This window comes from Carcharhinus amblyrhynchos, chromosome 10 (assembly GCF_965287045.1).
Source record: "Carcharhinus amblyrhynchos chromosome 10, sCarAmb.v2.hapA, whole genome shotgun sequence".
Lineage (NCBI taxonomy): Eukaryota > Metazoa > Chordata > Chondrichthyes > Carcharhiniformes > Carcharhinidae > Carcharhinus > Carcharhinus amblyrhynchos.
The window spans coordinates 26,749,550-26,821,638 of record NC_137333.1 but is presented as its reverse complement, the minus strand read 5'-3'; the positions used below and the strand labels follow the sequence as shown (position 1 = coordinate 26,821,638).

The 72,089-nt window shown below is 45.0% G+C and overlaps 1 protein-coding gene across 1 annotated transcript; it reads left to right on the top strand.

The window, feature by feature from the left end:
- Positions 1-21,653: 21,653 nt before the first annotated feature.
- On the top strand, positions 21,654-64,070 carry dct (dopachrome tautomerase). Its single transcript, XM_080197859.1, has 8 exons — positions 21,654-22,022; positions 29,637-29,936; positions 36,549-36,649; positions 37,969-38,135; positions 40,594-40,773; positions 57,707-57,845; positions 61,199-61,400; positions 63,249-64,070. The coding sequence occupies exons 1-8, from the start codon at positions 21,740-21,742 to the stop codon at positions 63,419-63,421; spliced, it is 1,545 nt and encodes a 514-aa protein (XP_080053985.1). The 5' UTR covers positions 21,654-21,739; the 3' UTR covers positions 63,422-64,070.
- The last annotated feature ends 8,019 nt before the right edge of the window (positions 64,071-72,089 follow it).

The following is a 72,089-nucleotide window of genomic DNA, read 5'->3' as shown; positions in this document are numbered from 1 at the left end:
GGCATTGCAGGTGGAAAAGGTAGTCAAGAATGCATATGGCATTGAGCTTAAACATTGAGTTTAAAAATTAGCAAGAAATGTTGCAGCTTTATGGTTAGACCGCATTTGGAATATAGTGTTCAATTCTGGTCGCCACATTACTTTGTGGAGACTTTGGAAATGGTATAGAAAAGATTTACCAGGATGTTGTTTGGTATGAAGGGCAATAGCTATGAGGAGAGGTTGGAGAAACTTGGTTTGTTCTCACTGAAATGACAGAGTTTGAGGGGCGACTTGATAATGAGACAAGATACTACAAGATAATGAGGGGCATGGACAGGGTGGATAGTCAGAAGTTTTTTCCCAGCATGGAAGAGTCAATTATTAGGGGATATAGGTTTAAGGTGTGGGGGGCAAGGTTTAGAGAAGATGTACGAGGCAAGTTTTTTTCACAGAGAGTGGTGGATGCCTGAAACTCGCTGCCACAGGAGGTAGTGGAAGCAGATACGATAGTGACTTTTAAGGGGCATCTTGAAAAATACATGAATAGGATGGGAATAGAAGGATATGGTCCAGGAAGGAGAGGGGATTTTAGCTCAGTCGGGCAGCATGGTCAGTGCAGTTGGAGGACCAAAAGGCCTGTTCCTGTGCTTTAATTTTATTTCTTCTTTGTTCTATTGACAGATATAAGCATACGATGAAGAGAAAAAGGGTGGCTTATGGCAGACTGGGAGACTCAAAACAGCAGAGGCCTGAAGGAAGTCTAAAATATCCAAGAAGGCAGTTAAAAAGTAAATTAGGAAAGTAAAAGGGGGACATGAAAAAATACTGGGAGGAAGAAGAAAGGAAAATTGTAAGTTGTTTTACAAGTACATTAAGGGTGAAAGAATAACTAGGGAAAGAGTAAGGCCCATTTTGGACCTCAGTGGTTACTTGTTTGTGGAGTTGGAGGATATAGGTAGGGTTCCAAATGAATACTTTGTGTCAGTGTTCATGAGTGAGGGAGACGATGCAGGTATAGAAATCAGGAGAAGAACTGATACAATTAAAGAAATTAACACAGACAGAGAGGAGTTCTGAGTGGGCTGGCAGGCTTAAAAGGAGATAAGTGTTCAAGATGAAATGTTTCCCAGGCAGAGATTCATCAAGAATGGACTGCGTGGTGACACAGTGCTTAGCACTGCTGTCTCACAATTCCAGAGACCCAGGTTCAATTGACTGTATGGAGTTTGCACATTCTCCCCGTGGCTTCCTTTGGTGCTCTGGTTTCCTCCCACATTCCAAAGATTTACAGGTTAGGTGGATTGGCTAAGATAATTGTCGGTCCACCTTGTTGTCAAACGAGGGGCGTGCACACGGTGAGTCGTGCGTGGGCTACTCTTGGAGGTTCCAGGAGTGGCCTAGTACTTTGTGTCGTTGTGTGTGCTTAATCCTGGACCAGCAGATGGGCACGGCAACAGCTCAGTGACTATCACTGCTAGCTGTGCAGATGCATGGATATGGGCCAGTGTCTGTGGGAGTTTGCACATTCTCCCTGTGGGTTTCCTCCGGGTGCTCCGGTTTCCTCCCACACCCCAAAGATGTGCTCTTAGGCTGATTGGTGTAACAAATTGACACTATTCTCCCCTGAATCTGGCTACATTAGGGGTTCCACTCACATACACACAGGGCAGGGTAGGTGTAGGAAGATGCGGCGGCGCAGGCTCGTTGGGCCGAAGGGCCTGTTCCCTGTGCTGGGTTGTTCTTAATTGTCCCTTAGTATCCCACGATGTGTAGGCTTGATGGATTAGCCATTCCAAGGATAAGGTGGAGGAAAGGGTTTGAGTAAGATAGTGTGTCAGAGAGTCGGTGCAGACCCGGTGAGTCAAATGGAGGGATTAGTGGGATAAATATGTGGGGTTACTGGGTTAGTGCAGATTTAATAGGCTGAATCTGCGGTGTAGGGATTCTTTGATCTAAGACTCATTAGATGCATGATAGTGTGCAGATCATTTCTGCACACTATCTTAGCACTGCTCATGCTTGGTGGGCAGTGCCAAGATGCCTCTAAACATGAACTCTTTGGCCCTTGATCATTGCCGGGAGCCCAGGCTGACATGGCCAGGGTACCCTTGCGTAGTGGGCACCCCCCTACTGCCCAATCCCTGGGGGGCCCCGATTGCCCCCCCGCACTCTAGCAGGGTCAGGCTGCTAGTTGAAATAAAATATTATTTAAATGCTAACCCTGTCTCCCAGCTGATTTCTGGCACCATGCAAATATTGCCAGAAATTCAGGCCTTGGGGATGCAAGCGTGGCGCGAAAGCTCACAGAAACTCTGCGAATCAGCTGACCTGTGATTCTCCTGGCCCTCTGTGCTAAAAAATTAGTGCAACACCTTTAGTTGTCTCACCCAAATCATTAATATATAATGTGAATAGTTGGGGTCCTTAAATTAATCCTTGCCGTACTCACGAGTCAATCAGAAAGACCATTAATGCCAATGCTTTGCTTCCGATCTGCTAACTAGCTTTCTATCTATCTCAAGACATTAGCCACAGTCCCAAGCACTTTAACTTTACATTGTAATCTGCTATGTAATTCTCTATGTAAGACCTTGTTGAATGCCTTCTGAAAGTCTAAATAAACCACATCTTCCAGCTCTACCTGGTCAACTCTATTAGTCACATCCTCAAAGAATTTGTCAAGCACGATTTCTCCTTTGTAATTAATGCTGACTTTATCTGATTATACCATTGCTTTCCAAGCACTGTGCTATGAAATCCTCGATAATGAATTCCAGCAATTTTCCCTACTGCTGATGTTAGGCTCATTGGTCTATGGTTCCCTGTTTTCTCTGTGTTTCTCTTTTGAATAATGGGCTCACATTAGCTGCCCCCCAGTCTGTAGGAACTGACTCAGAATCCAGAGAATTTTGGAAAATGACCATTGGAACTACTATTTCTAGGGCAATTGCCTTAAGTACACTAGGATGAAGATTTATTCAGTCCGCATAATTATTCCACTATTCAGTACATGCTCGAGTGCAACAACTGATCCCCTTCTTAATTCCTTTTGTCTATATTTTCCACTCACCAGGCCTTAGGGTGTAAACTTGCCTACCTCCCAATCTGTCAGGGACCTTTCCCCCCCACCCCAGTCTCAGGGTGATGGGGAGGGGAAGGGGGGGATGGGGCAGGGAATAAGGGGCAATTGGTGATGGGGAGTAAGAGGGTGTATGGGAGAGGCATAATGGGGATGAGGTAGGGTAATATGGGAGGGTGGGACAGAGGAGAGAGAGCAGAGGGAGAGGGAGTGATGGGAAGAGAGGAGAGAACAGAGATAGAGAGGGACTGAGATAGAGAGTGCGTTGAGGGAGGGAGGAAGGAAGAGAATCTCTGCAATCTGGGTATTTGCAATTTTTCCCTGAATATTTAAATGCCATTTAATCTCTGACCAAGCTTTTAGTCATTTGATTTAATACTGCCTTATGATGGCTCATCCTACTTGAAAAGTTGTATGTTTGAAAGGTTGAGGAATGGTGGGGGTTAGTGTTTGGAGGGAGGCTGTGTGGAAGAAAATTGTTCGGCGGGGGCTGTGTGGGAGCAAATTGCTCAAAAATGGAAGGTTGATGAAAATATACTACTGCAATTCAGGAGGATGGGCATGACAGATGGAGGGGGTGAGTGGGTGTGGGCAGAGGGCAGGATTGTAAGAACATAAGAACGTAAGAACATAAGAAATAGGAGCAGGAGTAGGCCATCTAGCCCTTCGAGCCTGCCCCGCCATTCAATAAGATCATGGCTGATCTGAAGTGGATCAGTTCCACTTTCCCGCTCTCTCCCCATAACCCTTAATTCCCTTGCCTATCAGAAACCTATCTACCCGTGACTTAAATATATTTAGCGAGGTAGCCTCCACCACTTCAACGGGCAGAGAATTCCAGAGATTCACCACCCTTTGAGTGAAGAAGTTCCTCCTCAACTCTGATCTAAACTGCCTCCCCCCCACTTATCTTGAGGCTGTGTCCTCTAGTCCTGCTATCCTTTCTAAGCGGGAAGAATCTCTATACCTCTACCCTCTCCATCTCCTTCATTATCTTATACGTCTCTATAAGATCAGTGCTGGAACCTCAGATGTTTTCAATCTATATTAGAGACAGCTGATGATGTATTTAAGTTTGCTCATGATACAAAACTAGGTGGAAAGGTTTGCATGTGTGGAGGCTACAGAGAGGCTGAAAGACTAACAGGCAGGGTAAGTGAATGGGTAACAAATTGGTAGATGGAATGTAATATGAGAAGTTATTCACTTTGTAGGAATAAAAAAGCAGAATATTTTTGAAATGGTGAAACTTGTAAATATTGATATTCAGAGAGACTTAATGTGTGCATACAAGGCATTCAGAGAGACAACAAGCAATTAAGAAAAGCAAACCACATGTTAACCTCTATTGCAAGCGGATTGAAGTATAAGAATAAAGAAGTCTTGCTACAGTTTTAATTAAGTTCAGCCTCTTTATATCCCAAATGAGGGTTCTATTATTGTTAATTTCTAAGAATAATTTGATTTCTAAGAAAGTGAGGAAAGGACCTTGCTTCTGAGTCTCAAGATAGTCAAATTTCAATAGTCATTTGGCTGTGTTTCAAGATTATTACGCAGTTTCTGAGCTTTGAAATAAAAATCAGTTGATTGTGTTAAAGGGGTTTTATCTTATTCAGAACTCCACGTGGCAGCCTTCCTGACAGCTTGCAAAAACAAACTCTGCGACTTTGGATGCGTATCTCTTAGATCAGCTGGAAGGAGAAGCAAGTCCCTTCATGAAGAGGCTGAAGTTCATGTGTTGTGAACACTTAAAAAAATAAACCCATAGAATCACAGCATCAAAAAATTGTTACAGTGTAGAAGGAGGTCATTTGGCCCATCATGTCCGTGTCAGTAATTCACTAACTGCCATTCTCCTGTCTTTTGCCCATAATGCTGCACACTCCTTCTTTTCAGACAACAGTCTAAATCTCCCTATGAATGCTTGGGTTGAACCCTGAAGGGTGGAGATTCAATTAACCCTGTGGGATGGTGGGTGGATTAACACTGAGGGTTGGAAACTGGATTGAACCCTGGGAGATAGAGACTGCATTAACACTGAAGGGTGGAGACTGGCTTAACCCTGAGGGATGTTATTTTAAGGGGTGTCTTGACAAACACATGAATAGGAAGGGAATACAGGGATTTAGTCCCTGGAAGGATGTGGGGTTTTAGCTCAGTCAGGCAGCATGGTGGGTGTAGGTTTGGAAGGCTGAAGGGCCTGTTCTTGAGCTGCAATTTTCTTTGTTCTTTGAGTGGAGACTGGGTTAACCCTGAGGGGTGGAGACTGGATTAACCCCGAGGGGTGGAGATTGGATTAACCCTGAGGGGTGGAGACTGGATTAACACTGAGGGGTGGAGACTGGATTAACCCTGAGGGGTGGAGACTGGATTAACACTGAGGGGTGGAGACTGGATTAACCCTGAGGGGTGGAGACTGGATTAACCCCGAGGGGTGGAGACTGGATTAACCCTGAGGGGTGGAGACTGGATTAACCCCGAGGGGTGGAGACTGGATTAACCCCGAGGGGTGGAGACTGGATTAACCCCGAGGGGTGGAGACTGGATTAACCCCGAGGGGTGGAGACTGGATTAACCCTGAGGGGTGGAGACTGGATTAACCCTGAGGGGTGGAGATTGGATTAACCCTGAGGGGTGGAGACTGGATTAACACTGAGGGGTGGAGACTGGATTAACCCTGAGGGGTGGAGACTGGATTAACACTGAGGGGTGGAGACTGGATTAACACTGAGGGGTGGAGACTGGATTAACCCCGAGGGGTGGAGACTGGATTAACACTGAGGGGTGGAGACTGGATTAACACTGAGGGGTGGAGACTGGATTAACCCTGAGGGGTGGAGACTGGATTAACCCTGAGGGGTGGAGACTGGGTTAACCCTGAGGGGTGGAGATTGGATTAACCCTGAGGGGTGGAGACTGGATTAACCCCGAGGGGTTGGGACTGGATTAACCCCGAGGGGTGGAGACTGGATTAACTCTGAGGGGTGGAGACTGGATTAACCCTGAGGGGTGGAGACTGGATTAACCCTGAGGGGTGGAGACTGGATTAACCCCGAGGGGTGGAGACTGGATTAACCCTGAGGGGTGGAGACTGGATTAACCCCGAGGGGTGGAGACTGGATTAACCCTGAGGGGTGGAGACTGGATTAACCCCGAGGGGTGGAGACTGGATTAACCCCGAGGGGTGGAGACTAGATTAACCCTGAGGGGTTGGGACTGGATTAACCCCGAGGGGTGGAGACTGGATTAAATCTGAGGGGTGGAGACTTGATTAACCCCGAGGGGTGGAGACTGGATTAACTCTGAGGGGTGGAGACTGGATTAACTCTGAGGGGTGGAGACTGGATTAACCCTGAGGGGTGGAGACTGGATTAACTCTGAGGGGTGGAGACTGGATTAACTCTGAGGGGTGGAGATTGGATTAACCCTGAGGGGTGGAGACTGGATTAACCCTGAGGGGTTGGGACTGGATTAACACTGAGGGGTGGAGACTGGATTAACCCTGAGGGGTGGAGACTGGATTAACCCTGAGGGGTGGAGACTGGATTAACACTGAGGGGTGGAGACTGGATTAACCCTGAGGGGTGGAGACTGGATTAACCCTGAGGGGTGGAGACTGGGTTAACCCTGAGGGGTGGAGATTGGATTAACCCTGAGGGGTGGAGACTGGATTAACCCTGAGGGGTGGAGACTGGATTAACACTGAGGGGTGGAGACTGGATTAACCCTGAGGGGTGGAGACTGGATTAACCCTGAGGGGTGGAGACTGGATTAACCCTGAGGGGTGGAGACTGGATTAACCCTGAGGGGTGGAGACTGGATTAACACTGAGGGGTGGAGACTGGATTAACCCCGAGGGGTAGAGACTGGATTAACCCTGAGGGGTGGAGACTGGATTAACCCTGAGGGGTGGAGACTGGATTAACCCCGAGGGGTGGAGACTGGATTAACACTGAGGGGTGGAGACTGGATTAACACTGAGGGGTGGAGACTGGATTAACACTGAGGGGTGGAGACTGGATTAACCCCGAGGGGTGGAGACTGGATTAACCCTGAGGGGTGGTGACTGGATTAACCCTGAGGGGTGGAGATTGGATTAACCCTGAGGGGTGGAGACTGGATTAACCCTGAGGGGTGGAGACTGGATTAACCCTGAGGGGTGGAGACTGGATTAACCCTGAGGGGTAGAGACTGGATTAACCCTGAGGGGTAGAGACTGGATTAACCCTGAGGGGTGGAGACTGGATTAACCCTGAGGGGTGGAGACTGGATTAACCCTGAGGGGTGGAGACTGGATTAACCCTCAGGGGTGGAGACTGGATTAACCCTGAGGGGTGGAGACTGGATTAACACTGAGGGGTGGAGACTGGATTAACACTGAGGGGTGGAGACTGGATTAACCCCGAGGGGTGGAGACTGGATTAACCCTGAGGGGTGGAGACTGGATTAACACTGAGGGGTGGAGACTGGATTAACCCTGAGGGGTGGAGATTGGATTAACCCTGAGGGGTGGAGATTGGATTAACCCTGAGGGGTGGAGACTGGATTAACACTGAGGGGTGGAGACTGGATTAACCCTGAGGGGTGGAGACTGGGTTAACACTGAGGGGTGGAGACTGGATTAACCCTGAGGGGTGGAGACTGGATTAACCCCGAGGGGTGGAGACTGGATTAACCCCGAGGGGTGGAGATTGGATTAACCCTGAGGGGTGGAGACTGGATTAACTCTGAGGGGTGGAGATTGGATTAACCCTGAGGGGTGGAGACTGGATTAACCCCGAGGGGTGGAGATTGGATTAACCCCGAGGGGTGGAGACTGGATTAACCCCGAGGGGTTGGGACTGGATTAACCCCGAGGGGTGGAGACTGGATTAACTCTGAGGGGTGGAGACTGGATTAACCCTGAGGGGTTGGGACTGGATTAACCCTGAGGGGTGGAGACTGGATTAACCCTGAGGGGTGGAGACTGGATTAACCCTGAGGGGCGGAGACTGGATTAACTCTGAGGGGTGGAGACTGGATTAACCCTGAGGGGTGGAGACTGGATTAACTCTGAGGGGTGGAGGTTGGATTAACCCTGAGGGGTGGAGAACGGATTAACCCTGAGGGGTGGAGACTGGATTAACCCTGAGGGGTGGAGACTGGATTAACTCTGAGGGGTGGAGACTGGCTTAAAATGAAGGCAGCGATACTGAATTAACAGTGAGTGGAAGATATTATATTAACGCTTAAGGGGAAGAAACTGGATTGACACTGAGGTGATGATATTGGATTAACACTGAGGGGAGATTCTGGATTAACGCTGAGGCATGGAGATTGGATTAAAGACGAGGGAAGGATGCTAGATTAGCATGGGGGGAATAGTTGATTAATTCTGGAGACTAGAATAACTATGAGGGGTAGAGATCTGATGAACACTGAGGAATACTGTATTAGTGCTGAGGGGTGTCATCTGGAATAATGCTGAGGGGTGTAGTCTGGATTAATACTGAAAGTTACTGTCTGGATTAATAAGGCATGGGTGCACATGACAAGAAGATCTCAGCTTCTGTTTTCAGTCCGTGCTTCGCTAACCTGATTTCAGACTGGCAAACAGTTTAGTGTTACCATCTCCGTACCTAGGTTGGCAATAGAAAAATTGGACTTTAACCTGGTAATGTGAGACTTCTTACCGTGCTTACCCCAGTCCAATGCCAGCATCTCCACAAAATATGAAAACTGACCAGAACTTGACTATTTGGTAGCATTTGGGGACATTAACTGGCAGCCTTGTGCTTGACTGAAATGCCTGCTGTGATCAATCCACTTCATTATTACACTCGTTAAGGCACTGAGATGAATAAGGCCCCTGGCAAATGTATCAAGAGCTGCTGATGCCTATTAAACTATCTCAGCAAGGATGAAGGGGAGAACAGGGAAGAAATTGGAGAGTAATGATTATTTGTGTAAAAGCCTTTAGAAGTGGGAGACAAGGTTTTATTGCAAAGTTTCACATTCTTTAGGCAAACTGTGTCTCAGGACATAACTATTTTAACGAAAAGTAGCTCGTGGCTAATCTACTGCCCTAACAAAATTAGATTCTTAAAGCTTTTCTCTTTTTCAAAAGTTAGCATTAAATTCAAAGATATTTTGAAGAAACGTTACTACATAGTTGTTAGTTCCTCTCTGATTAGCTCTTGCTGTGCATGGACATCTTTTCTTTCATAATCATGTTTCATTATCAAAAAATGCCCAGAATTCATGCTTGCAGATCTAATGAAAGTTACATCAGACACGATGCTAAAATTAGAATTCCTTTTGGGTGGGGATTTCCCATGGCAGTGCACAATTCAGATGAATAAACAAAGTTCATGAGCGAGCACCAAATGCAGGAGCAACACCTAAAGTTTTATCTTCGCTTTTCCTCTTCCTGGCTGTATTTGTGTTGGCTTTAAGGTGTGACTTCTACTAACCTCTCTAACACAAGCATAATCTCAACACATAAGCCGGAATTCTCCGACCTCACCTGCAGCTGGGATTCTCTGGTCCCGCTGCAGTGAACAGAGATTTGGCTCAGCTTTAAATTCGCCATTCTCGCCTGAGAATTCTGGCCATAGTCTTGGATTGGAGGTTCTGGCAAGATTGTCACCATGTGGGAAGCTGTTACTGGTAGTTCAAAAAATGTTACTAATACTGCTGCAGAAAGTGCCAGATTTATATGATTGAATGGCTCACTTATTAGTGAATTGCAAACCTCCTTGTGTATATTTCATTGCTGCTGAGGTCCCTCTAGATCTTCATCCTGTTGCGCCTGTTACAATCTCCCTCCACATCTTCATCTTTAGGCATTGCACTCCTGGATGTCCTCATTATTTAAAGCTTCTGTTTGCAGCAGCTGGTTGTGCAGAGAACAACACATCATGATCAAAGATGGACTCTTTCTGAGGCAAATTAAAGGACCCCGCCATATCGATCATAAGAACATAAGAAATAGGAGCAGGAGTAGGCCATCTAGCCCCTCTAGCCTGCCCTGCCATACAATAAGATCATGGCTGATCTGATAGTGTTTTAGTACCACTTATTCGCCTGCTTCCCATACCCCTTAATTCCCTTATTGATCAGAAATCTATCTACTTGTTACTTAAACATATTTAACAAAGTAGCCTCCACTGCTTCAATGGACAGAGAATTCCAGAGATTCACTAGCCTCTGAGAGAAGAAGTTCCTTCTCAACTCTGTTCTAAACTGACTCCCCCTTAGTCTGAGGCTGTGTCCTCTAGTCCTTGTTTCCTTTCTAAGTGGAAAGAATCTCTCTGCCTTTACCCTGTCTAGCCTCTTCATTATCTTATATCTCTCTATAAGATCAGCCTTCTAAACTCCAATGAGTACAGGCCCAATCTATTCAATCTCTCCTCATAAGTTAACCTCCTCATCTCTGGTATCAACCTGGTGAACCTTCTCTGTACTCTCTCCATGGCCAATATATCCTTTCACAAATAAGGGGACCAAAATTGCACATAATACTCTAGTTGTGGCCTTACCAGTACCTTGTACAATTGCAGCAAGACCTCCCTGCTTTTATACTCCATCCCCCTCACGATAAAGGCCAACATCCCATTTGCCTTCTTGATCACCTGCTGCACCTGCAAACTGAGTTTTTGCGATTCATGCACAAGGCCCCCAGGTCCCTCTGCACAGTAGCATGTTGTAATTTTTCACCATTTAAATAATAGTCCATTTTACTATTATTCCTTCCAAAGTGGATAACCTCACACTTGCCAACGTTATACTCCATTTGCCAGATCCTCACCCACTCACTCAGCCTATCCAAATCTCTCTGTAGACTTTCCGTGTCCTCCACGCAATTCGCTTTCCCACTCATCTTTGTGTCATCAGAAAACTTTATTATCCTATACCCAGTCCCCTCCTCCAGATCATCTATGTATATGGTAAACAGCTGAGGCCCCAGCACCGATCCCTGCAGCACACCACTAGTCACCAACTGCCAACCAGAAAAGCACCCATTTGTTCCAACTCTCTGCTTCCTGTTAGATAACCAATCCTCAATCCACGCTAACACTTCACCCCCAACTCCGTGTACCTTAATCTTCTGCAGCAACCTTTTGTGAGGCACCTTATTGAACGCCTTCTGGAAATCTAAAAACACCACATCCACCAGTTCCCCTCTGTCAACCACATTCGTTACATCTTCATAAAAATCCAGTAATTTTGTCAAACACGACTTTCCCTTCATGAATCCACAGGGCCTCTGCTTGATCGAACCATTCTTTTCCAGGTGTCCTGCTATTTCTTCTTTAATGATGGATTCCCGCATTTTCCCAACTATGGACGTTAAGCTAACCGGCCTGTAGCTTTTTGTCTACTTCCTTTTTTAAACAGTGGCGTCACATTAGCCGTTTTCCAATCAGCTGGCTCTTCCCCAGAGTCCAGCAAATTTTGATAAATTACTACTAACGCATCTGCTATTACTTCTGCCATTTCTTTCAGGACCCTGGGATGCATTCCATCCGGGCCCAGGGACTTGTCTACCTTTAATCCCATTAGCCTACCAAGCACTACCTGTTTAGTAATAGTAATCGTTCTAAGGAGCTCACCCCCTACAGTCCCACGACTGTCAATTTTCGGTAAGCTATTTGTGTTCTCTACGTGAAGACGGACACAAAAAACTTGTTTAAGGCTTGGCCATTATTAGATCCCCCTCCTCATCTTCTAAGGGTCCAACGTTTATTTTAGCCACTCTTTTCCTTTTTATATATTTGTAAAAACTTTTACTATCATTTTTTATATTTTGTGCTAGTTTAGTTTCATAATCTATCTTTCCTTTATTGTTTTCTTAGTTGTTCTTTGTTGTTTTTTAAAGCTTTCCCAATCTTCTAGTTCCCCACTAATTTTGGCACTCTGTACGCATCAGTTTTTAATTTAATACTCTCCTTTATTTCCTTAGTTATCCATGGTTGGTTATCCCTTTTCTTACATTCCTTCTTCATCACTGGAATATATTTTTGCTGAGTACTGAGAAAAATGTCCTTAAAAATCCTCCACTGTTCCTCAGCTGTCCTACCAACTAGTTTGCACTCCCAGTCTACATTAGCCCATTCCGCCCTCATCCGATTGTACTCCCCTCTGTTCAAGCAGAGGACACTGGTTTGGGACCCTACTTTCTCACCCTCCATCTGTATTAGAAATTCAACCATATTGTGATCACTCGTTCCAAGAGGATCCCTCACAAGAAGATCTTTAATTTTACCTGTCTCATTACACAGGACCAGATCCAAGATAACTCGCTCCCTCGTAGTTCTGTAACGTACTGTTCGAGGAAACTATTCCGACAGCATTCTAAGAACTCTTCTTCAAGTCCACCACGTCCAACTTGAGTCAACTAATCAATATGCAGGTTAAAATCCCCCATGATGTTGCTGTTCTGTTTTTGCACGCATCCATTATTTGCTTGTTTATAGCCCACCCTGCCTCAAAGTTGTTATTTGGGGGCCTATAGACACGCCCACCAGTGACTTTCTCCCCTTACTATTCCTTATCTCCACCCACAATGATTCCACATTTTGCTCCTTAGAGCCTATATCGTCTCTCACTACCACCTTGATGTTATCTTTAATTAACAGAGCTACCCTGCCTCCTTTTCCTTCCCGTCTATCAAGGTATCTGAAGCACATATTCAGTAGCCCTTTGGCCTGATCAATTGTCACTCTATGGTAAATGTTGCATCTTTTCTCTGCGTCTATGTTTGGGGTCCTCACAGGGATGAGTAGCCATCTCCTCAGTAGGTAGCCCTTATCATCCAGTATCCATCTTTGAAGGCACAAGGAAGGCCTGGTAATGTTGGGTACCTGGGTCTGCTTTAATACGTGGGTGTTGTGACAGCTTCTCAGCGGCTTGACATAAATGTAAATCATCCATTTATGCTGGTTGTAGACCAGTTGTACATTGAGCGAATGGGATCCTGCCAGTGATGAAGCTGCTGTCTGCTCCCTGGAACCTTGCCCACCATGCGCACAGTAAATGAATTCTGCACTTAGGGGAATACAGCAACAGCCTTGAACCCTACAGACCAGTCAAACTGACCGAATGACACTTGTGTAGGTAGAATGTGGCTGTGAGATACATGATAATGTGTATGCTTAGATTTATACTTGCAAGGCAATGTGACTTTTTTTACATTGCCATCACTTGCTGGGCCAGCATTCATTGCCCACCCCTAATTACCTTTCAACTGAGTGGCTTGCTAGACCATTCCAAAGGGCAATTAAGAGTCAACCATATTGCTGTTGGTGTCATATTTGGGCTTGACCAGATAAGGACAGGAGATTTCCTTCCCTAAAGGGCATTTAATGAACCAGGTGGGTTTTTACAACAATTGATGATAGTTTCACAATCACCATGACTGGAACTGGCTTTTGATCCCAGATTTATTAATCAATTGAATATAAATTCCACGAGCTTCCATGGTTGGATTTGAACACATGGACACAGAGCATTAGCCTGGCTGCACATGAAGTATCTGCTGGCCTCCCTATGAGTGCATGGCCAAGCAGATTAGCTCATGTTGCTGATAGGCCTAAGAAGTGATGTGCTACTGCTGAATCATGGCTTTGACAATGGAGGTGAGGAGCAGAGAGATGGCTCATCTTAGCTTCATTGACTTGACTGACAATGCAAAACTGGTGTCCTTGAAGGGATGATGTGGAGACGCCATCGTTGGACTGGGGTGAACACAGTAAGAAGTCTGACAACACCAAGTTTAAGTCCAACCGATTAAGTCCAATTGGTTGGACTTAAACCTGGTGTTGTCAGACTTCTTACTGTCCTTGAAGGGAGACATCTCTTCGTCCCACGTGAGAATGGTCCACTCTCCTTATTCTCCTGGGGGTATAGAACACATGTAGTGAGGTTTCAATGGAGGGATGCTGACTGACGGCTGCATAATAGGAGCTGGCAAAGGTTTGCAGATGACAAAATGATGTTCAGATAGGTGCATCACTCATGGTCAAAGCCATTGAAGATTAGGTTGTCCCTAATTTGGTTTTGGTAGGTCGCGGGAACCGTGGTGCACAAAGGCTGTGTTGAACCTAGTCAGGAGGAAAAGGAAGGTGTACAAGAGGTTCAGGGAATTAGGAGAGGTTAATGATCTTGAGGAGTATAAGGACTGTAGGAAGGAACTTAAAAGGGAAATTAGGAGAGCCAGAAGGGGTCATGAGAAGACCTTGGCGGGTAAGATTAAGGAGAATCCCAAGGCCTTCTATAAATATGTGAAAGGTAAAAGGATAAGAAGAGAAGGGATAGGACCTATAAAAGGTGAGGGGGGAAAGGTTTGTGTGGAACCAGAAGAAATGGCAGAGGTGCTTAACGAGTACTTCGCCTCAGTATTCACGGTGGAAGCTGATCTGGGAGATTTTGATTGAGTACGTGAATATTAAGGAGGAGGATGTGTTGGAACTTTTGAATTCTATCAAGGTAGATAAGTCGCCTGGACCAGATGGGATGTACCCCAGGATACTGTGGGAGGCGAGGGAAGAGATTGCAGAGCCCCTGGCGATGATCTTTGCGTCGTCATGGAGACGGGAGAGGTTCCGGAGGATTGGAGGATTGCGGATGTAGTGCCTATTTTCAAGAAAGGGAACAGAGATAGCCCGGGAAATTACCGACCGGTGAGTCTGACCTCTGTGGTTGGTAAGCTGATGGAGAGGCTTCTGAGGGACAAGATTTACGAACATTTGGAGAGGTTTGACATGATCAGGAATAGTCAGCATGGATTTGTCAAGGGCAGGTCGTGCCTTACAAGCCTAGTTGAGTTCTTCGATAATGTGACTGAACACATTGACGAAGGAAGTGCCGTGGACGTAGTGTACATGGACTTCAGCAAGGCGTTTGATAAGGTCCCCCATGCAAGACTTCTTGAGAAGGTGAGAGGGCATGGGATCCAAGGGCCTTTGGCCTTGTGGATTCAGAACTGGCTTGCCTGCAGAAGGCAGAGAGTGGTTGTGGATGGGGCTTTTTCTGAATGGAGGTCAGTCACCAGCGGAGTGCCTCAAGGATCTGTTCTGGGACCCTTGTTGTTTGTCATTTTCATAAATGACCTGGATGAGGAAGTGGAGGGATGGGTAAGTAAGTTCGCTGATGACACTAAGGTCGGTGGTGTTGTGGATGGTCTGGAAGGATGGCAAAAGTTGCAGCAGGACATAGATAGGATGCAGGACTGGGCGGAGAAGTGGCAGATGGACTTCAACGCGGATAAATGTGTAGTCGTCCATTTTGGCAGAACCAACGGGATGAACGAGTACACTATCAAGGGCAGAAGTCTGAGTAGTGTTGAAGAGCAGAAGGATCTTGGGGTCCGGGTCCACAGGACTCTTAAATCGGCTTCGCAGGTGGTCAAGAAGGCGTATGGTGTACTGGCCTTCATTAATCGAGGGATTGAGTTTAGGAGTCGGGAGGTAATGCTGCAACTTTATAAGACCCTTGTCAGGCCTCATTTAGAGTATTGTGTGCAGTTCTGGTCGCCTCACTATAGGAAAGATGTAGAAGCTATTGAGAGGGTACAGAGGAGATTTACAAGGATGTTGCCTGGACTGGGAGGCATGCCTTATGAAGTTAGGTTGAGGGAGCTGGGACTCTTTTCCCTGGAGAGACGAAGGTTGAGAGGCGACCTGATAGAAGTTTACAAAATGTTGAGAGGAATAGATAGGGTGGACTCTCAGAGGCTATTTCCCCGGGTTGAAATGGTTACTACGAGAGGACACAGATTTAAGGTGCAGGGAGGGAAGTTCAGAAGTGATGTTAGGGGTAAGTTTTTCACTCAGAGGGTGGTGAGTGAATGGAATCGGCTGCCGTCAGTGGTGGTGGAGGCGAACTCGCTGGGGTCTTTTAAAAGACTTCTGGATGAGTATATGGGGTTTAATGAGATTGAGGGTTATAGATAGGTCTGTAGGTTGGTAGGTGTTGATGTGATCGGCACAACTCGTGGGCTGAAGGGCCTGTTTGTGCTGTAGTGTTCTATGTTCTATGTTCTAGCAGTCCTGGCATGTCACTGTGTAGCTCAGGGAGAGCTGCTGCAAAACTCCTGTCCTCCTCCTCTTCCTCATATTCCTTCATGTCATCCTCATCTGAGAAGGTTAGCATCTCTTTCAAACATTGTAAGGTTTCTTTGCTGGGCTCTTGACTTATGTCAAGAACCACATTATAAAGGGATAGTCCTTGTCACCCAGCATCTAATCCTGTACATGGGCAGGGTTCTCAAATAAACATGGCTTTTGGGAGTTCCTTAAGATGTATATGTCATTGGAGCTTCCTAGGAAATGAGCAGACACTTGCATAATTCTTTTCCAATAGCCACAGACAGTTTGAACATGAAGGAAAGGAAACCCCTTCCACTGAGAAAAGCAGCTGGGTGTTCCCAGAGTGCTCCAAAGTCCACATGAGATTGTAATGCAGTGGATACCCTGTACCAGTGGGAATCCCGCAATGACCATGTCTCTAATGCTCGTGCAGTCTGGCCATCAGCAACCTTTGAGAATCAGATAATTTGATGATCGTTCTGAATAAGGCATGTGTCACCTCCTGTATTCACCTTGTGTTGCAGAAAATGAGAATGACTTGCAGCGGGAATAAAGTGATATTCTCAGCGATATGTCTAACTGCTGACTAACAAAGAGCTGCATGTGCCCTACCCATGAATAGACACATCATGGGGCTTATCAAAGCTGGAGGGGGGAATGGTTTGCTCCTTCCATGAACAGGGTATCAGGAAGAGTGGCCAAGGGTAGGAGGTGGGGTTGCCTGCAGCAAGGCTTTTTTACTCTGTCCTCAGTCTCTTCTGTGCTATGTCTCTCCTCAGGAAGAGACATAGCACAGTCATTCCCACACTCCACACAGATGAAGTGCTGGGTGTATGTGTGTATGTGGGTCCGCCAAGCCTGCAGCATGAAGTGACAAGGTGGAGGCTCTGTGAATAGACAGAGTGATTTATTATTTGTAACTATATACAAAGTGACCTCTCCACACTGGTGCCTATTTTCACCTGTGCCAACTAGGTGCCAATCATTGCTTAATCTTCCTCACCCTCCTACTACATCAAGGTGCTTTCCCAGGATCGGCAGCTGAGTTTGAGGAGGCCTGCTGACTTCCATGCCCTGGTTCCTGGGGGGCCCGGACCTTGAGGGCCCTGGTCTGTTTTCGGGCAGCACAGGTATTGCAGTGCTGCCCTCATTGGTATGTGAGGCTCGTGGGGTGTCGCTTTCAGGAAGGAGGGACTCATAGGCCGAAGACCCCCAGCTTCTCCTGGGCGGAAGGCCCCAGGCTATAAACCAGACTATCTTCCTTCCTTTGGGTGCTCGATAGGCCCGGTTGTTCTCCATGAGATAGAGGGGCAGCTGGACTGAGGTACAGAAGCCACACCATCCTCAGGTGCAGGTACTCCTGGATTCCCACCAGTGCTTGAACCATGCAGCTGGAGCCCTCAGACACGGAGGCTATGAGCTGAACTGTGGAGCTGAAATCCTTTGCCATGGAGCACACGTCCTATGTGAAGGTCTCCACTACAGACACCAAACTTGCAGTGTTGGCCTCATTGTACTGGAGTGACGGCAACAACTCCTTGGACAGAAGACAGGGACTCCTCCAATCGGCCTTGCAATCCAAGGAGGGATGCTATCAGCTCCTCCTGATGCTGTGACTCTGTCTTTGCAGCTCCATAGCTCTGGGCTGACCAGATCTAGGGGCACATCATTGGCCAGAGGCCTAGCAGAGTCCTGGCCTCTGGCATCCCTCTGACTGCCAGTTTCCTGGGACATTCCCGCCTTTGCCTGCTGTGGATGTTCAGCTGTGAGGTCTTCATCAGTGAGTGGCCCAGAAGCCTGACTGCTTAGTGAACCCACTGAGGTGTGAGTATTGCTGCTGGTGCCCAGCGTGGGTGATAGCTATGATGCCTCTTTGATGGTGGGTCAGGAAAGTCTCCCTATGAGCTGCTCAGGTCTGGTGGATCCAGGGGCCGCAAGGATAGTCTGGCCTATTCGGTTACTTTGCCTGGAAGAGAAGGGAGATTGAAATAATGCATCACAGGGGATAAAGGGGGAACATTGATTACTCACTTGAGACTTCAGGGATGACAGTATTCCCATGTTTGCTGCCCTCACTTCACTATCACCGAAGGCATATTCGTTCTATTCCCCAGCCAGCTCGAGGGCTCTTTCCTCAAATGCCATGAGGGTTTACTCTGGCATTACTCTGGCTGGGCTTGCTCATACTTATCTGGCTGGCTGCTCACACTTGTTGTGGTTGAGTTTGTCCTGCAATAAAACAGATAAGAAGGGCCTAAGTGGGAGTCTTAACATTAAAGATGGTGATGAGGTTTGGCAGATGTGGGACTTGAATGGGACTGTAAGGAGCACTGCAGTGAGTAGGGGGGACCATGATGATTGAAAAGATGAGAGGAGAGCTTACAGGTGTTGGCAAAAGCTGACGGGTTGGTTGAGAGATGAAGATGGAGGTGGGAGGAGTGTGTGAAGGAGTCAGAAAAAGATTGCATGAGGCTCACTCACCCTGGTGGGGCAAAGAAGGTCTTCTAATGACATGAAGAAGATCTTCTGTTGCCCTGTCATCTTCTGCATTGAGCTGGCACTCAGCAGGGCTGCCGTTGCATCCCAGGCAGACATGGTGACTCTGGTAGGAGGCCTTCTCCTGCAATGAAAGTGGAGGGCATGTCACTTTTGCAGCACTCCATCCAGAAATCTGGTGAGGGCTCCCTTTGAGAAACGCAATCTGGGCTTCTTGGCTGCCATCTTTTGCAGTTGCTGTGGAACAAGTGCTGGAGAATACTGGGGAGCATTTAATTGCACTCCTGACCATTCCTCTAGCAATGAGGGAAGGAGTTTAAAAACAGGGAGGTTATGTTGTAGCTTTCCAAAGTGCTGGTGAGGCCACAACTGGAGAACTCTGTACAGTTTTTGTCTCCTTACTTGAGAAAGGATATACTGGGGCTGGAGGGGGTGCAGAGCAGATTCGCTAGGTTAATTCCAGAATTGAGAAGGTTGGCTTATGAGGAGAGACTGAGACTGCACTGGCCCGCTACCGCACTTAGCCAAATTTCCATTCACTACAGCGGGACTGGAGAATCCCAGCCACGCCAAGGTCAGAGAATCCGATTCTTTGCCAAATTTTGGTAACAACACTCCCCCGCCCCCATGCTTTTTTGGCAAAAGTACACCAATAGTAACTTCTGAAAAGAATCAGCTTTTGAATGTATATATTTTTTATTTATTAAGAAATAGTAAATCAGAAAATTAGTCTGTATAGTTTTCAAAGTCATTTTCAGTTATTTAAGATGGAGTTATTTACATGTGGTGACTGGACACTTTGGGAGGAATCTTACCAAAAAGAAAGTGGGCCTGATTTTACCAATCAATATGTTAATAAATATATAAATATATTTAAAAAAAATTTTTAAATATATAAATAAATAAATAAATAAATAACCAATAAATATGTTAATCGGAGGCTAAGGGCTGGATCCCAATGTGAAACAGATCCAAGCCCGGAATCCTCGTTCCAGCGCGCCCATTTGGTTAATGTTCAGCAGGGGGTCTGCGAAGGGTGTTCAAGAAGGATGGGCTTCAGAGTTTCCCAGAGTTTCCCCTGCAGAATAGGAATCCGCATCAGATTTTTATTCTGCAGGTTGGTAACGGCTCAGATCTGGAACGGACACAAAGACAGTAAAGTGGGATTTGGCTGAAGAGTTGGGCGCGCCGTTCATTAAATGCATGCTAATGCATTTAAATCACCGGGCTGCCCGATTGAGGTGCGGACCAGATCCGCGTCCAAATCGGGTGTCGGTAAAAGCGCAATCTGCTCGGTTTCGGGTGCAGATTGCGTTTCAGGCCGGACACCCGAATTTACCGCGATTATCGGGCCCAGTGTCAGGGTCTGTCTGAAAACCAACGTGTTTCTCTCCAGAGAAACAGGCAACTTTTCTCTCCAGATCTTATGACACTGTCAAAAAAAACAGCGGGGTGGTGGGCAGGGGGAGCATGTTTCATATCGTCATTCTGACGGGCAGGGACTAAACAAGCCAGCCGGCTGTAATGAGTTCAGGGCACCCCTATTATCACCAGCATTTCTCCCCACTCTCCTCCTGTGCTCAATGCCAGTATCTCGATCCCCAGATCTGTGAACAGCCACAGCATCTCTTCCCCCCCATCCCCCACCATCAATGCTGCAACTCTCCCCCCACCCCTCCACCATCAATGCCGACATCTCCTCACCCTCCCCCCCATGCAATCAATGCCGGCATCTCCTCACCGTCCCACCATGCAATCAATGCTGGAATCTGTCTCTCCAACCCCATCATAATCAATGCTGGCATCTCCCAGCTGCATTGTGTTGTAACTATAGACAAAGAGAATATTACAGCAGATAGGTCAGTGGCTTCAGGAGCATCTTAAAGGAGGAGAGGAAGAGGTGGAGAGTAGGATTGGTTAGAAAAGGAATTCCAGAGTTTAGGGCCAACACATCTGATGGTCCTTGGCCTTTCCCTATTCTTGCATAGCCTGTCCTTCCACATTGCCCCTTTGTCATTGTCAGTCACTACCCTGCCCCCATATCCCAGACTCACCTCACTCCAGCCCTGGTTAATGTTCTGACATTTGTCCCACAGCACAGTGTATCTAAATAGACACTAATGTATGGTACTGGGGACAAGAAGACCCTTGTGTTCCCCAAACCCAGGCAGTGTACTAATCCAATTCAGTTACACAGGAGGGTCTATGGGTCCAACAGCACGACATAGAGATGGAGGCAGGAACTGGTCTGCCCCAGTAGAGTGGTGTACAGCACATCAGAACCAGGGCCACACTAAGGCAATATGTTATGGCTCTCACCCCCAAGTCTCCAGCAAACTGAGGACCATCCAGTGTATGCCGCTCTTTAATAATTGGCTTTGATGCTGACGTAAATTCCCACTGGTGTGACGCATTGGGAGAATTGCAATGTGATTATATACCGGCCAATTCCTGACTTTTTAGCTCCTGCTAGATTCACCTCACTTGCCAGCCACCAAACTGTCCGTGAGTTGGGAAAATTCTACCCTGTGGTTTAAGCAGTTTGGATGAGCTTAAACTCGTGCAGTGTGAAAGATGGGTGACCAGCCAAGGCAACATAGGAATAGTTGAGTTTAGAAGTAATAGAAGCATGGATGATTCTTTTAGTAACTAACAGACATAGGTAGGGACAGGGCATCAAGGTGGGATCATTCCAAAAGGACACCAATGTTCAAAGATGGCCCTCCACTCTTTCTGTGGGAAGGATGTGCAATTTGTGTGGCTTCAGCAGATTTTTTAAAACCACTGTACAAACAGAAAGAGTTTTCAATAGAGGGTGTAACCTTTTTAAGAGTTCAATGTAAGATTATCAAAAGTGTCATAAGATCTCTGCCTGATGAAAAAATGCTGCAGGTCAAAGAGCCACAAATCATGTGAAAATCATAAGATGCATTCTGTTATTACCCCTTGAAGCGAGGCTTTATTCACAATTCATGCGAATGCACACACTGTGAGGATTTAGCTTTGTTAAAGCTTATGAATTGAAGACCCTGGTGTCTTCCATTTGAAAGAGTCTGACTGTAACGGATGAATCCTCCAGAATCTTTCAGTGTGTTAACTGCATTTTGCTGGAATGTGGACGTCTTTGTGTCTGTGGACGGTAATTGGGGTTTTTGAGCTGGCTGATGCTCAATTTCCCCGTGCATGTACCACTGTCTCTGCCCTGCTCTCTAAACAGTGTTGTCCATCCCAGGGCTCAGATCCAGCAGTGCTGTGCGGGGCGGAACTCAATCGGGGAATATGTGCTGATGTGCAAGTCAGTGAAAAACCCTGGAGTGGACCATACAACCTGCAAAATGTGGATGACCGAGAGAGATGGCCACTGAAATTCTTTAATCGGACCTGCAAGTGTACTGGTAATTCTCATTTCTGTTAATACGCACGGAATGGATTTAAACCTTGAACTAACCCTTCGACCATTCAATTTGATTTTATTGCTGTGCTGTGATATGTGTTTGAATCTATCTGAACTCAACACTTTGGGTACGATCTTACTGGCTAGGCACGTGAGTCGATCAGTGTGCCAAACCGGGAAGGTAGTGTGAGAGGCCAAAAATCTGATTGGTGCACGGCACGGGATTGATCACTATCTTCCCAGACTCATTTTACTGTCAAGAATGGCTTCACACCCAGAAAGGGCACAAACATAAAGATGGCTAAATTTAAATCTACTTATCGGGTTCAGTGCGGTTGCTGCCCCCTCGCTGATACACTGTCAGGCTGGTGAAAATCACTACTGATCTGCAGTGGCGGAGACCGGGTGCCACGGCTGCGCCAGAGGGATCGGAGGCCAGGGAAGCCCCCAGAAGATGGGGGGGCATGACCAGACAGTGCCCATTGGGTAGTGCCAGCCTGGCAGTGCCCACCTGGCACTGGTGGGGGTGGAGCCTGAGTGAAGCTATGGCGTGGGGACTATGCTAAAGAGCAGGATCTTATGCAAGGGGTTGGTGAGGGTTGGGGGGGGGATCATGCAGGGGGATGCATGCAGAAGGGACATGCAAGGGAAACCATGGAGGAAGTCGTGACAGGGACGGCATGTTGGATGTCCACCAGAGGACCCACTGAGAGGGTCCAAATGCCGGTGACCCATGTTGGTGTGGAGACAGGGTGACAATGCCACGATGATGCAGACAGTTTCTGATGTCCTGGGTGGTGGTGGGGGAGGGCCTCAGGAGGCGATTGGGCATGCTGCACCATGGCACCTGAATGTTCTGAAGCCGGCTTCACCACCATACTGATTCTATACCCCTCTACCGATGCACAGCGCCCACCTGTCAAAAAAATTGATGGTGTTTAATTGCAGTGCCAAACTGACCCAAAAGACCAGAGCAGAGGACTCCCATTTTCGTGCTGTTATGACACTAAATTGCCCCTTAGTATCAGGAGGCAAATACATGGGGTTATAGGGATAGGGCCTGGGTGCGATTGTTGTCAGTGCATGCAGGCTCAATGGACCAAATGGCTGTAGGGATTCTATGAGTCTATGTACAATTGTGCAGTTACATCAGAAATCACCTTTTGCCCATTTGTTCAATGTAAACTTATGCTGTTTATTTCTCCTACACTACTTCAAATCATCTTCCATTGCTTTCTTCCAACCTGCTCATCTAGCTTCCCCTTAAAGGGTTGGCACAGTGGAGGTGTAGGTTAATTAGCTATGGTAAATGCCTGGGGTTACAGGGTATAGGAATAGAAACACAGAAACATACAAAAACTACAGCACAATACAGGCGCTTCGGCCCACAAGGTTGTGCCGAACGTGTCCCTACCTTAGTGGTTACTAGGCTTACCTATAACCCTCTATTCTACTAAGTTTCATGTACTTATCTAAACGTCTCTGAAAAGACCCTATCGAATCTACCTCCACCACTGTTGTCGGCAGCCCATTCCATGCACCCACCACTCTCTGAGTGAAAAACTTACCCCTGACATCTTCTCTGCACCTACTCCCCAGCATCTTAAACCTGTGCCCTCTTGTGGCAACCATTTCAGCCCTGGAAAAAACCCTCTGACTATCCACTCGATCAATACCTCTCAACATCTTATACACCTCTATCAGATCACCCCTCATCTTTCGTATCTTCAAGGAGAAAAAGCTGAGCTCCCTCAATCTATCCTCCCAAGGCATGATGTCTAATCCAGGCAACATCCTTGTAAATCTCCTCTGCACCCTTTCTATGGCTTCCACATCCTTCCTGTAATGAGGCGACCAGAACTGAGCACAGTACTCCAAGTGGGGTCTGACCAGGGTCCTATATAGCTGCAACATTATCTCTCGACTCCTAAACTCAATTCCTCGATTGATGAAGGCCAGTACACCATACATCTTCTTAACCGTAGCTTCAACCTGCGCTGCTGCTTTGAGCGTCCTATGAAATCGGACCCCAAGATCCTTCTGATCTTCCACACTGCCAAGAGTCCTACCATTAATATTATATTCTGCCATCCTATTTGACCTGCCAAAATGAACCACTTCACACTTATCTGGGTTGAACTCCATCTGCCACTTCTCTGCCCAGTCTTGCATCTATCAATGTCTCAACAGGACGGGGGTGGTGGGGTGATTGGGAGGGGCTTGGGCTCAGGCTCAGGCTTGGTAAGATGCTTTTTCAGAGAGTGGGTGCAGATTCAATGGGCTGGAAACCACCACCTGCACTGTGAGGATTCTATGGTTCTAAATGCATCCATGTTAATCCATTCAATTCTGTTAGCATATTGCATATTTTTACCACTCTTTGGGTGGAGAAATTTTTCATGAATTCCCTATTGGATTTGTTAGTGACTATCTTCTACTTATGGCACTGAGTTTTGGACAAGTACAAATATTTTCCCATGTTTTCCCTATCAATCTCTTTCGTTACCTTAAAGACCTATGTCAGACAACCTCAACCTCTCCTCTACTTTCTAAAGAAATCCATCATGTTCAGTTCTTACTGATAAATCATGGTATGATACTTGTGAATCCTTTGTGGCCTTATATCCTTTTTATAATACAGAAACCAGACACAGTACTGAGAGTTATGATGAATATTTATTTTTCAGACTGGAAGAAGGTATACAATGGATCAGTACTAGAATCACTGCTACCTTTTATATACATTAATGACATTGGACTTGAAATTACAGGTTACAGTTTCAAAATCAGCAGATGGTACAACATTTGGAAGTGTTGTAAACAGTGACTGGGATAGTAATTTGGTGGAATGGGTGCACACATGGCAGATGAAATGAAACACAGAAAAGCGAAGTGATACATTTTGGTAGGAGATAATGAGGAAGAACAATTCAAGCTAAATGGTACAATAATAAAGAGGGTGAAAGAAGAGACAAACCTGGGAGTGTTTTGTACAAATCTTTAACGATGATAGTATATGTTAGCATAGCAATTAATAAACTTATGGACTCCTAAGCTTCATAAATAGAGGCACAGCGTATAGTAAGTTGGACAGTAAGTTATGCTGAACCTATACCTGTGTCTGATTCTGCACACCGCACTTTCACCAGGATGTGAAGGCTTTGAAGGGGGTATGGAAGAGATTTATTAGAATAGTTTCAGAGATGAGGGATTCCAGTTATGTGGAGAGACAGAAATGGGGTTATTCACCATACAGCAGCGAAGGATAAAAGGAGATTTGATAGGTATATTTAAAATTATGAAGGGTTTAAATTGGGTAAATAAAAAGGAGTTTTCTTCTGCTGATACAAAGGTTGATACAGAAAGGGCATAGATTTAAAGATCCAGGATAAGGCAAATGTTTTTTATGCAATGATTAGGAATGTAGTGCCTGATAGAATAGCAGATATGGATTCAGTGGCTGCTTTCAAAAAGGGAATTAGTTCAATACTCAGACAAGCTGGTTTCAGGAGTAATAAAGCAGAAAAGAAATGGAGAGGCAATGAGGTTTAGGAAGGGAAATCCAGAGCTGAGTTTGACCATAAGATCAAAAGAAATATGAACAATTCTAGGCCATTTAGATCCTTGAGCCTGATCCACCATTCAATAAAATCATGGCCAGAGGAGTGATGCAATGAAACACACTGTGCCTAGGCATGGGGCCCCACCAATAAGGGGACCCCATGCTGGTTGGTAGCTATGGGGGCTCCAATCAGACCCCGATATCTCCGCATTTGCTGATAGGCTCAGGAAATACAAATGAGCTATCAGCAGGCAATGCAAAGCCACATCAGGCTCTGATTGGTCAAGTCCCCTTAGAGCAAGAAAACACTGATCCAAAGTCTTTAAGGTGACTCCATTCGGTGTAAATCTTCTTCCATGGTGATTTTAAATAACAGCTCTGTTATATATGTTGAAATCTGGGCTTGTAAACTGTGTAAACTGGGCTTTGTGTTTAAAAAAGAAGACAAAATTATGAAATTCTGCCGGGTTAAGCCTCAGGATGGAGAAATTGAAGGAGAGGAATGAGCACAACATATCCCACACGGCCTCCAAAAGGCTCTCAATGTCCCCCAGATAAAGAGCCTGCCACATGGACTCAGAAAGATAGAAAACTGTAAGGTTTTTGTTGAAGAGCTCAAAATAAGGATAGAATTAATGAACCCATTTTGTATCTGTTACATGTATCAGATTAAATGGCATTTGGGATTCTGCCTTGTTGGGTACATTGTTAAAAACGTCACATGAAGTGGTTTTGTACTGTCTCCACGTGCATATCTGTCTGTGTGTGTGTCTATTCTTGAAATTGTTTTGAAGGTTGCAGATGGTACTCTCAACCTGAGCACTCATCACCTGAATTACACTTCAGCTGATTTAGCTTATTTCAGGTGGTGTTGCTGTTAGTGAAGTCTCCGGTCCTGTGATGTTGTCGATGGTTTACTGTTAAATTGCAGTTTTTTGTGCAGTGATCTTTCACAAATAAAGTTAATTGTTCTGTACTGCATCAAAGGAACATTGTTTAAAAATCAGTAAAGTTATTTAGCTCAGTTTTGAACTTGAGCAACACATAGATGTAGTATAGTTTTGAACAATCATGCACTGTCACACTGGGCAACATTACAACATGGTCCAAGCAATCAGAATCATTAGGTGTTTAGCCCAGGTCCAGTGCGATTATCCAAATGACAAGTGTTCTTTAGCCTCTGGTGTGACCCTTAACTCTTAATGGTTTACTTCGGCACCAAATTAAATCCAATCAGATTCATGGAATTGAGGCATTCACCAGGGAAGGAAACTGCATCAGTGTAAATGTGGACCAACATTGAAATTATTTCAAACAAAGACGTCTTGGCTACTTCTGTATTTCCCCATGCAGGTCAATTTGGAGTAATTGGCATTCAGAGCCACCCCAGTCCATGTTAAAAGTATTGAGACAAAAGCAGAAAATGCTGGAAAATCTCAGCAGGTCTGACAGCATCTGTGGAGAGATAATAGCACCAACTTTTCGAGTCTGGATGACTCATCATCAGAGCTGAAGACAATAGAAAATAGGATGACAAAGATGTTATAGACAAAGGTACTGTAAATGATAGTGATCATGGCTAAGAAGGCTGCTGAAAGCAGCCATAAAGAGATCAGAAGGTGTAAATAGCAGCTCAAAGATGAGCAGAATGTCAAAAGACACCCTTAGGCATGTAACAGATGGGTGGGGGGAGGGAGGAGGGGTCCATGCTGTGGGAGAGTCAGAAATGCAAATAATAAATAAATAAAATGAGATAAAATAAAATAAATGGAGATGGGGTGAAGGTGGAAGGGAGAGTTCAGGTTCTGAAGTTGTTGAACTCAATATTAAGTCTGGAAGGCTGTAAAGTGTCTAATGAGAAGATGAGGTTACAAGTGGTGTGCCTCAGGGATCTGTTTTGGGGCCACTGCTGTTTGTAATTTTTATAAATGATCTGGATGAGGGTATAGTTGGGTGGATTAGTAAATTTGCTGATGACACCAAAGTCGGAGGTGTGGTAGATTGTGAGGAGGGGTGTCATAGTTTACAGAGAGACTTGGACAAGTTGCAGAGCTGGGCCGAGAGGTGGCGGATGGAGTTTAATGCGGAAAAGTGTGAGGTAATTCACTTTGGCAGGAATAACAGATGTGTAGAGTATAGGGCTAACGGGAGGACTCTGAATAGTGTTGATGAACAGAGGGATCTAGGTGTATGTGTACATAGATCCCTGAAAGTTGGGAATCAAGTAGATAAGGTTGTTAGGAAGGCATACGGTGTCTTGGCGTTTATTGGTAGGGGGATTGAATTTAGGAGCCGCAGCGTCATGTTGCAACTGTACAAAATTCTGGTGCGACCGCACTTGGAGTATTGTGTGCAGTTCTGGTCCCCACATTACAGGAAGGATGTGGAGGCTTTGGAGAGGATGCCGAGGAGGTTTACCAGGATGTTGCCTGGTATGGAGGGGAGGTCCTATGAGGAGAGACTGAGGGATTTGAGGTTGTTTTCGTTAGAAAGAAGGTGGCTAAGAGGGGACCTTATTGAAACATATAAGATGATTAGAGGTTTAGATAGGGTGGACAGTGATAGCCTTTTTCCTCAGATGGAGAAAGCTAGCACGAGGGGGCATAGCTTTAAATTAAGGGGTGGTAGTTATAGGACGGATGTCAGAGGTAGGTTCTTTACCTAGAGGGTGGTGGGGGAATGGAATGCCCTGCCTGCTGCAGTTGTAAATGCGCCTAGTTTGGGGGCGTTTAAGAGATCTGTGGATAGGTTTATGGATGGAAAGGGATTGGTTTAGGTTAGAGGGTCATTGCTTTTTAATTGGTCGGTGCAACATCATGGGCCGAAGGGCCTGTTCTGCGCTGTAATGTTCTATGTTCTATGTTCTATGAGGTGCTGTTCCTTAGTTTACATTGGGATTCATATTGCAATAGGCCAAAGAAGAACATGTGGACAAGAGATCAGGATGATGTGTTACAATGGCAAGCAACAGGAAGGTCTGGGCCCTGCTTGCGGTTGAACGGAAGGTGTTCAGCAAAGCGGCCACCCAGTTAGTGTTTGATCTCTCTGATTTAGGGTTGACCACATCAGGAGCAATGAATGCAGTAAACCATATTAAAGGAGCTGTATGTGAAGTGGTGCTTCACCTGAAAAGAGTGCTTAGGCCCTTAGGTGGTGAGCTGCTGGGAGGTAAAGGGGCAATGGTTGCTCCTTTTGTGATTGCACGTGCAGTTGCTGTAGGTGGTGTGATGGAGGAGTGGACTAGGGTATCCCAGAGGGAACAGTCTCTGTGAAATGCTGATGGAGGAGTGAGGGAGAGATGTGTTTGATGGTGGCATCATGCTGGAGTTGGCAGAAATGGCAGAGGAGGAATGGAGAATTTGGCGCTCAGCCAAAACTCCATTCACTGTAGCGGGAGTGGAGGATCCCAGCCACGGGCAAGGTCAGAGAACTCCTGCCATTCATTCACAATGGAGCTAAATATGGATTGCATCATTGGATAGCTTATGTGAAGGTGACATGGTTGAATTGCAAAGCATTTGAAGACTACAAAGTGGGATTGTTTTACAAAGTAAGATTTTATGCCGAAGGCAGATATGAGGCAGTGGTTAGAGGGACAGACAATGTAGAAGGAATATGGCAGGGGAATTTGAATTGCATCCGAGGAATTGACCAGAATTTCTGGGCTGATCAAAAATAAAGGAGATTTTATTGATATAGTTTGAGGGCAGTCAGATCAGCAAAGGGCTTACATGAGCAGTAAGCTGACTGGCAGAAGAAAATAAAGAGTCATTTCAATGTTCACTAAGAATGATACTTTCAGCAGAATGAAAGTAAGGAGTTGATTCTGCATGACTAAGTTTTGGAAGCAATAGAGACAACACATGAATACATTACTCAATATTAAATGTGTGGGATGATGTTAAGCAGGGTTAGTAGCTGGAGTGTCTGTGGTAGTGTTATCATCCCAGTTGAATGAGATCAGCACTGATAGCTTATAAACAAAATCAGTATGGCTAATAGGAAGTGATCATTCTCTGTAACTTGTTGAAAATTCTTCCTTCACTTAAATAGGAAACTATGCCGGATATAACTGTGCTGAGTGCAAATTTGGATGGACTGGCCAAAACTGTGACCTGAGAAAAGCAGCAGTGATTCGAAAAAATATTCTTTCATTGACCCCAGTGGAGCAACAGCAGTTCTTGGATGCATTGGATCAAGCCAAAACAACAATCCACCCAGATTATGTAATTGCTACTCAGCACTGGCTGAGTATACTGGGGCCTAATGGAACCCAACCACAAGTCACAAATGTCACAATATATAATTATTTTGTGTGGCTTCATTATTACTCCACAAGAGATACACTTCTGGGTTAGTTGTACACTTTTTTTTATTAGTTATCAAGTACAGCTTAGTTTCTAGAGCTCCTGTCTGTATTAACAATTTTATTTTAAAGTAGACCTGGTAAGAATTTAGCTGTGTGAAATGAGTAATTAATTAGCATCTTTTGGTAGAATACCTGTAGATTTGCTTATTGTGTAGTATTGTGACAATGAACATGCTGTGTGAATGTATTTGCATCAGTCGTGTATGCTGACTGACAGTTAAAGGATATCTTCTCCCAAACCTTTCCAGGATCCTTTGTTTTTGCCATGGATTACTATTCTGCAAACACAGGTATATGTATAAGCCATTCAGCCCTTGTCATTCAACTGAAGCATGGCTGATCAGTACCTTAATCACACTGATTTGCCTTTACTCAATAACCACTGACACTACTCCCAAACAAAAATGTATTCAACATCTTAGTGTTGAAAGTTTCAGTTGACCCAGAATCTGCAGTCCCTTTGGGAAGAGCTGCATGGTTCTACTCCACTTAGTATGAAGAAGTGCTTCTTGCTTTTGCTCCCAAAGGATCCTGCTCAAATTTTGAGATTCTGCCCCTTTATTCTGGATTTCCCCACTAGAGATTCTCTGTATCTATTCTGTTGAATCCTTTTTATCATGCTTCAATTCTACAATGTTTTTAAGGCAAAAGATAGGTTTTTGAACTGTAAGGGAATTAAGGGTTACGGTGAGCAGGCGGTTAAGTGGAGCTGAGTCCATGAAAAGATCAGCCATGGTCTTATTGAATGGCGGAACAGACTCAAGGGACCAGATGGCCTGCTTCTGCTCCTAGTTTTTATGTTCTTATGGTCAGTCGACCAAGAGGACAGGGCGCAGTGTTACAAGAAGATGAATGACCTGCTCCATTCTGACAGGGTAAGTGCTCCGTGTATTCTCACCCCACTCCACCTTTCCATATCACCTCAGAATGTCACCTTAATGCCACATGCCGCCATCTCACAGAGCCCCAACACCCAACCTCCTACAAGCTGCCTCACAACCCCCTGGGTTCATCAGAATCCCTCCCTGATTACAAGCAGTGCCCACACATGCCAGTATTAGCAATATCTAATCCGCCTGGCAGCCAGCTCTCATCATCACCGTATATATCCCCGCATGAGAAGCTTGCCCACAGTTTCCGCGAGTGAGAGATGGGTAGTGGGGTGTCCAAGCTGAGAATCCTGACTCCTTTTGAGGAGGGAACTCTGGAGCTCACAGGGGAGGAGCGGGAGCAGGCCTCTGCTCAGAATGAGCTGAGCTGATGGGAAAATAGACGTCCCATATGGCAGACTGGTACAAATACTAAAATCACAGGGATTCGGGTGGGCTGGCTAGATGGATGCAGAACTGGTCATAGAAGACAGAGAGTAGTAGTTTTTCAGAATGGAGATCTGTAGCTAGTGGTGTTCCGTAGGGATCAGGGCTGGGACCTCTGTTGTTTGCAGTATATATAAATGATCTGAAGGAAGATGTGGGTGGTCTGATTAGTAAGTTTGCGGATGACATGAAGATTGTTGGAGTTGCTAATTGAGGGATTGTCAGAAAATACAACAGGATATAGATAGATTGGAGAATTGGACACAGAAATGGCAGATGGAGTTTAATCCGGACAATTGCGAGATGATGCATTTTGGAGGATCTAAATGGCAGAATCCTTAGGAAAATTAACATACAGAGGGATCTGGGCATGCAGGTTCACAATTCTCTAAATGTGGCAACAAAGCTGGCTAACATGATTTAAGAAGACATGTGACATGTTTGCATTCATCAGTTAGCGTATTAAGTACAAAAGATACGAAATCATGTTGCAGTTGTATAGAACCTTGGTTAGGCCGGATTAGGAGTAGTGCATGCAGTTCTGGCCACCACACTACCAGAAGGATGTGGAAGCTTTGGAGAGAGTGCAAAGAAGGTTCATCAAGATGTAGCCTGGTCTTGAGGGTGTTGGCCATGAGGAGAGGTTGAATAAACTAGGATTGTTTTCACTGGAAAGACAGAGGTTGAGGGGAGACCTGATAGAGGTCTACAACATTATGAATAGCATAGACAGGTTGGATAGTTAGAGGCTTTTTCCCAGGGTGGAAGTGTCAATTACAAGTGGGCACAGGTTCAAGATGAGAGAAGGAAAGTTTACGGGAGATGTGCAGGGGTAGTTTTTCACGCAAAGTGGTGGGTGCCTGGAACACACTGGCAGAGATAGTGGTGGAAGCAGGCACATTAGCAACATTTAAGAGGCATCTGGATAGGTACATGAATAGGGAGGGAATAGAGGGATACAGTCTGAGTAAGGGCAGAAGTTTTTTTTCCCAGCGTCTTTAGGGTATATTGATGGCACAGGCTTGGAGGGCTGAAGGGCCTGTTCCTGTGCTGTACTTTTCTTTGTTCTTTGTTTCTTTGTTCAATAGTGAGGAGCCATTGCCTCTTCATCCAGATGACTAAACTCAAGTGTCATCCAAATCCTTGACCAGGCCATGTACTAAAACCATCTTCCTTGCGTTGCAGGAACATCACCCAAATAACCTGGCCCATCCACGAGCAGTATCCCACCACCCACCCTTGACATGACCTCAGAGGAGATGTGAAAGGAGAACAGTGAAGGAATATTATAACTATCACCTGGGCCGTGAACATACCAGACAGATTTCTGGTGAACACCACACAGCTGTGCCCTAGTCAGGTGCCGTGCAAAGGCAAAGCTGGGAATACCAGGTGGGGCGTCAGTGACACTACTGCGACTGCAAGGCCGAATGGAGAAGTCCCAAAGCCTCATGTTGCAGGAGATGATACTAGCAGTGTGTGGCACCCAGGCTGACACTGTGATGATGGCATCCACAGTGGAAAGCCGGGAGCAAGAGGTCAGATCCATGATAAGAGAACGCAGAAACATAGCTCTGTTCCTGAGGGCCATGGCTGAGGGCTTCAACTGAATGGTTCAGACAATCGAGGGTTTCCAGGACTGGCAGCTCAATGATGTTTCGGCTTCTTGAGTTCACTTCAGCTGCCCCGCCATCCCATGGAGTAATCCAGGAGCCTGTGAGCACCCAGCAGAGGAGCAACTGCTGGAATACAGCCTGGGGCCTTCCCTCGGGGAGTGACCAGACAATCTGAATCCCCCCTTCCTAAGACCTGCACAACTCAGATACAGTGGGCAGAATAGAGTGATACAACAACACAATTGCACCCAAAAGTAGGCCAAGGTCCTCTAGGTCCCAGTCCTCCAGAGGACATCCATCAAGAACATCTCAGGCAGCAGTGTGTGGAAGGCAGCAACCTGTCACCATCTCTAATGTGCATCCTGGGAACACGTGGGAGGGTAGGCTAGTCTATGGAATTGTAGGGACATAGAGTGGGCAAGGATGAAGTTAGGCACAGGTAGTTGGAGGCATTATCACTTGTTTGCTTGGGAAATCTCACTGGGTTAAGTATTATTGTTCTTCACCATTTTAAAGTCTCAAAATCTTCAACCCTCCTCCCAGTGGCCTGACACTTATCCCAATCGGGACACAATTGTTCTCATTGGTCCTCAATGTTTGCCAGACAGTTAGGCCTTCTCAGTGAACATGTTTCATTTTCAGTGATAGGACTTGGGCATGAGCCAGTGAATCCTAGACTCTGACTCCTAATCCCCCTCCAGAGCTGAGTGACAAAGAAATATAGGCAGAAACCTCACTCAGACAAGAGCCAGGGAGTCAGCATGGTAGCAGCAGACAGACAGGAGTCAGACTAAAGCAGTAGCTGGGCATTATTTAGCAGCATTCCTCACTGAAAATCATCATCACCCTCCTACATCAATCGGGCAAGACTTCCCTGCCCCAGGCACCCTAAAGTTGGTGTGTCCGGAAACTCCGTCTCCTGGTTGCAGAGAGGTCATGAAGTCCTGTAGGGTTGAGGAGCTGTCGGACAATGAGCTAGCCCTCCTCCATGAAGCAGGAGGTGATGAGGGTATCTCTAGCTCTCCTACCCATTCACACTCTCGCACCCACTTGGCCTCCATCCTCTGGATCCTCAGCAAACTCTTCCTCAATGCCCTCCATCATGTTCTCCTCATCTGAGGACACTTCCCATTCCTCAAGGTCGTTCTCAGGAAGGTCATTGACCCAGTGCAGAGCCAGGTTGTATAGGACACAGCAGACAATGACAATATGGAGATCCTTTGGGATCTGTGTTGTAGGGCCCCATTGGATTTGTCAAGGCAGCAAAACCCCATCTCTAACAAGCTGATGAACCACTCAATTACAGATCAGGTGGCACTATGAGCTTCACTGTGCCTGGCCTCCTCTGCAGTTTGTGACCTCTGCACTGGCATCATCAGTCGTGATCTGAGGGGAACCGCTTATCACCAACAAGCTGTCAGCTTCAAGGCCACAAGAAGCAGATGTCCTCCACAGTCACTTGGCACCAGGTTTACAAAGTCAGTGCCACACAGCCTCTCTTGTGAGGCAGACTCTTCTATGGCACATGTTGTCTGATATCTCCATGAAGGACACTTGAATCCTATACCCTTCATCTCCTTCAGCTCTTTCGTGCTTCCTGCATAGTTGTTATGGCTCCTGGTTAAGAGCCTGCCCTTTGGTCTCCTGGTCTCCTTTTGCAGGGACTTCCCTTGGTGTGGTTGCATGCTGCTACAGCAGTCCATGCTGCTCCAGTGCAGGTATAAGTGGAATGGCCAGCTTCATTCCAATTTCAGTAGGATTCCTGCAAAGGATGAGGGCACGAGTCAGCTTGGTGACACTGCTGCTGACTGTCATTACCTCTCCTGAACCATTGGCCTACCTAATCTGGAAGCTGCAATTCCCAGGCCTTAGCTGGCAGTGATTATTTACTCACAGATCAGGTGCCCTCCCATCTTCATAACGGAACTGGCCATAGCCTATGCCCTCACCCACTTAAACTCGGCTTTGGGCCCCAGTCTGGTTCTCCCTTCCTTATGCTCTTTAACAGTGGGGAAGGGGTATATGCTTACTCATCCCAAATGGTGAGGGTCAACTGGATGGTGGTATCTGCCTTGGGGGCTATTGGATCCTGACTGCAAGCATTGGGGTCTGACAAGCGAGCCCAGTGCCAAATTAATCCTGTGCAATCAGGCTTTGAGTCCTGAACCCTGAGTATTCATCCCACTCCTTGACATGTAGGTGGTTGACAGTACTCAGGGTGAACACTTGATGGCCAATTAGTTTAACGAGCATGAGTCCCAGGAATATTACTTTCTGCTTCAGGGAGGGGTTGAGCTAATAGGCACGCTTCTTACTCATCTACATCATTCAGAGACCTCATTGCTGTCATGCCTCAATGCAAGCCTCCGTGGCAGCTTCTCTAGTGGCCGATCCTCCGCCTCACACACACACACACACACACACACACACACACACAGACAGTAGTTGACTTCTCTTTCAGGGTGTCATCCACCCAGCCCATTAGGCCCAGCTCCTCGACTCTCATCACCCTCCCCTCCCCACCCCATGTGCCATGCTCCTGCCTCTGCCCCATTCACATATGCGACAGACAGCAGACTGACACAGCTATTAAAGCTCATTTAAACAACACAGTCAGTACACTTCAGGACCATTTACACCAACCACAACCCCCTCCCCACTCTGCAAGTACAGCCTTATGTCCCAACAGCAGCCCTGCTCTTTCTCTCACACCCCCAAGCCCCCATGGACCTTCCTCTCGGAGATGATGGTGCCTGGTTGCCATTTTTAAAAACAGTACTAATTCACACTGGTATGACGTTAAGCCTAGTTGGTGGGAAGATTCAATGTGGCTGAAGATGCGACATTAACCATGCTAACTACATGGTAATAGATTCAAATCCATGCAAATCAGATTTATGCCCTTCCTGAGCATGAATCTGATCACATAATCGGGTTGGGCCCCAGTAGATTGCAATCAGAAATCTTGTCACGCAAATCCCGTATTTGGCCTCGTGAGATTTAGCAGCCATTACGGGATTTGTGCCCATATCTATTACGGCCCCTAAATCCCACCCTTTGTTTGAAAATATTTCTATCAGGACAAGCTGAATTTCCATTGCTTTTGCAAAGCTCCATTAACATTGGTAGAAATCAATTTGCGCACTGTTTAATCCTTCATTCACCATGCATTTTCTGTTAATCAGAAACTTATTAATCTGGATGATTATTTAGTTTAATGAAGAACAGAATAGATTTTAACATTTAATCTCAACTCCAAAGGATTTGGGCAATATTAAAAATCTATTCAAGATACATTTGCTTTTCAGAAATCTAGTTTTGATGGTAAGACCGAGAAACAATGAATGCAGTGACAGTGTCTGGTCTCAGAAATCCTAGATTATGTATAATGCATTTTAAACAAGGATCTTTCAAGATGGTAGTTTTGTTGAAGGAGTACTTTTTAATGGGTCTGTAAAGTATACTATAAATGCAAGTTAAACATAATCATATTTTTATCTACATGGAGTTCTTGTTGAAGAGATTTTTCTGCGTCTAATGACAGTTGTGTGTGTACAGTTGACAAATCTTGGATGGATATTGACTATGGTAATTTGCCAATTCTCATTTTCAGCTGATGAATTTACTTAATGTGACATTTTGTCTTTTTTCTTTACTGTTACAGGACCTGGTCGTTCATTTAAAGCTATTGATTTTTCTCACCAAGGTCCAGCTTTTCTTACTTGGCATCGATACCATTTAATGTTGCTGGAGAGAGATTTACAGGTTGGGCAGTGCTATAGTCCAGCTTAGTGCAATGATTTGTTTTAACTTACAATGGGTTCAATAGATAGGGGATAAAAAGAGGGAAGATTTGAACCCAGAAAATAATGTTACACACCATCTTTGAGGGTTCTTAATATGCCTTGTTTTGTACCTCTAGTTAAGATGGTCATTAAATTAATGGGCTTGAATGTTTTGGATTGTGAGGTTTCCCATCCCAGTACCTGACGATTCAGTGGGGAATGTACCCCCACTGATCATTGTAGTCCCATAACCAATTCATGCTCTGAGGAGCATTCATAGACTGGAGATGGGACTTTTGATCACTGATGTGGAAACCTCACCTCAGGGAGATAGCAGCCCACCTGATTGGTTAGCAGCTACAAAGCCCAAACAACACTAGCAGAGACAGGGCTGAGACTACAAGTAGTCCACAGGTTCTAAGCCTTTGAGTGCAGAATCAGATTGTGTGGGAGTCTCATGGTGGGGAAGCAAGAGTTCCTGGGATGTAGGGAGGGGGAGTAGGCTTTTAATCAAGAGGCTGGAGGGAGCACAGGTGGGATGCAAAACTTGTGGGAATTAGGAGGGGAATGACTGATATGGGATGGGGCCATGATGGATGTGCTTCCCCTTTCTCACCTTTGGCCTGAGCAGGATGACCAATTTGACTTCTCTCTGTCCCTGATCTTCTCCTACGAACTTCAGAATTGTCAGGTGAGCCTCTTAAGGCATCAAAGAGGGCAAGAGCCCCATGTAAAATTGTAGACAAGATGAAGCTGGGTGGGAGGGGGCAGGAAAGCTATCCATGGGGTTTTACAGACCCCATGCCTGCAAATCCGCTAGCAGAGCACTACAAAATTCTGCCCATGGTGTTCTTGTGACCTGTTTCCTCATGTCTTTTATCCATATACCATTACAACTTTATTCAAAAAATGTTTTGTAATTAAGTCATTTTTAGGCAAATGTGGTGAAGATGATCCTCTAAAGTATATACTTCATTTTTAATCCAGTGTCTATCCCTTCAACATGGCACTTAATAGGATTGAGGTTTATAGGTAAGTCTAGTAGGTAGCGATGTGATTGGCGCAACTTGTGGGCCGAAGGGCCTGTTTGTGCTGTAGTTTTTCTATGTTCTATGTTCTATAATAGCTCAGCCTGAAGTTGGGAATTTGCTATGTGGGAATATGCAAACAAAGATGTTATTTTGTATCATTCCATGGCACAGTATGCTTAACCACGAATATTCCATATCACTGGACCATGTATATTTAACTTAATGTGTGTTTTTGATGCTGAAGTATAATTCAATTTCTGTCTCTCAGAAACTGATAAGAAATGAATCATTTGCGCTTCCATATTGGAATTTTGCCACAGGAAGAAATGACTGTGATGTCTGCACAGCACCTTTGTTGGGATCTATGCGCCTTGATAACCCAACATTAATAAATCAGAGTTCCAGGTTCTCACAGTGGGAGATTGTATGCAATAGGTTAGTGATTCAATATACAGATATACAGAGTTAAGCACTAATACAAATCTTACAATGACGCAATGACTGAACTTCAAAAGTACTTAATTGGCTGTAAAGAACTTGGGACATTTCAAGGTTTTGAAAAGCATGATATAAACCCAATTATTTCTTTCTGGCTAGATCATTAAATCCATTATCACTCAGAATATCATTTGCCTAAATTACTTTCTGATGCCATTAATTTATTCTACCCATATTATTTATTAATTATAAATGTGTAATTTATTAATTTATTCTACACATAATCACATGGACAGTGAAGAAAGTTATCTAGGATTGCAATGGGATCTTGATCAATTGGGCCAGTGGGTTGACGAATGGCAAATGGAGTTAATTTAAGTAAATGCGAGGTGATGCATTTTGGTTGATCAAACCAGGCAGGAATCACTCAGTTAACGGTAGGGCGTTATTGGTCAGAACACTGAATACAAGAGTTGGGACATCTTGTTGAAGTTGTACAAGACATTGGTGAGGCCATACTTGGAATACAGTGTACAATTCTGGTCACCCTATTATAGAAAGGATATTATTAAACTAGAAAGCAGAAAAGGTTTACTAGGATGTTGCTGGGACTTGATGGTTTGAGTTATAAGGAGAGGCTGGATAGACTGGGACTTTTTTCTCTGGAGCGTAGGAGGCTTAGGGGTGATCTTAGAGAGGTCTATAAAATAATGAGGGGCACAGATCAGCTAGATAATTCATATCTTTTCCCAAAGATAGGGGAGTCTAAAACTAGAGGGCATTGGTTTAAGGTGAGAGGGGAGAAATACAAAAGTGTCCAGAGGGGCAATTTTTTCACACAGAGGGTGGTGAGTGTCTGGAACAAGCTGCCAGAGGTAGTAGTAGAGGCGGGTATAATTTTGTCTTTCAAAAAGCATTTAGACAGTTACATGAGTAACATGGGTATGGAGGGATATGGCCCAAATGCAGGCATTTGGGACTAGCTTAGGGGTTCAAGTTGGGCCAAAGGGCCTGTTTCCATGATCTAAGCCTCAGTGACTCTATGACACATCCTGAATGGGTACAGATTTTCTCTATAAATTCAATTCTCTACATTACTACATAGCAGATCAAAACTATATGTTATAATAATGGGGAACTTGCAGATCCTGTGTTGCTATTGTCATGTTACAATGTAAGTACATTGTGAATGGAAATAGCACGATTGCTTCTTGGATCCACACCCCTTCCAAGCACAGCTCTGTAGAAGGATTGAATTTTGCTGTAATGCGTGTAAGTTCCTTTAGAGCATCATTTTTCAAGTGATGCAATTGTCTTACTATCATGATCAATGTGGTAATAGTAATTAACAAATTAATTCAGTCACTTAGTGTGATAATGTGAATCAATTTGGTAGGAAGAATGGTAGGAAGGACTATTACTTACGTGGCGAAAAACTGCAGCAGGCGACGGTGCAGAGGGACCTCGGGGTCCTTGTGCATGAGTCGCAAAAACCCAGCTTGCAGGTGCAGCAGGTGGTCAGGAAGGCTAATGGGATGCTGGCCTTCATAGCGAGGGGGATTGAATATAAAAGTAGGGAGGTCTTGCTGCAGCTGTATAGGGCATTGGTGAGGCCGCAGCTGGAGTACTGTGTGCAGTTTTGGGCGCCGCACCTGCGCAAGGATATTTTGGCCCTGGAGGGAGTGCAGAGGAGGTTTACTAGGCTGATACCGGAGTTGAGGGGATTGAGCTATGAGGAGAGGCTGAATAAACTGGGCTTGTACTCGTTAGAGTTTAGAAGAATGAGGGGAGATCTCATTGAGACGTATAAGATGATGAATGGGATGGATAGGATAGAGGTGGAGAGACTCTTCCCGCTCAAAAAAGACAGTAGGACTAGGGGGCACAGCCTCAAGATAAAGGGGAGGCGGTTTAGAACGGAGTTGAGGAGGAACTTCTTCACTCAAAGGGTGGTGAATCTCTGGAATTCTCTGCCCGTTGAAGTGGTGGAGGCTGCCTCGCTAAATATTTTTAAGAAGCGGGTTGATGGGTTCTTGATAAGAGAGGGGATTAAGGGTTATGGGGAGAGGGCGGGAAAGTGGAACTGAGCTACCACAGATCAGCCATGATCTTATTGAATGGCGGGGCAGGCTCGAAGGGCTAGATGGCCTACTCCTGCTCCTATTTCTTATGTTCTTATGTTCTTATTTCCTTTGCATTATCGGCCAGAGCCCAGTATTGATGAAAATTGATTTGCTCTGTGGTTTAGATTCGATAACCAAAGAAAAATCTAAGTTTATCCTCTCTTCATTCTGTCTTATTTTATATTCATGTCCCCAAAAAGAACAAAGATGAGGACATGGGCATTGAGTATTCATCACATGGTCATTGTTAGCACCACTGATCTAAAAATTGTCTCATTGATATTGAAATTCTAATATTGGTTATTATTATGATTTTCATGCGAAATTTGTAGTTTGGATGGTTATAACCGCTTGGTCACTCTCTGCAATGGAACAAGTGAAGGTCCAATCAGGAGGGGCTTCATGGAAAAAGGTAGTGTCCAGCTGCCAACTATGGAGGATGTTCGCCGTTGCATGTCTCTTAAAGAATTCGATACCCCACCTTATTTCCAGAATTCTAGTTTCAGTTTCAGGTAGGTAACTTATACTTGAAGAGGGAGATTTTATGGAAGTAACATTGTTTAAGGAATGCTGAAGATGTTCTAGAGTTTATTATGTGCTTCAGGAAGTAACAATCAGGAGAATACCCATGGAATCTGCAAGTTGTGATCACTGAATATTTTGAGGGATTACATTTGATCGTACAGTTCTCATTTTATAAGAAAATGTGATCTAAAATCTATGCTCACACTGCCAAGGGGAAATGCACACAACTCATCCTGATAAAGGAATTTGTGCATATGCTTCTGATGGCTGTCACAGTCTGCAGAGCAGTGAGATCATGAAACTAATCAGAGCGCATTGTTCATTTGAAGCCAATCCTGGCATTTTGTAACATACAATCCAGACAACCTTATATCACTGAATGTAGCACTAAATGGAATGCAGGAGTGCCTTGAGCAGTGCTGTTCAAAGGATCATTAGATACCTTCCGACTATTGGCATGACAGTATTTATTGATATAACGGACATTTTTGGAAGGTTCCTAAACTTTACTAAAATTTAATTAAACAATCAAGTGGGAGTGGTCTAGCTGTTCTTCAGAACGCTGACAGAATCGTGACAAGACAGAGTGGAGGGAAATGGCCAGGACCAAACAAACAGCCCGCAAGTCCACTGGAAGCAAAGCCCCTCACAAGCAGCTGGCTACCAAGGCAGCTCACAAAAGCTGTTGATTCGCAAACTACCTTTCCAGTCCTGGTGCGGGAAATTGCACAGGATTTCAAGACCGACTTACGCTTCCAGAGCTCGGCCGTCATGGTCCTGCAGGAGGCTGACCTGGTGGGGCTCTTCATGGACACCAACCTGTGCGCCATTCATGCCAAGCGGGTCACCATCATGTCGAAGGACATTCACTTGGCCCGGCACATCCGTGGGGAGCGCTTGAATCTGATGTTAGCTGCATAGAAATAATGAAACCAAAGGCTCTTGTTCTTATCCTGCCACAGCATTGTGGCATAGTTGTTAGCACTGCTGCCTCACAGCAGCAGAGACCCAGATTTGCATCCAGCCTTGTGTGACTTTGCGTACATTCTGCCTGTGTCTGTGTGGGTTTCATCTGGGTGCTCTGGTTCCTCCCACCATCCAAAGGTGTGCAGTTTATGTGGATTGGCCATGCTACATTCTCCTTTAGTGTCCAGAAATGTGTAGGTTAGGTGGATTAGCCATGGTAAATGCATAGGGTACAGGGATAGGGCAGGGTATAGGCTTGGGTAAGGTGCTCTTTTGGAGAGTCAGTGTGGACTTGATGGCTGAATGGCCTCCTTCTGCACTGTAGGGATTCTGTGATTCAATGGATTCTATTGAAAATCCTGTACTGAAATGTGTTGCCACCAGACATCGGTGATCTGGTAAGACATCCACTGGAAACTGAACATTACTTGGAGAAAAGTATCTGTCATTGGTATGCTATATTTCGAAAAAGATGAGAGATCACACAGAGGAGGACAAGCCACTAGATGAGAGAGGAAGAAAATGGTTCTTGGTAGGAGAAAATAGTATTCAGAAAGCAATTCTTTTATCCAGTACCAATGCTTGAGAGTAATTTCAATTGAGTAGCAATTGCTTCAGAGAAGAGATCATGCCAGAAATCTGTTTACCTGTCAACTGCCATGGCCAAAACTCCTTCAACAGCACATAGAAACATGTAAACTAGAAGCAGGAGTAGGCCATTCAGCCCTTCAAGCCTGCTCCACCATTCATCTTGATCATGAAATTCAATATTCTGATCCCCTGCCTTCCTTCCATATCCTTGACCCCTTTAGCCCCTAGAGCTATATCTAATTTCTTCTTGAAATCACACAAAGTTTTGGCCTCAATTACATTCAGTGGTAGTGAATTCCACAGATTCACCACTCTCTGGGTGAAGAAATTTCTCCTCACATCAGTCCTAAAAGGTTTATCCCTTACCCTCAAGCTATGACTCCGAGTTCTGGACTTCCCCACTGTTGGGAACATTCTTTCTGAATCTACTTTGTCTAACCCTGTCAGAATTTTATAAGTTTCTATGAGATTCCCTTTCACTCTTCTAAACTCCAATGAATATAATCCTAACTGACTTAGTCTCTCCTCATATGACTGTGTTGCCATTCCCAGGAGTCAGCCTGGTAAACCTTCACTGTAGTTTCTCTATTCCAAAGACATCCTTCCTCAGACAAGGACACCAAAACTGCACAGAATACTCCAGATGTGGCCTCACAAACTCCCTATACAATTGCAGCAAAACATCCCTATCCCCATACTCAAATCCTCTTGCTATGAAGGCCAACATACCATTTGCCTTTTTTATTGCCTGCTGTACCTGCGTGTTTATTTTCAGCGACTGGTGCATGAGGATTCCAAGGTCCGCTGTGTATCTACCTCTCTCAATTTACACATAATAATCTGTCTTCCTATTATTGCTACCAAAGTGGATATCCTCATATTTATCCACATTAAACTGTATCTGCCATGCACATGCCCACACATTCAGTCTGTCCAAATCATGCTGAAGCATTTCTGTATTCTCCTCACAGCTCACCCTCCCACCTAACTTCTAAATCTGCAACGTCTATCACCTAGAAGCTTCCAGATATATGGGAGCAACATCACCTGGAGGTTCCCCTCCAAGTCACCCAATATCCTGACTTTAAAGTTTATTTATTATTGTCACAAGTAAGCTTACATTAACACTGCAATGAAGTTACTGTGAAAATCCCCTAGCCACCACACTCCAGCACCTGCTTAAGTACACTGAGGAAGAATTTACTATTACTATTCTTCCATTGTCGCTGGGTCAAACTCCTGGGACCCTTTCCCTAAGAGCATCATGGGTGTACCTATAGAACAAAAAACAAAGGAAATGACAGCACAGGAACAGGCCCTTCAGCCCTCCAAGCCTGCACCGACCATGCTGCCCGACTTAACTAAAATCCCCTGCACTTCCAGGGACCATTTCCGTCTATTCCCATCTCATTCAAAGAACAAATATATATATACATATATATTATATGTATAGTTTATATATATGTACCTTGCAGCTGTTCAAGAAGGCAGTGCCCCACCACCTTTTCATGTGCAATTATAGATGGGCATTAAATGCTGGCTTTGTCAGTGATTCTGACATCCTGTGAAAGTTTTTTTTTAGAACTGCAGCTTACAGCATTGCCTGTGGTGGTCAAGTTGATCATGACTCTTTTTTTAATAAATCCAGCCTTTGTCAGGTTGTTGGTAGGGATAGAAGCAACACGTGATAATTTGCAATGCAGTGCTATATAAGGGAGGATTCTGAGCCCCTTCATACTATTCAGCTTATTCAATCCTGCTAGAAACAAACAGTGGTTCAGCATTGTTGTATATTGATTATCTGAGTCATATTCCCATGTACCCATCTCTGAGGGTTATATAAGTGACTGCAGGGACTCAGGCCACATCAAGCTCCTCCTCTCCTGAAAAACTGCAGAGCACTCATTGCCTTCCTCCTCCTATGACCCCACTCTCTCTGCCGTGCAAAGTGCTGCATAATTGTATGAGGTGATGCATTTTGGGAGTACTAACAAGGCAAGGGAATACACAATGAATGGTAGGACACTAGGAAATACCTTGTTTACATGTCCAAAGATCTCTGAAGGTAGCAGGGCAGGTAGATAAGGCGGTTAAGAAGGCATATGGGATGCTTGCCTTTATTAGCCAAGGCATAGAATATAAAAGCAGGGAGGTTATGATGGAGCTGTATAAAACATTTGTTAGAACTGCACACAGCTAGAGTACTGTGTGCAGTTCTGGTTGCCACGCTATAGGAAAGATGTGATTGCATTAGAGAGGGTGCAGAGGGGATTCACTAGGATGTTGCCTGGGTTGGAGTGCTTCAGCTATGAAGAGGCACTGGTCGGCTAGGGTTGTGTTCTTTAGGGCAGCGAAAGCTGAGGGGGGAGCTGACAGATGTAGAAAATTATGAGGGACATAGATAGATAGGGTAGATATGAAGAAATTTTCCCCCTTAGCAGAGAGGTCAATACCCAGTGGATAAAGGGTAAGGGGCAGGAGATTTTGAGGGGGTTTGATAAAAACCTTTTCATCCAAAGGGTGGGGGAATCTGGAAGTGTGGTTGAAGTGGGAACCGTCGCAACATTTAAGAAGCCTTTAGACGAGGGCATGAAATGCTATAGCATATAAGGTTATGGACCAAGTACTGGAAAATTGGATTAGAATAGATAGGTGCTTGATGGCCAGCACAGGCATGATGGGCCGAAAGGGCATTTTTCTGTGCTGTAGAACTCTCTGACTTTATCACCTCCAATGAGAACACCTTTGCTAGTGCATTTTGAAAAGTGCACCCCTATCTTCTCAGGCACTTGAATCACATCTCCAGCAACATTACGGCTTGCTCTATGACCATTCTTCTGACTCCTATAGCATCTTTTCTATGCATCAGTTATATAGTTTCTCAATGATGTCAGCAGCCATGTCTCTAGCTGACTCTGTTTGAAGGTAATAAGATGTGTAGAAGGCTTGACTAGCATAGACTGAAGGCATCAGGATATGCTGCACAGACATGCATGAATGCCCTTCTGTGGTTAGACACCAGCTAAACATTGGAATTCCTCTCGATTGATGATATTGCTGGTTAATCTGAGGGTGCTGGATTGTCACATGTGCAAACTATGACTGGCTAGACCTGTGAGAATCCAGGCATTGCAGCATATCCTTGAACTCTCTCATTCATGTGCTCGTCTAAAGGCTTCTTAAATGTTGCGATGGTTCCCACTTTAACCACACTTCCAGATTCCCCCACCCTTTGGATGAAAAGGTTTTTATCAAACCCCCTCAAAATCTCCTGCCCCTTACCCTTTATCCACTGGGTATTGACCTCTCTGCTAAGGGGGAAAATAGCAATTTAAATGGAAGTTGCAGCCCTGGCATACACAGCCTTGGTCACAGGATATACACTTGTGGGCAGCAGATTTGTGGAATCCTGTTGGTGGCATCAGCAGATCACCAGAAGGAATTAGAAGTGCAAAGCGTCAGGGCTGTGATGACCTTGAAAGTCACTGGTGACGCATGTCCATCGGGCTGATTTGGAGGAGTTCTTGTTTTAGGAGGCTGCAGATGTCAGTAATGACCTGCTGTGAAAGTCTGAGCCTTCCAAGTCAGTTATTTAGTTATGGCCAGAAAGCTGGTCCTCTGCCTGTAGGCCTAGTTTTGGGAGCATTTCTATCTCTGCTGGAGCACTGTAGTCATCTTTTGTCTGTGAAGAGGCATGTGGCTGGGAAGGCGGCAGTTCCTCCTGCTGATTCTTTGCCTGATTCTTTTGGTGCTGTTTCTCTTGCTCTGCATCAGCCATTCCCTTGCTGCTGAGAAAGTTGACGGCGAGACAGTGTAAATCAAAGCCATGTAAGTTCAGTTTAGCAGAAATGGCCTCCAAAATGTTGGAAATCACTTCCAGAGTGCTGAAAACACACTCTTAAAATGAGTCCTGTGAGCAAAGGCCTTTCACTTATGCAAGGGAACAGCTGTATAGCTCAGTAAAGGATGTAAAGCTTTTCCAACCTGTCAATTTCTTACCTGTGTTAGGTCCCAATGTGCCCTCACCTTGTTAACCATGGTGAGTTTTAGACAGCTTGGAGACACTGTGTGCCGCTAGCTTGACAGCTTTAGGATGGTGTGTGCTGCTAGTTAGACAGCAATACACTACATCCCCAAGCTGTCTAAGTTAGACAGCTTGGAGAAGCCATGTGCCGCTAGTTAGGCAGCTCAGGGACACTGTATACTGCTAGTTAGACAACTTGGGGATGCTATGTGTCACTAGTTAGACAGCTTAGGGGAACAGTGTGTTGCTAGTTATACGGCTTGGAGATACTGTGTGCCACTAGCTAGACAGCTTGAGGATGCTGTGTGTTACTAGTTAGACAGCTTAGAAATGCTGTTGTCGCTAGTTAGACAACCTGGAGATGCTGCGTGCCGCTAGTTAGACAGCTTGGAGAAGCCGTGTGCCACTAGTTAGACAGCTTGGAGAAGCTATGTGCTGCTAGTTAGGCAGCTTGGGGACGCTGTGTGCTACTAGTTAGACAGCTTGGGGATGCTGTGTATCACTAGTTAGACAGCTTGGAGATGCTTTTGCCGCTAGTTAGATAGCTTGGAGATGCCGTGTGCCGCTAGTTAGACAGTTTGGGGATGCCGTGTGTCGTTAGTTATACAGTTTGGGAACGCAGTGTGTCACTAGTTAGACAGCTTGGACACGCTGTGTGCTGCTAGTTAAACAGCTTGGAGACACTGTACGTGCTAGTTAGACAGCTTGGGAATGCTGTGTATCACTAGTTAGACAGCTTGGAGATGCTGTGTGATGCTACTTAGACAGCTTGGGGATGTAGTGTATTGCTGGCAGATGGAATTTAATCCAGATAAATGCGGCAGATGGAATTTAATCCAGATAAATGTGAAGTGATGCATTTTGGTAGAACTAGTGTAGGGGGGAGTTATACAATAAATGGCAGAACCATCAAGAATATAGACACACAAAGGGACCTGGGTGTGCAAGTCCACAGATCCTTGAAGGTGGCAGCACAGGTGGTGAAGAAGGCATATGGCATGCTTGCCTTTATAGGACAGGGTATAGAGTATAAAAACTGGAGTCTGATGTTACAGCTATATAGAACATTGGTTAGGCCACATTTGGAGTACTGCGTCCAGTTCTGGTCATCACACTACCAGAAGGACATGGAGGCTTTGGAGAGAGTGCAGAGGAGGTTTACCAGAATGTTGCCTGTTATGGAGGGTCTTAGCTATGAGGAGAGATTGGGTAAACTGGGGTTGTTTTCCCTGGAAAGACGGAGAATGAGGGGAGACCTAATAGAGGTGTATAAAATTGTGAAGGGCATAGATAGGGTGAACAGTGGGAAGTTTTTTTCCAGGATGGAGGGACAATCACGAGGGGTCACAGGTTCAAGGTGAGAGGGGCGAGGTTTAACTCAGGTATCAGAGGGACGTATTTTACACAGAGGGTGGTAGGGGCCTGGAATGCACTGCCAAGTAGGGTGATGGAGGCGGACACGCTGGGATCGTTAAAGACTTATCTGGATAGTCACATGAGCAGACTGGGAATGGAGAGATACAAACGAATGGTCTAGTTGGACCAATGAGCACCACAGGCTTGGAGGGCCAATGGTCCTGTTTCCTGTGCTGTATTGTTCTTTGTTCTTTGGTTAGAGAGCTTGGAGAAGCTGTGTGTCGCTAGTTAGACAGCCTGGAAATGCAGTGTGTCACTAGTTAGATAGCTTGCGGATGCAGTGCGTTGCTGGTTATATAGCTTGGGGATGCAGTGTGTCACTAGTTAGACAGCATGGGATGCAGTGTGTTTGTGGATAGACAGCTTGGGGACGCAGTGTGTCGCTAGTTAGACAGCTTGGAGATGCAGTTTGTCACTAGTTTGACAGCTTGAGGATGCTTTGTGTCGCTAGTTAGAGACCTTGGAGAAGCTGTGTGTCGCTAGTTAGACAGTTTGGAGACACTGTGTGCTGCTAGTTAAACAGTTTGGACATGCTGTGTGCCTCTAGTTAGACAGCTTGGGGATGTAGTGTGCTGCTAGTTAGACAATTTGGAGATGCTGTGTACCACTAGTTAGAGAGCTTGGAGAAGCTGTGTGAGATTTGAAGCCTGGTCCTTTGATCATTATGTGGATGTGCCGGCGTTGGACTGGGGTAAACACAGTAAAAAGTCTGACAACACCAGGTTTTAGTCCAACCGATTTATTTGATGTGAGTTTACTATCAAATAAATCGGTTGGACTAAAACCTGGTGTTGTCAGACTTTTTACTGTCCTTTGATCATTACCATGGGTCTCTGGATTACTAGTCTAGCGACGATATCATGGCGCCACCACTTCCCCCTATAATTTGCTTTAGCTGAAGTTTTTGGGTATTGTACAGGTGCTTTCATCTATAGGTACAGATAACACCTGAGATTTTACCCACGCTGGAAGGGAGTGAATACCTTTGGAACTACAGGGTTTTTAAAAATGAAAATAGCCACTTTTAAGTAAAAATTGGTTTGGGCAATGCTGCACTGCTGGTTATGAACAAGCTGGACATTAAGAGAATATAATCCTTATAATTTATTAGTGTAGGCAGTGGCATCATGTGAAGAAATGTATAGGACCACAAGAGTGCCATCTGTACATCTCAGAGCTTTGGGAATTCTCTTACACTGTTATATCACAACACCACTGGGTCTTGTAGATGGTTGTACATGGCGAAGGAGATTTCTCTTGTGCACTGTACTTGACTCAGACAATTGTGGACACCATATGTTAACGATGTGCTTAACGGCAGCTATAATGGGGAGAAGATGACCGAGTGGTGTTATCACTAGACTGTTAATCCAGAAACTCAGCCATTGTTCTGGGGAGTGGGATTCGAATCCAGGCACGGCAGATGGTGAAATTTGAATTCATAGAATCATCATAGAACCCTACAGTGCAGAAAGAGGCCATTTGGCCCATCGAGTCTGCACCAATCACAATCCCACCCAGGCCCTACCCCCATATCTCTACATATTTTACCCACTTATCCCTCTAACCTATGCATCTCAGGACACTAAGGGGCAATTTTAGCATGGCCAATCAACCTAACCCACACATCTTTGGAATGTGGGAGGAAACCGGAGCACTCGGAGGAAACCCATGCAGACATGAGGAGAATGTGCAAACTCCACACAGACAGTGACCCAAGCCAGGAATCGAACCCAGGTCCCTGGAGCTGTGAAGCAGCAGTGCTAACCACTGAGCTCCCGGGCTGCCCCCACTGTGCTATCTTGCCCCGCATCTGAGATTCAGCTGGGGAGTGGGCACCTTGTCCTGAGTCTGAGATTCAGTTGGGGGAGTGGGCATCCTGCCCGTCAGTGTGAGATTTAGCTGGGGAATGGGCATCCTGAGCATCAGTGTGAGATTTAGCTGGGGAATGGGCATCCTGAGCATCAGTGTGAGATTTAGCTGGGGAATGGGCATCCTGAGCATCAGTGTGAGATTCAGCTGGGGAATGGGCATCCTGACCATCAGTGTGAGATTCAGCTGGGGAGTGGACACCCTGCTCATCAGTGTGAGATTCAGCTGGGGAATGGGCATCCTGAGCATCAGTGTGAGATTCAGCTGGGGAATGGCATCCTGACCATCAGTGTGAGATTCATCTGGGGAATGGCATCCTGACCATCAGTGTGAGATTCAGCTGGGGAGTGGACACCCTGCTCATCAGTGTGAGATTCAGCTGGGGAGTGGACACCCTGCTCATCAGTGTGAAATTCAGCTGGGGAGTGGACACCCTGCTTATCAGTGTGAGATTTAGCTGGGGAGTGGACACCCTGCTCATCAGTGTGAGATTCAGCTGGGGAATGGGCATCCTGACCATCAGTGTGAGATTCAGCTGGGGAATGGGCATCCTGACCATCAGTGTGAAATTCAGCTGGGGAATGGGCATCCTGACCATCAGTGTGAAATTCAGCTGGGGAATGGGCATCCTGACCATCAGTGTGAGATTCAGCTGGGGAGTGGACACCCTGCTCATCAGTGTGAGATTCAGCTGGGGAATGGGCATCCTGACCATCAGTGCGAGATTCAGCTGGGGAATGGGCATCCTGACCATCAGTGTGAGATTCAGCTGGGGAATGGGCATCCTGACCATCAGTGTGAAATTCAGCTGGGGAATGGGCATCCTGACCATCAGTGTGAGATTCAGCTGGGGAGTGGACACCCTGCTCATCAGTGTGAGATTCAGCTGGGGAGTGGACACCCTGCTCATCAGTGTGAAATTCAGCTGGGGAGTGGACACCCTGCTTATCAGTGTGAGATTTAGCTGGGGAGTGGACACCCTGCTCATCAGTGTGAGATTCAGCTGGGGAATGGGCATCCTGACCATCAGTGTGAGATTCAGCTGGGGAATGGGCATCCTGACCATCAGTGTGAAATTCAGCTGGGGAATGGGCATCCTGACCATCAGTGTGAAATTCAGCTGGGGAATGGGCATCCTGACCATCAGTGTGAGATTCAGCTGGGGAGTGGACACCCTGCTCATCAGTGTGAGATTCAGCTGGGGAATGGGCATCCTGACCATCAGTGCGAGATTCAGCTGGGGAATGGGCATCCTGACCATCAGTGTGAGATTCAGCTGGGGAATGGGCATCCTGACCATCAGTGTGAGATTCAGCTGGGGAATGGGCATCCTGACCATCAGTGTGAAATTCAGCTGGGGAATGGGCATCCTGACCATCAGTGTGAAATTCAGCTGGGGAATGGGCATCCTGACCATCAGTGTGAGATTTAGCTGGAGGAGTGGACACCCTGCTCATCAGTGTGAGATTTAGCTGGAGGAGTGGACATGCTGTCTGTTAGTGTGAGATTCTGGTCTTGGTTTTTCTCCTTCCAAAGAAGGTTCATAGAAACTGAACTATCAATAGAGAAACAACAAAATGGTGCAGGAATGGCCTGAAAATTATTCACAGAATCTCTTTATTGTACTCGTAGGATCAGACCTGGGTACCCACTTTACACAAATCACTCCTGGCCTGAATTTTCGAGGTGCCGAGTGAGTGTGACCAATGAGAATGGAAGCGGATGTGAAATCTGCTCTTGCTCATGATTGGCTCCGGAAAGAAATCACACACCGGTTGGCCAATTAACTACCAGCCAGCATGAAACGCGTACTGAGAGAGGCTCAGTGCTACTGGGAGTGGAGGAGGTGAGAGTGCGCTAGTTTCCTACCACAGATGTGCAGGTTAGGCAGATTGGCCATGCTAAATTGCCCAATAGTGTCCCAGGATGTATAGGTTAGGGGGATTAGCGGGGTAAATATATGGGGTTACAGGGTTAAGGGGTGGGTGGAATACTCATTGGAGAGTCAGTGCTGACTCCTTGGGCCGAAACTTCTGCACTTCAGGGATTCTACGATTCTATAATTTCCCCCACTCTACCATTACCACCAAGCTGGGAGATCAATCCTGGTTCAATGAAGATTCAGGAGGGCATGCCAAGAGCAGCACCAGGGATATCTAAAAATTAGGTGTCAATCTGGTGAAGCGACGACACAAGACAACTTGCAAGCCAGACAGCATTGGCAGATATTAATAGAGCTAAGCAATTTCACAGCTAACAGATCCGATTGAAGCTGAGCAATTTGCCACACTGCTGACCTTGTTGCTGTACTGAAACATCCTGGTTAGTTCTGGAGCAGTGGTTCCCAACATTTTCTTTGTCACAGCCCAACTTCATACCATAAAAGAATTTGAGATATGTCTCCTATTTTCTCCAGTTGTGCTAACTTCTAACAAAACATTGTGGGGGCTATTCTCCCAAAAGTGCTGAATTGGTGGGAGAACTATTCTAGATCACGGCTGTTTTCTCAGTGCAACTTTAGACCCGAATGCAGAGGTCACAATCTGGAATATCATTAAAAACCCTAAACACTGCGCATGCGCAGTGGCCCCGAGCTAGCAGTCTCCCTGTTTGCTGGCCAGCTCAACTGGGACTCCCGTAGTGCTGTCCCTCCAGCCACCTCCACCTGATTGCGGCCTCCATAACAATTCTGATTCCCCCCCACCCCCCCTCCACCCCGATGTCTGGCCCACCCACCCCCCAACAGTAGTGATCCCTGCACCCCCTTCACCCCGGCAGACGCCCCCCCCCCCCCCCCCAAGGAGGCAGAACACCCCCCGCCCCGCCCCAAGCAGAACACTCCGCCCAGCCTGCCCCAATTGCTGGCCTCCCTCCAGCCTAGATCAACCGCCATGCAGAGTGGCAATAGGAGTCTCCAACCCCATGGGCAGTGCCAAGGCACCCCTGACCATGGGCACTTTGCCCCTTGGGCAGTGCTGGGAGCACAGGCTGGCATTGCCGGGGCACTACCCCCTGCCGCCCAACCCCTGGGAGACCCCTGATTGCCCCCCACTTCACTCTAGCAGGGTCTCCTGCTAATTCCCGGAACATAGGGAGCTACTCTAAACTCTGCTGGAATAGGTGGGAGATGCTATCAGGCCGGCCAGTTTCGTACCAGGCCTGATAATCACATGCAAAGTATATTTAAAATATATTTTTAAAAGATTCAAAAGACTCACCTCTCTTCCCGTCGGTTTCCAACACCATCCCAACTGCGACTATTCGCCCGCAAAATGGCCAACACGCGATTCTCCCAATCGGACCTGCCGGGAAATTTGCAGGTCACAATGGAAGAATCAGCCCTTGTATCTCTAAAACTTCCTAAAACACTTCATATCACCATCTGATACAATTTTCATTAGTTTATGCAGTTTTCAATAAATGACCAACCACAAGTGGTCCTGACCTTCTGCGGATGGGCAATCAGAGTTGTTGGATTGCTCCTTTGCTTCCAGATTTTTACTTTACAATCCTTTTGCTCCTAACCCCCCTGATCTTCTGACTCAGGCCAGTTGAGACGTGTGTAGTGCAGCACTTTCTTGAGGTGTTCAGTTGAGCAGAATCGAAGGTAAGGAGGCCACGCCTCCTTTCTTATGACGCCAGCTGTCAAAAATCAGGTAGGTTCAAAGGTCCAGCCCGGGAGAAGATAGGTTTGTCAGGTATTATTAACATTATAGATGTATCTGTTAGAGTATTGCTAGAAGTGACCATGGCGCAGTCTTTAGAGAGATAAAGTTCTGTCAGCCCATTAATGATACTGTCTATTATATTGTGTGGCACTACCAAAGTGCTAATTAGGATAGATTCAGAACAGATTTAGCAGTTCTGTACAGGACATGACTGTCTACCACCACCCCCCCCACTCACAAATGTTCAATGTCCCCCTGCCAAACCTATGGCCTTTATACTTCTGACCTCGCACTTTTCTTACACCATGATTAGTTTGAGGCTCTCAATACTATCAAATTCAAATCTGATAGGCTCTTAAAAGTTGAATGTTTTCTTTAAACTCATAGGCCAACAAAAATGCAAAAGCCTGTAGAGCCAGTTGCCAAGGCACCCTTGATGCTTTAGGTTCTTTTGAAAAAAAGTTGTAACCTGAAGTTTGTGCACTCTGCATTTTAGCATTGCTTAAAAAAAACAGTTTTTAAAGGGACCACGCACTGCTTTCTTTCCTACTAACCCTTTTTTTAACAATTCTTTTAAACATTATTTATATCTTTGCAAACTCAACTTCACAACAATAACATGTCGACTAGTGAGGATGGTGTCAGGTTTTTCCCACTTGTTGATTCCCTTGTCAGCTGCTGCAAGTCCAGTCTGGTAGAAATACTCTGCAGGACTCCACCAATTGGTCAGTAATGGTGCTACCAAGTCACTGTTGGAGATGGACATTCAAGTTCAACACAAAGTTCTTTTGGTGTGCTTGCTATTCTCCATACTTCTCCCAAGTGTTATTCAACATGGAAGTGTAATGATAAATCAGCAGAAGGTCTCCTTGCCCATGTTTAATCCAATTCCAGGAGAGTTCATGGGGGCCACAGTCAATGTAGATGTCTCTGAGGGAAATCTGACCTGGAGTGTTGAGTACTGTGCCAGTGGGGCAGGACACATCCAAGGAATGTCATGAAGGAGCCTGGAACATTGGCTGTTAGGTATGATTCAAGTGAACATGACTATGTTCCACAGCTGCTTTAATGATCTTTTTAATAGCTCTTCAATTTTGAGATACGTCATCAGATGACTTTCCACAACAGCCTGGATAGGATGTGTTTTTTTTCCTGGTGCCCAGATTGATGCTTGCTTGCCCATCTGGATTTTTTTTTGACATTTTTGCAGTGATTTGGCACAACTGAAGTACCTGATAAGTCATTTAAGAGGCAGTTAAAAGTGACTCACCTTTCTGTGGGTCTGGAGTCACATTAGGACAGATTGGGTAAGGATGGCAGAATTTTTCCCCAAAGGCCGTTAGTGAATCAAATAGGTTTTTACGACAAATGTGGTAGTTTTATAGTCACCATTACTTATTCTAGCTTTGAAAATTACACATTTATTAATGAATTGAATTTAAATTCAACCAGCTGCTGTGATGGGATTTGAACATTTATCCCCAATACAGAATCTATATGGGGAGACTTAGTGGTAGGGAGAGCATCTCGCTGTAAAACCACCTGCCAAATATTAAAGGGTGGCATGGTGGCATAGTGGTTAGCACTGCAGCCTCACAGCGCCGGGGACAGGTTCAATTCCAGCCTCGGTTCACTGAATGGGAGGTGCCTGCACATTCTCCCCATGTCTACATGGGTTTCCTCCGGTGCTCCCATTTCCTCCCACAGTCCAAAGATTAAGTTACTCTGATTAGTCATGCTAAATTGCCCCCTTAATGTCAGGGGGAATTACAGGATAAATACATGGGGTTATCGGGATAGGACTTGGGTGGGATTATTTCGGTGCAGGTTTGATGAGCCAAGTGGCCCCCTTCTGCACTATATGATTCTAAACTGGTGTTTGATATGAGTGGGAGAAGGCTGATCAACTCAAATTGTCGTGGACCCATGTAACATGGGAAAAAGTTAAAAGAGAGAGAGAGAGGAGAGCCCCAATAACGTTACCACTATGCAGCATCCCCGAACCTATTTCCTAATGTTCAGCAGAATTTGATGGGGCTTTGCTTGCATGGTATCATTTGCAATTCTGAAGGATGATAAAAATATTGAACCCTTTGATGCTAGCAGAGTGCTCAAAGGAATGAAGTGTCGTAAACTGGCATTTCAGGGAGCTTTTCTCCCCAAAATGTCTTTTTGAACATAGAACATAGAACATAGAACATTACAGCGCAGAACAGGCCCTTCGGCCCACGATGTTGCGCCGACCAGTTACAAAAACAATGACCCACTAGCCTATACCAATCCCTTTTCGTCCATAAACCTATCCAGAGATCTCTTAAACGCCCCCAAACTAGACGCATCTACAACTGCAGCAGGCAGGGCATTCCAATCCCTCACCACCCGCTGGGTAAAGAACCTACCCCTGACATCCGTCCTGTAGCTACCCCCCCTTAATTTAAAGTCATGCCCCCTCGTGCTAGCTTTCTCCATCCGAGGAAAAAGGCTATCACTATCCACCCTATCTAAACCCCTAATCATCTTATATGTTTCAATAAGATCCCCTCTTAGCCGCCTTCTTCCCAACGAAAACAACCCTAGATCCCTCAGTCTCTCCTCATAGGACCTCCCCACCATACCAGGCAACATCCTAGTAAACCTCCTCTGCACCCTCTCCAACGCCTCCACATCCTTCTTGTAATGCGGGGACCAGAACTGCACACAGTACTCCAAGTGCGGCCGCACTAGAGTAGTGTACAGTTGCAACATTACACTGCGACTCCTAAATTCAATCCCCCTACCAATAAACGCCAAGACACCGTACGCCTTCTTGACAACCTTATCTTGAAGCAGTTGTTTGGAGATAAGATTTTTCTGAATAAATATTATAAAGTAAAACAGTTCTGATGCAATAAATCTTGAGTATTAAAATGTTACAATATGGGTGATCACCTGAGGGAAAAATAAAAGTTGAAGGAGTAACTAACTAAATTATCAGTAAGTGGTGGGTCAATTACTTAGATTAGAGTTCAGGCAATTCCAGCTACATATTAAGCAATTATTTTTACACGCGATGGGAACAATCCTGAGCCCACACTCACTGTCCATAGGAATGGCAACGGGGGCTCAAGATTCGGCAAAACCTCAGAAGTCACAGACCTTGTCAGTAATATCGCAATGTCCAGTTTTCACCGTCCCCTTGCTGGTGATGTAACCAAGTTCACGCCCAGATTTAAATACATTTTAATAGGTTTAACTATAATTTACACACTCCCTCGCCATCTATTGACCTTCCACTATATATTCAAACCATGTGATGTGACATTAGGCCAGTATGGCTTACAACAGGGTCATCCAGATGCGCGCCTGTTATGCGGATCCTCTTGGGTCTTAAAGGTGACCATAGCCCCTGGAAGAGAGGGCCTCAGCCGGCTAGTGTCCTGATAATGTTCCCTGGCACTGCCCCAACACTTCGAGGTTAGCATTATGCCACGGGGTGTGCCAGAGGTGGGAGGGGGTTGGGGGGTAGTAGAAGAAAGTGTCGGCTCCAACAGAGGGTGGGGGAGAGTTGCCAGCTCCATTTCTGATCAGTGTGGGGATAAATGCTGGCTCCACTCAGGGAAGGGGGTTTAGGGTGGAGGTGAATACTGGCTCCGACCGAGGGGTGATGGTGTGGGTGAATACCTGTTCCAATCAGAAGTAAGGAAGTGAATGCTAGCTCTGATCAGGGCTGGGGTGCCGGGGAGAGCCTTTGAGACTGCCGTGGTGGTCTGGGGGGAGGTATATTCATGTTTTTTTAAACAAGGCGCCCCAATCTCAGTGCAGCCAGGCTTTGCTGGTGTGTTAAGGCCCTAGCTCCCTATTTGATGGCATGAAACAAGCCCAGCTGGGTTTTTTTGGCAGTGTAAGGTCTGATATTTCATGTCGGAACCAAGACTCTGCCACTTTTTGGCAAGATTTTGTCCAGTATATGGTTCAAAAAGACTAATTCTAGATTCTTTCAATAAAGTTTGCGCACAATATTTTTCAAGACTGGAAAAATATTAATTTCCCTACTCAGAGGTCACTTTAAATGCTATTGTTTTGGCACATTGTAGGAATCCAGTTAATGCATTCTGAAAACATTTTTATGACATGAATGAAAATTTGTGTGCTACTTGAAACCAATTTTCAAAGTTTTAATTTGCAAAACTAAGACTTCCTTTGTCACAGTACATTTGTAAAGTTGAACTCATAGTTTTCATCGCTCCTCTGTCTCCTCTCCCTTCTTTGATAAAAAGGAAGTTCTGAACAAACTCACCCACTTTAAATTGTTCATTTAAGCACTTTTCGCATTAGTGAGAATTCTTACTGTCTCTCAATTTGTCAGACCCATATAGAACTGTTATACTGTTTTTTTCCTTTCAGAAATGCGCTTGAGGGATTTGATACACCAGATGGCAAAACTGGCACTGGCGAAATTCAGAGTCTTCATAACCTGGTTCATTCTTTTTTGAATGGTACAAATCTCTTTCCGCATTCTGCAGCAAATGATCCACTTTTTGTGGTATGTATTTAATTCACCTAAAATAAATGAATAGTTATGCGTCCTAGATAGCCATCCTACCCTAGCTCCATCCATCATCATATGATTCCTGCTTTGCCAAAGGCAACAGATGTAGTGTAGTGTTAATTTGCTTGTTACATTGCATGAGTTCCTTCCTTAACGGTGTATCCTCAGTGCATTTGCTCTATACTGTTAATTGTCAACATCTGATATTTAATGATTGTAATACTGCTTGTTACTCATTATTATTAGCCTATTGTTCCCTCAAGTATCAAAACTTTAAGAGTGCATGAGAACTGAAATTGTTGGAGATTCATCTGACTGACATTACAATTTTTCAAAATAGTATAATATGGCGGATAGAGAAAAGAAGTGGGGCTAACTAAGAATTTTTCGGCTCCGTGAGTTACAAATATTTTTTCTTACCTGTTAATGTGTGCGCATTTGTAAACGTTTATAACATTCAAGTTGAAAAAAATAATGTTTAGGTGAAGTCATTATTTTCAAGACATGTATTTTTTCACTCTGCGTGACCCATGATTCTGACATAGACTAAGTGAGCACAGGCAATTGGGCAGTAATCACTTTTGCAAGATCTCTATCTCTGGATGATTTGCTGAGCATAACATGTTATTTGTGGTCAATCTAAAGTATGTTCAAGCTTCATCCCAATGTTAGAATGTGATAAAATGTCTCTTTGTTTACCTGGAGTGGGCATCAGGGAACGTCTGCAGATAAATGAGTTTTTTATTTAACATCCAGTTATCCTAGACCTATGAAGCACTGTTCCTTTTTTAAATGCTGATTTAGGTTTATGTCGGTGTTAGGGACCCGGATCAGAACCCCAAGTTATATTATGAAGCCAGACTAGACCCTATCAATATTTATATTTTGGCATAAATGTGAAGATAGTGTATTTGTTTCCAGGAATGATTCCACTGACAAAGGCAGGATCTTTTGTAGTGAAACAAACTTTTCTTAATAACACAGTTTAAATATAACTCTAACAAATGAAGCAGCTTAACCATTAACAGTTGAACAATGTTTTAAAATGAAAGGAAGCAACTTTACTATCTAGCTCATGACTGCTCTAGTTCTAAGTAAGCCCATTCACAAATCAAACCCATTTTTAAGTAAATACAGTTAGCAAATCCAGGAACGTTTGCTTTAACATTTGTTAACAATCTTGGAACTTTCAGAGAGAAATAGAGTGCAAAATCCTTTTAACGTCAACCAGGCTTCAGCTGCAAACTAAACTGCTTCCTGCAAAGAGGTGTTTCCCTGCTACAGACCCAGGACTGCACATAAACCACATCACCACATAGAATCATAGAATCTCTACAGTGCAGGAGGGATTTGTCTCAATGAGCCTGCACCAACAACAATCCACCCAGGCCCTATTTGCATAACCCCAAGCATTTTATCCATTAATCCACCTGACACTAAGGGACAATTTAGCATGGCCAATCAGCCTAACCTGCACATCTTTGGATTGTGAGAGAAACCGTAGCACCAGAAGGAAACAAATGCAGACACAGGGAGAACATGCAAACTCCACACAGTCAGTCACCCAAGATTAGAGCTGAACCCAGCTCCATGACACTGAGAGACAGCAATGCTAACCACTGGGCCACCATGCCACCCCACTTTGTTTGTGATAATGATGTTGATATCCATTTGTAATTAAAGTCTAACCTTACCATGAATATAAGAGTGGGATTGTGATCATTAATGTAAGAACATTTGTGTAAAAAAAACAACAAATATTCTGGGCTATGTTTTTAAATTTTATGCAGGAAGTCATATAAATGTGTGCCACCAGGTGGCAAGCTGGTTCCCTGAGTTATTTTCCTGTAGGTGGGATGGGAAGAGGGGTAGCAGAACGAATTGCTTGCAAATGGCAGAAAACCAACTAACTTTGTTAATGGAGTATTAAGGCAAATAGTAAGAAATTTAAGGAAATCTTCCAGTTGGCTTCCAAGTTCCCAGTGGCACTGGAAAATTATACAACTGCCTAGAGACAGCATCTCAGCAGCAGGACTTCGGTGTCAGTATTCCAAGCAGTGGCCCTAAAATAAAGACAAAATACAGCAGATGCTGGAAACCGAAATAAAAACTGAAAGTACTGGAAATGTTCAGCAGGTCTGGCAGAACCAATGGAAGATAAACGAAATGCTTCAAGTTATTGAGAACTGAAGGAAAGCAGTAATGTGATGGTTTTTTTGCTCTGGGCCAGGTTTTTGTGACCGAGGCAGGTAGCTCAAGTTGAGGAATTGCCCAACTGGATAGAACTACCTCATTTTGAAGGACCCTGTTGTACCCAACTTTCACTCAGTGGAGGAGGGGTTGGGATAGAGTCCGGTGCACCAACCTTAGAGGTCAATCATAGGCAACCATTAGGATGGGCGAATGCTAAAGTGGGCTGATTAGAAGCCTTGCTGGTTAGAAGATTGAATGTTCCCTCAACATCTGACAAGACTTACGGAACACACAAAACACAGCTTTGTGAGTAACAGAAGCTGTAAGATATTGGCTTTGCACCACTATTGGAATCTGAAGATTGCTCCATCACTTGTCTAGCTCCATGAAGATAGTGGAGTCATAAAATAATGTTTATAGTTCTTGAAATGTAGGAAATGAATACCTGTCTGGAACGATCACAGCTGCTGGAAGATTGATGCATCATCTAAGTTGTGATGTGGGTATGCCGGCGTTGGACTGGCGTAAACACAGTAAAAAGTCTGACAACACCAGGTTTTAGTCCAACCGATTTATTTGATAATATTATCTATAGTCTATTATCAAATAAATCGGTTGGACTAAAACCTGGTGTTGTCAGATGTTTTACTGTCATCTAAGTTGGCCAGTTTTATGTTATGCAATGGCTAGGTTTGATATCCACGGAATTAGTTGATTTTCGCAATGACACTATCTGCTTCAAATTGTTTAAGCTCCTGTGATACTTTGTCATCGATTGCAAATCTTACGAAACTGGCAAAATTGATATATCAACGAAAGGAGCATTACTGCACTCGTTAGTCTCCTCGAACATGGAAAACAAGGAAGGATACTGTTATACATAGTCAATATCATCAATCACATTATCCTGGGGTTATCAAGTTTAAAATCAAGTTTATTAAACTGGTTTACTCCCATAATGCCTTTGGCTACATAGAAAATGAATACGTTTAAGGTGATATTCCCCAAAACGAGAATAGTCAAGACATTGTAAACTTAAAGAGTGTTTGTTGCATCCTTCTGCTCCTATTTTCTTTGTTTCTATCCTTGTTTTTCTAACCTTTGTGCAGTACTTGATAAAATTATTCTCTCGATCTGCCTTTGCATTGTAATAGGTGCTACATGCCTTTATTGATGCAATTTTCAATGAGTGGATGAAACAAAACAGCCCTTCAATTAGCTCATGGCCAGAGGAGATGGCACCTATTGGGCACAACAGGCAATCTAACATGGTACCATTTTATCCACCTGTGACCAATGAGGAACTGTTTGTATCTTCAGCTGATCTTGGCTATTTGTATGCAGTTGAATTACCAGGTAGGTTTAAAAAGTTATTTTTCCCATGATTTCATTATTATTCCTTCAGTAAAGAGAAATATGTTTTGCACTGCGCCAAAGTCATTATTGGCCAGCAGGCAGTATACTTCAAACAGATAGATTCAGTCTTACTTGAAAGGCAAATGATTTTGCCTCAATATTTATGTTGGAGATGGGGAGGGCATGGGAGCAACTGTCAGTAGCTGGGAAATCTGAAAACATGCAAAAGGCAGAGCTTCCTTCAAACTTAATGGCAGGGTCTCATTTGAATGTGTTAGTTTTCTACACAGCAGCCAACCAGATTCTGATGAAGCTGCTTGACGTTTAAATGGTTTATTTACTTAAATGGTCAATGAATCAATAGTATACCATCCCCACAACAAAAACATATATTTCTTATAGTTGCATGGCTATGAAACCAAACAAAAAAACCTAATATTTTATGTCTAAGTAAGACCTAACTCTCTCCAGCATAACATTTCAAAGCTTTAGCTGGTTTATACTTTAAAATACACACAAGCCTGAATGTTTATGTGGTGTTCAAGCCGTGTGAAGATTTAATTATGCCCAAAAGGTTAATTCACTAATATTTGAATGAAAGCAATCTTTACTAATAGCCTAAGATGTTTCTGAACGGTTATTCTTGTCTGAGTTAACAGAATCCTGGGGTTTCCCATTATTGACAACTACGGTTACTTACAGAAGTGACAGTGATGCTGGTGTTTTTAGCATTGATCAGCTGAAATCACACACTTTATCACTTACTGTCTACCCACCAATGTGAAAAGATTTGGGTGACATACATGTTGGCCCTAGCAGTACAGAAGTATTCTCCCAATGTAGGCAAAGAAAGTTGATTTGCTACCAGTTTGGGTCACTGTTGGTGCAGAGTCTGCATGTTCTCCCTGTGTCTGTGTGGGCTTCCTCCAGGTGCTCTGCTTTTCCGTCTCAGTCCAAAAGACGTGCTGGTTAGGTGCATTGGCCATTCTAAATTCTCCCTCTGTGTACCCGAACAGGAGCCAGAATGTGGCGACTCAGGGATTTTCATAGTAACTTCAATGCAGTGTTAATGTAAGCCTACATGTGACACTAATAAATAAACTTAACTTATTTAAAGAGACATAGGGCCAGATTCTTCTAGTGTTCTCACCCCACCGCTGCTGCCAGCGGGATCAGAGAATTTTCACTCAGCCAAATTTCTATTCACTGCAGCCAAACTAGAGAACCCAGCAGCGGACGAGCTTGGTGAATCCGGCTCATCATTTTCTTTTCAATATCTCTGGAAAAGAATGTTGGGAAGAGAGGTTTGTGGAAATACTTGGAGTCCAGAGCGCCTGAAAATTGAAGGGAGGGAGAGGGATTATAGTGATCGGGAACCAGCACCTGAAAGGTATGTGAATGGGAAGGAGATTGGAAATCAGCCAGGGCTTAGAGATAGGGAATCCTGGAGAGCTGCCTGATCATGGGTAGGATGATGCTTTATCAATGAATAGTTTACATTTTCTGCAAACAATCTATAGTTTGGTTTTGAGTGCAAAGCAGATGTGCAGCAGAGACCTATAGCAGGTTTTTGGTCTCTTATTAGCCCATTCAAAGGACCTAACATCTGATTTAGATTTGGGATTAAGACCAGTCTTTAATTGTCCCGAGCCATCTGCTGGACGGCAGTGAGTTCTATCTGCTTTTAGTTCAGACAATGAAGAGATCCTTTAAAAACAGGTGGTTTTCAATGCAATTTCTCAATGAAATTCTCCATTAAATGACAACATTAATGATGAATAATCCAACAATTTAAAATATTTACTTATTTACAATCATGAATATTAACTTTTTTCATGAAATCCACAGAATTTCAAATGTCCTTGGGTATCATACTTGGAGTCATCTTTAGTGGAATCTTTATGTCCCTTGTCTTGTTGGCAATACTAACGATGCTAATTCTACAACGAAGAAGGAATCAAGGCTTTGAACCCTTGCTAAGCTCAGAATTTACCAACAAAATGTACACTGAAGAAGCTTAGTTCATACAGTTGTTCACTCTTATGATAAAATAATTATTTTAATGATCTTATCCTAATTGCAATATTGCATTGTGTATAAGCATGATTGAAACATTTGTAATGTGTAGCTAATGTTGTGCCATCAGTGCTATGATGCATTATCACAGCGTACCAACAGTATATAACCTGATCTCATTCAATTTGTATTTAATTTTTAGTAAGTTCTTCTGCTTGGGCTTTGTTTATAAATGGTGAAAAAAGAACTGTTTCATAAATTGGGAAGTGAAATTTTCCCTCATGTCTCCATATAAATTCTGTTCATATTATCTGACAACCTTTTGTAGGTTTGTTGGATATCACAGGCGGGGTTTGCTAAGTAGCTTTGTGAAAGCCCTTCCAGCCTGGGCGGATCTTTCATTTTCAAAGTACTTTCAAAACCAAAATGTAGATCCAGTAAGGATGAAATTTTAAGTCCTTTCTCTCATTTCCAATTTATGACATGTGCTTTCAAAAACAAATATATAGAAGCAATATAACTCTGACACCACAGGGATTATGTACAAGATCCTTTGTCTCATGTACCATTATGGAATAATACATTTTTCCTCTGAACTTTATCTGTTATATGATTATTAATATATCCTGGCGAACTTCTATTAAAATGAAAATGCACCTATTTTTCTGTCTCATTGTTTTATTTTTGCACCGGCCGTTGGAGTTATGGTGTGATAGGGCAGAATTTTGTTCTCTCTTTGATCCCAGAAGCAGCTGGAGAGCCAGTTTAATTGAGCAAAAAAGTGCATGATGGGAAGGCTGAATAGGGGTCTTCCCTCGCAGAGGTCACTTGCACAGCAAACTCTGTCTGGTTTGTCTGTGACCTGAGGGAAGCAATCCTCTGCTCTTCCTATTGATGCACTTCACAACAACCCTCACCCTCCTCATGGCACTTCCCTGGAATCACAATCCCATCTCAGTTACTTCTCTCCTCAGGTTTCCTCAACAATCCCGGAATTAGATTCCAGTGCAGTACAGGCTCTCAATGGCACTGTCAGTATTGGAGAACTGCTGTCCAGTAATTAGTTCTCATGGTTGAGGTAGCCACCCCATTATTAAATGGGACTGTGATCTAATGTCCCTGGTTGAGCTTGGAACCCCTGTGGTGGAATTTCTCTGCAAATTTGGTACTTTATTACCTGAGGGCTCTTGGAGATCAAGAACATAAGAACATAAGAAATAGGAGCAGGAGTAGGCCATCTAGCCCCTCGAGCCTGCCCCGCCATTCAACAAGATCATGGCTGATCTGTCGTGGCTCAGTTCCACTTTCCCGCCCTCTCCCCATAACCCTTAATCCCCTCTCTTATCAAAAACCCATCAACCCGCGTCTTAAAAATATTTAGCGAGGCAGCCTCCACCACTTCAACGGGCAGAGAATTCCAGAGATTCACCACCCTTTGAGTGAAGAAGTTCCTCCTCAACTCCGTTCTAAACCACCCCCCCTTTATCTTGAGGCTGTGCCCCCTAGTCCTACTGTCTTTTCCACCTCTATCCTATCCATCCCATTCATCATCTTATACGTCTCAATGAGATCTCCCCTCATTCTTCTAAACTCTAACGAGTACAAGCCTAGTTTATTCAGCCTCTCCTCATAGCTCAACCCCCTCAACTCCAGTATCAGCCTAGTAAACCTCCTCTGCACTCCCTCCAAGGCCAAAATATCTTTGCGCAGGTGCGGCGCCCAAAACTGCACACAGTACTCCAGCTGCAGCCTCACCAATGCCCTATACAGCTGCAGCAAGACCTCCCTACTTTTATATTCAATCCCCCTCGCTATGAAGGCCAGCATCCCATTCGCCTTCCTGACCACCTGCTGCACCTGCAAGCTGGGTTTTTGCGACTCATGCACAAGGACCCCGAGGTCCCTCTGCACCGTCGCCTGCTGCAGTTTTTCGCCACGTAAGTAATAGTCCTTCCTACCATTCTTCCTACCAAAGTGGACCACCTCACACTTGCCAACATTAAATTCCATTTGCCATTTCCTGGCCCATTCGCCCAGCCTATCTAGATCCTTCTGCAGACTCTCCACACCCTCCGCACAATTTGCCGTTCCCCCAATCTTGGTGTCATCAGCAAATTTCAACACCCTACACTCGGTTCCCTCCTCCAGATCATCTATATAAATGGTAAATAGCTGAGGCCCCAGCACCGACCCCTGGGGCACTCCACTAGTCACCATCCGCCAATCCGAATAGCACCCGTTGACCCCCACTCTCTGCCTCCTATTTGACAACCAATCCTCTATCCACGCTAACACCCTACCCCCAACTCCATGTCCCTCGACCTTCTGCAATAACCTCTTGTGAGGTATTTTGTCAAACGCCTTCTGAAAATCAAGAAAGACCACATCCACCAGCTCTCCTCTATCCACTGCCCTAGACACATCCTCATAGAACTCCAGTAAATTTGTCAGGCACGACTTCCCCTTAATGAAACCGTGCTGCGTCTGCTCTATCAAGCAATTCCCCTCAAGATGCCTCGCAATTTCCTCCTTAATGACGGATTCTAACATTTTACCTACCACAGACGTTAAACTAACCGGCCTATAATTCCCCGCCTTTTGCCTGGCACTCTTCTTAAACAACGACGTAACATTAGCCATTTTCCAATCTTCCGGCACTTCCCCGGAATCCAGCGACGTTTGGAAAATAACCACCAAGGCATCCACTATCACCTCCGCCATTTCTTTCAGGCCCCTCGGATGCATTCCATCCGGTCCTGGGGACTTGTCCACAATCAGCCCCCTCCAGTCTGTCGAGCGCCGCCTCTCTAGTAACAGTAATGTCATTAAGACCCTCCAGTCCTACCACCTTTCCATCGCTAACACCCGGCAAATTATTCACGTCCTCCTCCGTGAAGACAGACACAAAAAAGTTATTCAATACCTTAGCCATATCCCCATCCCCTACCACTAGGTCCCCTTTCTCATCCTCTAAAGGACCAACGTTCACCCTAGCCAGCCTCTTCCTTTTTATATATTTATAAAAACTCTTGCTATCTTTTTAGTACTCAAGACACCTGCTGCCCATGTTAAATTCTGTCCATGGAGTCATTGCACATGGAAGGTAACTATTCCTGCTCTCTGTGGTGCTATCCAATCAGTTCCATTGCCCTGCTCTATACCCATCCCATAGCTTGCAAGTTTTTTTTCTCACTGTCCATCAAATTTCCTCCTGAAATCATTTGTCATGTCAGCACATTACCACTTGCTGAATAAAATCTTCCGCACATCCTTCTGCATCTCTTATCCAAACCTTACATCGGTGTTCCTGAGTCCTTGTACAATCAACTAATGGGAGCAGTTTTATTCTCACCTTATCTTAATCTGTCATAATCCTGTACACCTTTATCAAATTTCCCCTCCATCTCCTTTGCTCCAAGGAGAACAACCTAATCTTGTCCAAACTAAGCTTGTAACTAAAATCTCTCATCCTTGAATCCATTCTGAGAATCTCCCCTGCATCCTTTCAAGAATCGTCATAGTGTTCCTAAAGTGCAATGACTAGAACTGGACAGCATAGTCTAGTTGTAGCTATACTTTTACATCTATTCATTCATGGGATGTGGACATCACTCAATAGGCCAGATTTTATTGCTTATCCCTAATTTCCTGTAAGAAGATGGTGGTGAGATTCTTGAACCACAGCTGTCCATGTGTTGGAGCTGCACCCACATTGCTGTTATGGGGAGAGTTCCAGGATTTTGATCCAGTGACAATGAAGGAATGCCAATATAGTTCCAAGTCAGGATGGTAAGTGGCTTAGAGGGGAAATTCTAGCTGGTGATGTTCCTTTGCACCTGCTGCCTTTATCCAGCTAAGTGATAAAGTTCAGAGGTTTGGAAGGTGCTGAAGGAGCCTTGGAGAGTTACTGCAGTGCATCTTGGAATGGTATATACTACTGTTGCTCTGTATTGATGGTGGAGGGAGTAAATGTTTAAGATGGTGAACAGAGTGTCAATCAAGTGGCTGCTTTATTCTGGATGATATCAAGCTTCTTATCACTTCTCAGCCTTTTGGCCAAGATCGTGTGTAGTATCGACATGCTGTGCTTGGTTGAAGTCATTAGATTACACAGAACATAGAACCCTACAGTGCACAGACAGGCCCTTCGGCCCATCGAGTCTGCACCGACCACAATCCCACCTAGGCCCTACCTCCCCATATCCCTACACATTTTACCCACTAATCCCTGTAACCTACACATTCCAGGACACTAAGGGGCAAGTTTAGCATGGCCAATCAACCTAACCCTCACATCTTTGGACTGTGGGAGGAAACCGGAGCACCGGGAGGAAATGCACACAGACACAGGGAGAATGTGCAAACTCCACACAGACAGTGACCCAAGCTGGGAATCGAACCCAGGTCTCTGGAGCTGTGAAGCAGCAGTGCTAACCATTGTGCTACCGTGCCGCCCGTACTGTGCTACCGTGCCACTCATTTTAGCTTTATTTGAAGCAATTTTTAAAAGCGGCATCTCAGCTTTTTGGCTAAGATACAATGAGATCAAGCCTTGGAGGAGGAACTATACCTACTCCAATCATCTTGGATCATGTAGATAAAGCCCAAGACAGGAGGTGAGAGCCCTGTCCTGTTCAGCTTTGATTGGGAATGTCTCAACTTGTTGAGACTCTGAATTGGACTTGATTTGACTGAATTGGAATAAAAACAAAAAAACTGTTGTTGGAGCTGCAGTCATTCAGGCAAGTGGGGAGAATTGCATCACACTCCTGACTTGTGCCTTGCAGATAGTGGAAAGGCTTTAACGAGTCAGGAAGTGATCTGATCTTGTAGCCAGTATTTATGTGGGTAGTCCAGTTCAATTTCTGGTCAATGGTAATCCCCAGAATGTTGATGGAAGGGAATTCGTGATGGTAATATTATTGAATGTAAAGGGCAGTTGACTGGATTCTTTCTTATTAGAGACGGTTTTTTTCTGGCAATTGTGTGATACAAATGCTACTTGCCATGTATCTGCTCAATGTTATCTGGATGTTGCAGCATTTGGGCATGGATTACTTCAGTATTTAGGAGTCATGAACGGTACTGAACATTGTGCAATCATCTGTGACCTTCCTTACTTCTGTCTTTATGATTGAAGGAAGGTCATTGATGAAGCAGCTGAAGATGGTCGGGTCTTGGATACTTGGCTGAGGAACTCCGACAGTGATGATGAGATGACTGACCTCTAACAATCACAACTATCTTCCTTTGTGCCAGGTATAACTCCAACCAGCAAAGAGTCTTCCTCTTGATTCCCATTGACTCCAGTTTTTCAAGGGCTCCTTGATGACACACTCAGTCAAACATTACCTTGAATGGCACATTGGTTGTCACTCTCACTTCACTTTTGAGTTCAGCTGTTTTGTCCATGTTTGTACCAATGCAGTAATGAGGTCAGGAATTGAGTGACCTGAATGATAACAAAACTGAGTACCAATGAATAGATTATTGCCTAACCACAGCTTTATAAAGCTTCAGCATAACCTCCCTGCTTTTGAACACGACTGGTGCGATTCTCCCAGCTCGCTGTGCTACTCAAGTAGTGCAGTGGACCAGGCGATGCAGCCTGTAGTAGAACTGACACTGGTCACGAGTCTCACAGGCCTTTTTTTTGACGTAATTAGCCTTGCGCCAGAGTTCAGTGCAAGGCTAATTACAATATGGAAATTGACATTCCCACATTAGCAAGCCTGGGACGGTATCCATCGGGCTTGCGAATATCTCTTCCCCTTCTTCCCTCCATCCACCCACTGCCATTCCACGACCACCTAACGGTCCAGACAGGTTCCCACCAGTGGGGATTAAAGCTGATCCTCATAAATGGAGGACAGACATGATCACTCCACTGGTGGAGACCAGAGGCCATTGAAGCTATCTCAGGAGATCAGGAGCAGGGAGTGTGCCCCTTGGGCAGTGCAAGTTGATAGTGACCCTCCTATTACAGGAGCATCAATTTTGTTAGCCAGCCATTAATATGCTATTTGGCAAACACTTGCTTAACACCCATATAGACAACATCTATTGCACTCAATTTTTCAAGCTTCTTTGTAATTTCATCAAAAATTCAGCTCATAGTGTCATAGAGGTTTACAACATGGAAACAGGCCTTTTGGCCAAAGTTGTCCATGCCGCCCAGTTTTTACCACTAAACTATTCCCAATTGCCCATGTTTGACCCATATCTTTCTATACCCATCTTACCCATGTAACTTTCTAAATGTTTTTTAAAAGGCAAAGTTGTACTTACCTCTACTACTATCTCTGGCTGCTCATTCAAGACACTCACCATCCTTTGTGCGAGAAAGTTGCCCCTCAGGACTCTTTTGTATTCCCTCCTCTCACCTGAAACCTATGCCCTCGAGCTTTAGACTCCCTTACCTTTGGGGAAAGATATTGACTATCTACCTTATCAATGCCCCTCATTATTTTATACACCTCTATAAGATCATCTCTAAGTCTCCTCCCTCCAAGGAAACAAATCCCAGTCTATACAGCCTCTCCTTATATCTCAAACCATCAAGCGCCGGTAGCATTCCAGCAAATCTTTTCTGCACTCTTTCTAGTTCAATAATATTCTTTTCATAATAGGGTGACCAGAACTGTACAGAGTATTCCAAGTGTTGCCTTACCAATGTCTTGTATGATTTCAACAATTCATCCCAGCTCCTGTATTCAATGTTCTGACCAATGAAACCAAACATGCTGAATGCCTTCTTCACCGCTCTGTCCACCTCCACTTTCAAGGAGCTATGAACCTGTACCCCTTAATCTCTTTGTTCTATTATTCTCCCTGTTAGCTGAGTAACTCCTGGCCTGGTTCGATCGATCAAAATGTATCACCTCGCATTTATCTAAATTAAACTCCATCTGCCATTCACCAGCCCACTGGCCCAATTGATTAAGATCCCATTGCAATCCTAGGTAACCTTCTTCACTGTCCACTATGCCATCAATCTGGGTGTCATCTTCAAACTTATGAACAGTGCCTCCTAAATTTTCATACAAATCATTAATGTGAATGACAAATAACAGTGGACCCAGCACCAATCTCTGAGGCGCACCACTGTCATAGGCCTCCAGTTTTGAAAAACAAATCTCGAAAATTACCCTCCATCTTCTGTCATCAAGCCAATTGGCTACCTCAGCCTGGATCCCGTGAGATTTAACCTTATGCAACAGCTCACCATGTGGTACCTTGTCAAAGGCCTTGCTAAAGTCATGTAGACAATGCCACTGCATTGCCCTCATTTATCTCCTTGCTTACCCCTTCAAAAAACTCAGTCAAATTCATGAGACTCACAAAGCCATGCTGACTGTCCCGAATCAGTCCTTGTCTCTCTTTTAGTCAAGCATAATTTGCCTTTTGTAAGGCCATTTGTAAATCTCTACTTTCTTTTCTTCATCAGAATACTCTTCATCCTCTCACTGATGTTCTTCACTCTGACACCAAAGAGGTAACACATCATGCAGGTCTCACAATGACTATTATAGGAATACCTGTCCATCCCATTAAATATGAAATCTCCTATGAATACAGAGGGTGGGATTCTCCCATTCCACCGCTGGCAGTTTGGTGGTGGATGGAGCAGAGAATCTGTCAGAGACCAAAAAAGTCAGAAACCTAGAAAACAAAAAATCCCATTGCAACTCAATTTACTGGAGTTCTATGAGGATGTGTCTAGGGCAGTGGATAGAGGAGAGCCGGTGGATGTGGTCTTTCTAGATTTTCAGAAGGCGTTTGACAAAGTACCTCACAAGAGGTTATTGCAGAAGGTCGAGGGACATGGAGTTGGGGGTAGGGTGTTAGCATAGATAGAGGATTGGTTGTCAAATAGGAGGCAGAGAGTGGGGGTCAACGGGTGCTATTCGGATTGGCGGATGGTGACTAGTGGAGTGCCCCAGGGGTCGGTGCTGGGGCCTCAGCTTTTTACCATTTATATAGATGATCTGGAGGAGGGAACCGAGTGTAGGGTGTCGAAATTTGCTGATGACACCAAGATTGGTGGAACGGCAAATTGTGCGGAGGGTGTGGAGAGTCTGCAGAAGGATCTAGATAGGCTGGGCGAATGGGGCAGGAAATGGCAAATGGAATTTAATGTTGGCAAGTGTGAGGTGGTCCACTTTGGTAGGAAGAATGGTAGGAAGGACTATTACTTACGTGGCGAAAAACTGCAGCAGGCGACGGTGCAGAGGGACCTCAGGGTCCTTGTGCATGAATCGCAAAAACCCAGCTTGCAGGTGCAGCAGGTGGTCAGGGAGGCAAATGGGATGCTGGCCTTCATAGCGAGGGGGATTGAATATAAAAGTAGGGAGGTCTTGCTGCAGCTGTATAGGGCATTGGTGAGGCCGCAGCTGGAGTACTGTGTGCAGTTTTGGGCGCCGCACCTGCGCAAAGATATTTTGGCCTTGGAGGGAGTGCAGAGGAGGTTTACTAGGCTGATACCGGAGTTGAGAGGGTTGAGCTATGAGGAGAGGCTGAATAAACTGGGCTTGTACTCGTTAGAGTTTAGAAGAATGAGGGGAGATCTCATTGAGACGTATAAGATGATGAATGGGATGGATAGGATAGAGGTGGAGAGACTCTTCCCGCTCAAAAAAGACAGTAGGACTAGGGGGCACAGCCTCAAGATAA

Excerpts from the sequence above, each read along its gene's own strand:
- dct (XM_080197859.1), top strand. The coding sequence starts at position 21,740 with ATGTGGACGTCTTTGTGTCTGTGGACGGTAATTGGGGTTTTTGAGCTG. Across the intron at positions 29,937-36,548 it reads CACAAGAGATACACTTCTGG|GACCTGGTCGTTCATTTAAA; the intron begins GTTAGTTGTACA and ends TTACTGTTACAG. Across the intron at positions 57,846-61,198 it reads CAAATGATCCACTTTTTGTG|GTGCTACATGCCTTTATTGA; the intron begins GTATGTATTTAA and ends GCATTGTAATAG.